General features: G+C 56.9%; 3 protein-coding genes and 1 pseudogene across 6 annotated transcripts in view; all 4 read left to right on the top strand.

The window, feature by feature from the left end:
• Positions 1-7,753, top strand: part of CCDC124 (coiled-coil domain containing 124) — a 9,092-nt gene extending 1,339 nt beyond the window's left edge. The window contains exons 2-5 of the mRNA XM_008156412.3: positions 3,893-4,062; positions 6,431-6,620; positions 7,049-7,163; positions 7,298-7,753. Coding sequence (XP_008154634.1) covers positions 3,904-4,062; positions 6,431-6,620; positions 7,049-7,163; positions 7,298-7,505 — 672 coding nt within the window. The 5' untranslated portion in view covers positions 3,893-3,903 and the 3' untranslated portion in view covers positions 7,506-7,753. The remainder of the gene's footprint in view (positions 1-3,892; positions 4,063-6,430; positions 6,621-7,048; positions 7,164-7,297) is intronic.
• A 16,669-nt stretch (positions 7,754-24,422) lies between these two features.
• Positions 24,423-42,440, top strand: KCNN1 (potassium calcium-activated channel subfamily N member 1). Of its 3 annotated transcripts, XM_028132499.2 has the most exons (10): positions 24,423-24,902; positions 25,700-25,795; positions 28,518-28,936; positions 29,491-29,499; positions 31,843-31,984; positions 34,109-34,219; positions 34,607-34,734; positions 38,682-38,690; positions 39,068-39,137; positions 42,123-42,440. In XM_028132499.2, the coding sequence occupies exons 1-10, from the start codon at positions 24,501-24,503 to the stop codon at positions 42,369-42,371; spliced, it is 1,635 nt and encodes a 544-aa protein (XP_027988300.2). In that variant the 5' UTR covers positions 24,423-24,500; the 3' UTR covers positions 42,372-42,440. The 3 variants fall into 3 exon arrangements, with proteins under 3 accessions (XP_027988300.2, XP_008154633.2, XP_027988303.2); XM_008156411.3 differs by lacking the exon at positions 29,491-29,499 and having other exon boundaries at positions 24,424-24,902; XM_028132502.2 differs by lacking the exons at positions 29,491-29,499; positions 38,682-38,690 and having other exon boundaries at positions 24,445-24,902.
• Positions 40,893-41,020, top strand: LOC114228030 (U2 spliceosomal RNA; annotated as a pseudogene).
• Positions 42,441-44,074: 1,634 nt separating the features above from the next.
• Positions 44,075-50,524, top strand: ARRDC2 (arrestin domain containing 2). 2 transcript variants are annotated; one of them, XM_008156410.3, is made up of 8 exons: positions 44,075-44,582; positions 47,776-47,842; positions 48,053-48,200; positions 48,700-48,802; positions 48,889-49,145; positions 49,308-49,470; positions 49,722-49,876; positions 50,111-50,524. In XM_008156410.3, the coding sequence occupies exons 1-8, from the start codon at positions 44,330-44,332 to the stop codon at positions 50,162-50,164; spliced, it is 1,200 nt and encodes a 399-aa protein (XP_008154632.1). In that variant the 5' UTR covers positions 44,075-44,329; the 3' UTR covers positions 50,165-50,524. The 2 variants fall into 2 exon arrangements, with proteins under 2 accessions (XP_008154632.1, XP_008154630.1); XM_008156408.3 differs by lacking the exon at positions 44,075-44,582 and adding an exon at positions 47,243-47,685.
• The last annotated feature ends 17,739 nt before the right edge of the window (positions 50,525-68,263 follow it).

Below are 68,263 nucleotides of genomic sequence, written 5' to 3'. Positions count from 1 at the left end.
ATTTTTATTGATTTCAGACAGGAAGGGAGAGGCAGAGAGACAGAAACATCAACAATGAGAGAGAATCATTGATTGGCTGCCTCCTGCATGCCCCCTTCTGGGGATTGAGCCCTCAACCCAGGCATGTGCCATTGACTGGGAATCGAATTGGGGACCTCAGTCCATGGGACAACGCTCAACCAATTGAGCCACACCGGCCAGGGCTGACCTCATTTAACCTTTCTCGCCTCCTCACTGGTCCTGTCTCCAAATACAGTCACACCGAGGGTTAGGCCTTTAACATGGGAATTTTAGAGGGACACAAACATTCAGTCCTGGGTCCTCAGTCTGAAGAGGGGGGTCACAAAAGCCCTGTCAGGCCTTGGGTTGAAGATGAGGATGAGGAGATGCTGGGGCAGAGTCCCTGTGAGTGGGCAGCGTTTTCACAGGAGGAGGGTTAGGGTAGGGTGCATTAGATGAGGGCATAGCAAGAGCAGAGTCCCAGAGGCAGGAGGGGATGGGGTGAGTGGGAAGAACAGTAAAACGCTGAGTTTGGACACAACACAGCATGAAGTAAATACTGGAGGAGCCCTGGAAATCAACACTTGTTCATTCATTTGTCTAAAACCGTGGTCGGCAAACTGCGGCTCTCGAGCCACATGCGGCTCTTTGGCCCCTTGAGTGTGGCTCTTCCACAAAATACCACGGCCTGGGTGAGTCTATTTTGAAGAAGTGGCATTAGAAGAAGTTTAAGTTTAAAAAATTTGGCTCTCAAAAGAAATTTTAATCGTTGTGCTGTTGATATTTGTCTCTGTTGACTAATGAGTTTGCCGACCACTGGCCTAAAACATTTATGGAGCCCTGGCTGGTAGCTCAGTTGGTTAGAGTATCAACCCCATACACCAAGGTTGTAGATTCACTCCCTGGTAAGGGCACGTACAAGAAGTAACCAATGAATGCATAAATAAAAGGAACAACAAACCAACCTCTCTCAAGTCAGTAAATAAAAATTTAAAAAACACATTTCTTGAGAGAAAAAAGAAAAACATGTATTGTGCAAATGAATGAGGGTACTGGGGACACGTTAGTGACCAAGGTAGTCTCAGCCCTGCCCTTATGGAGCTCCCAGCCTGGTAAGAAAAATGGGCATTTGTTAGTCATATAAATGAACAGAAAGCAACCCAGACAACGATCTCAAAGAAAAGTTTGAGGTCTAAGAGTCAAGGGGATCCCAGGGAAGGCTGCGAGAAGTTTAAACAGGAGTTAACTAGGTAACAAGAGGAACAAAGAATACCCAGGTAGAGCGCACAGCAAGTGCAAAGGCACTGAGGTGGGAACCCTCGATATATTTGAAAAATAGCAAGGAGGCTGGTGTGTCTGCTGCTGGATTCGCAAGGGAGAAATGGAGGGACTCACCCTGGAGTAGGGGTGAGGAGTTTTCTCGTCTGTAACTTGGACAGCAATCCCCACTCCTTGGTGCTTTCCTAGGGAATCCGGGAGAGGGTTTCTGGTGTAGATGCTCAGTAGTGAATGCTGGATTCAGTGTGGGGAAGGCCTAGAATCACCCCACATCTCAAATAAGAAAACCGGGGTTTGAAGGGAAATACATCAGTTACAATTACAGAGCCGAGGACTCAACCCTGAGTCTCCTGGGTCCACTGATCCCCAGTCTGTCCCATTCTTCCTCATGGGGTTTGCTTCTGTGTCAAGTGAGGGGCCATAGTGGCTTCAGAGTCCTGATCTGTGTTGATGTTCCCTGAGGGACCTGCCAGGACCCTAGGGTGGAGCAGTGATTGAGAGCATGGAGTCCGGCCTGGCCAGTATAGTTCAGTGGTTGAGCATCGGCCTATGAACCAGGAGGTCACGGTTCGATTCTCATCCAGGGCATATGCAGGAGGCAGCCCATCATTGATTCTCTCATCATTGATTTTTTTTGTGTGTTTTTTTTTCATTGATGTTTTATCTCTTTCTTCCTCTACCTTCTTCTCTGAAACAATTAAAAAAAAAAAAAAAAAAGAGCATGGAGTTGGGACTGAGGAGAGCTAGGCCTGGGTTGGAATCCAGGCCCCTTCCCTAACCCCCTGTATGGCTCTGAGCCTGTCACTTAACCTCTCAGCCTCAGATTTCTCGTGTGTAAATGGGCACCTGATCAGGTACTTCAGCATTCCCACCTTAGAATGGGAATAAGGACAGTCGCCAGGATGAAGGTTTTGGGACTTTGTTTGAGTTGGTCCACATAAAGTGCTTAGTGGAGGATGCCTTTGCTGCTGCTGGGGATGAAATGGTTTAGAACACACACAGCTTCATCCGACTAAACCTCCCGCTCTGCCCGTTGCATCATCATAATTCCCTCGTGTCTGGTGCCTCCCCCTTGTCAGCTAGAGGGCTTTGGAACAAACTAATCAGAAAGTGTTCCTGCCCTGCTCAAAGCTGCCTTGTCACTCCCTGTGCCTGAACACAGCCTCCTTCTTGCCTCAAGGCCTTTGCATGTGTTTGCCCTTCACCCTGAATCTTCACCCCTTTATCCTCGCAGGGCTGCCTTCAACCCATCCTTCTGGTCTCAGCCGAGCGGTCACCCACCAGGGTTGTGAGAATTCACTAAGACGCTGCCTGTAAAGCACTTAGCCCAGCGCGCACAACTGCCGCAAACAGGAGCTGATACTAGAGTTTCTGCTGAGGGCTCAGAGATGGGTGCTTCCTCCCCACCATTCACACAGCTGAGAATTTGGAGTTAGAAGTTGCCTGTCCTAAGTCGGGATGGTCCCACATTCCCTCCCCTTTATTCTTGGGTGCTGGGCCCATTTCTCCAAGGTTCAGCGAGGGGTGAAGATGACATAGGAGGGATGTGCATCAGCCCCTTTCCCAAATGAGGAAAACTGAGGCCCAGAAGGCATGTGCCTTGGGCCACACAGCACGTGGTCCTCAGTCAGCACTTGGAGGTAGTGCTGTTAATGTCTCAACTGCACAGCCTTCCCTTCCTCACCTGGAAGGCAGACTTTGGAGGTGAAACTCCTAGCTCAGTCCCGTGTGACCTGGCCAGGTACCTCGGCTTTCCTGCCTTAGAATGGGAATAAGAACAGGCCCCACATTTACGGCTTTGGGGCATTCATTGAATTGGTCCATATAAAGTGCTTAGCAGAGGGCTGGGACCTGCACAGACCATGTGCCCACCGGACAGCAGCTTCATGATTGTTACAGCACCTCCCAGCTGTGTGAGCCGGGGCTGGGTCATTCTTTGCCATTCACAGTGGCTGCTGACCCAGGATGAGGGGGACTGAGCCTCAGGGTTGTGGGACCCAGGAACTGAAGCTTCAAAGGTGGCAGACTGGCCTGTAGAAGTCCACACTAACATGACTCACAGCTAAAAAGTGGAGAGAACCCAGATGTCCATCAGGAGATGGGTGGATAAACAAAATATCCATTCACACAAGGGGATATTATTTAGCCATAAAAAGGAATGAAGCACTAATTCATGATACAATGTAGATGATCCTCGAAAACATCATGCTGAGTGAAAGAAGCCAGATGCAAAAGACTGCACGTGTGATTCCATCTCTCTGAAATGTCCAGAACAGGCAAATCCACAGGGACAAAAAGCAGATTATTGGTTGCCAGGGGCTGGGGAAGGAGGGACTTGGGGTGATAAAAATGTTCTGGAACTAGTTAGAGGTAGTGATGATACAACATTGTGAATGTATGAAATGCCACTGAATTGTACATTTAAAAATGGTTCATTTTGTGTTCTGTACATTTCACTCTAATGCATTTTTAAAAAGAGAAATCACTAAGTCTGAGTCCTTGTTTTATAGATGAGGCCATTGAGGCCCCAAGGGGGTCCTGGCTGCCCAGGAGTGAGTCTGGGGCTCCTGGCGACGGATGCCCCTTCTCACTGGTCCCCCCCCTCCTCCCACAGCCTGCTGAGGGATGCCCAAGAAGTTCCAGGGCGAGAACACCAAGTCAGCAGCAGCCCGGGCACGGAGGGCTGAGGCCAAGGCGGCGGCTGATGCCCGGAAGCACAAGGAGCTGGAGGATGCCTACTGGAAGGATGAGGACAAACACGTCATGAGGAAGGAGCAGCGCAAGGTCGGGGGGCCCTGGGCTGCTGTGCCTGTGTCTGAGATAGGCATTCGTGGTAGAAGGTGGTGGGAGGCCTCTGGGGCTTTGGCCTGAAGGGCAAGGAGGCACTAAACCTGGAGCAAGGGCAGGGAGGGAGGCAGAAGCAACAGCTCGTACAAAGGTCCTGGGGTGGCCAGGACTTGACACGTTGGAAGAACAGCAAGGCAGCCACCGCCCTCCATGGGCTCGTTTCTCTCCTTCATGTGATGCCAGGGTCAGGTTACACTGGCAGTTCTCACTTGAGGGGTGATTCTGCATCCAGGGAACACTTGGCAACATCTGGAGACATTTTTTTTAAAATGTATTTTTTTATTGATTTCAGAGAGGAAGGGAGAGGGAGAGAGAGATAGAAACAACAATGATGAGAGAGAATTATTGATTGGCTGCCTTCTGCACACCCCCTACTGGGGATCGTGCCTGCAACCTGGGCATGTGCCCTTGACTGGAATCGAACCTGGGACCTTACAGTCTGCCGGCCAACACTCTATCTACTGAGCCAAACCAGCTAGGACATGAAGACATTTTTGGTTGTCACAACTGGTTGGTGGAAGGTGTTCCTGGCATCTGGTGGGTCGAGGCCAGGCATGCTGCTCAGACTGGGCCCCTAGCAAAGAATGAGCCAGCCCAGACATCAGCAGTACTGAGGCTGGGAAATTCTGGAGAGACTCCCACTTCTGACCTGCTGACCTGGGCCTGCAGGACCTCCCAGGAGTTTATAAAAACACAGAAGAGGGCAGAGATGGCTGGCTATCCCTGATGGGCCCCAGTGCCAGGTACACAATGGGTGCTTAATGGTCTGGGAATGTTTGAGGGCTGGTGCTTACCTGTTCAGCCCAGTAGGTGGAGCCAGAGACCCGCGTAACAGACATGCTGGTTCCTGGGTTGGTCACGCCTGCCTAGGATCCTGGGGATGCATTGGTGACTCCGGGCAGTTTCCTCCATTGGAAAACTGATAAAGGTTGTGGAAAATATTGGTGATGCGCAGTCCCTGCACACCTAGATCATGGGGTGCCCGGGCACTTTTGAGAGTTTTCCCATTGTCTTTCTGTGCAGGACTGGATCCTGCGTTGTTGTTAGTGGACATTGAATGTCACTGGTTCCCTCCCCTCCTCCTCACCATGCTACATTGGGCTTGTGGGGGGGTCTTTAAACTTTTTGATTGTCAACATTTTGACAACATAGCAAAGTTGAAAACCCCAAGGGAAAACCAGTGTCTGCCAAAGATCCATTATGCAGACAGAAAAGCCAGAAACCTTTTGACAGTCTGGGCCCTGGGAGCCCTCCCCAGGCCTTCGCTTTGGGCCTTGGGGTCATCCCCATCCTCCAGATGAGGAAACTGAGGCTTAGAACACAGTGGCCTTGCCTGAGGTGCCTGAGCACAGAAGTGGGAGCCCCAGAAGCTATACTCAAACACCCTTGACCTTTAAACCTGCCCACACACACTTTTGTGCCATGCAGGCAGGATGCAAGCTCAGTGGGTATCCTCAGGCACATCAAGCCCTCTCCTGGGACATTTAGTCCAGCCACGAGAGTGTCATGGGGAATTGCAGGCAGGGACCATCCCGGAGGCATGGGAGGCAGATGGCAGAATTGTAGGCAAGTGAGGGTGCCTGCAGTGCAGAACCCAGCCAAAGGCCACTTGCACTACAATGAGAACCTCACTGTCCCCTGGAGCAGTGGAAGGGCAGTGACCAAGGGTAAGTTCTGTAGGCCAGATGTCCCCTCGTCCCACTGGCATCTGGGTCTCCGTGGGGAGCCAGAGTGCGATCAGTTCAGCCAGTGTTTTGCTAGACTGGGGACAGTGCCTCCTCCAAGGTCTCTTAACCCAAAAGGGCAGAACTCTTGCCCCAGCGAGCAAATGGATTCAGACCCTCTGTGGCTCCTGTCTCCTTTGGAATCCAATACAAACTGCTCCCCAAGCCCTGAGGTTCCTAAACTGCCCACACACACACACACACACACACACACACACACACTTCTCCCTCTACACTTCCCATCCCCACTTCAGCTACACCATTCTCTGTGTTTCTCCTAGTCATGCTAGGTGGTTCTTGCCTCAGGGTCTTTACACCTGCCACTCCCACCACTCTCCTTCCCCCCAGCTCTCCTCCTGGCTGGCTCCTCCTCTGGCCCAGGGGTCACTTTTTCCTTCCAGACCTACCTACCCACCCACCTGTGTTGGACAAGGTTCCCATTGCTCCTATCTTCATATATGTTGGGCCATCGTGCTCCCAGCCATGTCCCCTGTGTCCAGCACAGGATCTAGTACACTGCAGCGTCTCAGTCCACCTTGGTGGTAGGGTGGGGTCCACCCCTGACTGCCCCATTACCCCAGGAGGAGAAGGAGAAGCGGCGCCTGGAGCAGCTGGAGCGCAAAAAGGAGACCCAGCGCTTACTGGAGGAGGAGGACTCAAAGCTCAAGAACAGCAAGGCCCCCCGGGTAGCTGTGCCAAGCAAAGTCACCCGTGCCCAGATTGAGGAGACACTCCGCAGAGACCATCAGCACAAGGACGCCCAAGAACAAGGTGGGGCAGGGTCCCCGGTGGAGCTGCCCTCGTACACACTAAAGAATAGGCAGCGGACCTCCCCACCCCGAGATGCCTGGGCTCTGCATGGTGAAGCCTGGGGGCGGTGGCCTGGAAGGCCTGCTCTGAGCGCAGGCACACACGTGTGGACTTGCTTGTGCTCCACTCCTCCCCGGTATGGGGGATGTTGCCCGAGGCTAGGGAGATAGCAGCCGTGTGCGAGTCTTCTCCCTGTGCCCAGCTCCAGGGGAGTGAAGAGGGCAAAGGGTTGGGCACCGGTAGGGCAGGACCACCCCCTAGGCCCGTCCTGGAAGGGCTTCTCAGCTCGAGTAGCGTTCCTGCCATCATTCTCCCCTCCCTTCTTTTCCCCACTGTGCCTCTCTCTCTCTCGATATGTCTCTGTCACCCGGCTGGCTGCCCATCCCCAGCCGAGAAAGTCAAGAGCCACCTGGAGGTGCCACTGGAAGAAAACGTGAACCGCCGAGTGCTGGAGGAGGGCAGCTTGGAGGCGCGCACGATCGAGGACGCCATCGCGGTGCTCAGGTAGTGGGGCGGGGCCTGAGTCTCTGGGGCGGGGCTTAAGCCTGGGCGGGGCCTGAGTCTCTGGGGGGCGGGGCCTGAGTCCCTGGGGCGAGGTCGCTCCTGGGCCCCTTTGAAGCCCGGTGTCCTCCCTGCAGTGTGGCGGAAGAGGCCGGAGACAGGCACCCGGAGCGCCGCATGCGCGCTGCTTTCACCGCCTTTGAGGAGGAGCAACTGCCTCGGCTCAAGCAAGAGAACCCCAACATGCGGCTGTCGCAGCTGAAGCAGCTACTCAAGAAGGAGTGGCTGCGCTCACCAGACAACCCCATGAACCAGCGGGCCGTGCCCTTCAACACCCCCAAGTGAGCCCCGAACTGGGGAAGCAGCCCCACGAACTGGGAGAGCCGCCCCAGGGGCGGTCAGGGTCGTGACCCTACTGCCCTCTCACCGGGTCAGCTCCCAGGGTTAGAGAGGCCCGGGCCAGTGCGTGTCCTGGGGGCTAATTGGCATCAACAGCCATGCCTCCCGCCAAGGGTCCCTCTGTGAGTGACACCCACCGCCCTCCTGTGTGCAGTCCTGGGCTGATGCCCAATAAAGGTGGTGGGTGAGGCAGAGTGTGTACTTGAGGTCTGGGGGGCGGGGGCATGAAGGCTGGCGTGAGGCGGGGATATGCGGTACACAGCCAAAGATGGTAAGAGCTCCCAGCAGCACTCCTGTTGCAGCAAGCTACCTGAGACCTGTGCCCCAGCTCCTAAGGAGCTCCCTCCTGGCTGGGCCGTTTGTCCAGTGAGGAACCTGGACCACCATTCCTGAATCTTGATGGGCTCCTGCAAGAGTGCGACTCCGAGAGCTTGAGGAGGCTCTGGCTCCAAGTCACTTTAGGGAATGACTCAGAGGAGAGGAGAGGCAAGTTGCTGGCATCCTAAGTCTGGGTCAGAGTCAGCGGCCAAGTCACATGCTGTGCGTGGGGTCAGGAAGTGCTGGCTGCTCTGCTCTTCCAACACAGGAGGCATCCGGGTGGAGGCCTGGGCAGGCTCCCAGAGGAGGGTTTCTCCAGAACAGGCCTTAGTGGGAGATCAGTCAGATTCCATCACAGAGGCAGGGCACTGGGCAGGCAAAAGCCCGGAGGCTGCAGCAGGCAGGTGGGTCTGGGTAGCAATAAGCATCCCTGCAGAGGCCACATGACTGGGAAGGGCTGGGTGAATCTGAGCCTGGTTTCTGCTTCCAAGTGCTTGGTTCCCCTTAGGGAGTCAGCAGAGATGGAGGGCAGCTTGGAGATGGGCCCACCTGTGTGGAGTGGGGTCTGAGCATTTACCAGGTCACTGCTATGGCTCCCACTAAAGTGACACCCTCCCCGCACCCACAAGGCTGCCCCTGAGTCCTCCTTTCTCCACCCCCACCCCCCCATTCTTCACCCGCTCAGCTCTAGCTCCTCCTGCCTCCTTGCTCTCAGCTCCAACACAGCAGGCTTGTTCCCCCTCAGGGCCTATGCCTTGTGGGTTCTTCCTGCCAAATAGCCTGTTCTTTCAAATGGCAAGTCTCAGATGCAGATCCTCATAGAAGTCCCCAATGGTGTGGAGTCAGGGCTAGGCCAAATGGGGCCAGGCTCTGTCCAGAGGGAGGGAGGGCCTTGAAGGATGCATAGAAGTTCTCCACACAGACAAGGAACAGAAAAGGAGGTCACAACTCTACTGTTCAAGAGAGGGGTGCCATTAATAATTGGGTACAGCTGAAGTGCAGTGTGTAGGGTGCCTGAAACAATGGCAGCTGGCATAAAAACTAACCAACATACAGTGAGCACTGGCTTAGTGTGGGGGTCCCCCGGGAGCCAACCCGGAGACAAGGACTGGAAGGCATGTGAAGGATTCAGGAAGACCCTGTGGAGGTTAGGGAAGAAGGATGGGGGAAGGAGCTCTGCAGAGGGTCTCCATTAACAGTCCCCACCAGGGAGTGGGAGGACTAGACCAGCTGTAAGAGGCATCCCCTGAATGCTGGGCCCTGGTAATATTTCACTGCGCCCAGAGGACAGCCCCGTGAGATATTGGTCCCCTCTACAGATGGGAGAACTGCCTGTGTCATAGAGCCAGGAAGTGCCAGAGCTGTGAGGGAACTGGCAGGGGTGGTGGTGGGGCCAAGAATCAGGGGTGAAGGTGTCTGCCAATAACCAGTTCAGGAGTCCAGATGGCTCCCCACAAATGGAGGCCTGTGCCTTTTACCTCCAGGACCTTAGGCCAGGGACTTAGTGGGTTTGAGCCTGTTAACTGTTGTGGGGCGAACGCGAGTAAAGACCACTGGAGTCCAAACCAAATTAAAATTTAGGGAACCTTTATTGCCGGCCGGCGGCTGATCTGCCTTCCAGATAGATAGGTCAGAGAGCAGCCCCGACCCTTGGTGTAGGACCACTTTTAAGCACATTAACCACATCCTGTTTTTGCAGAACAAGCAATCCTAAGACAAAACAGTTTTTCCCAAGTAACATCAAGATTATACCAATGACGACCATGTTACTCACAGGGTCATCCTGTTCTTCAGAAAGCTAACAGTGTTCTATCTAGCAAGGCTATTTTGTGAGGTGCAGGGGGAAGGGGCCATGAAGCCATATCTCAAGGCCTGGCCTGGTGTCAACACTGGCAACTCTATCTGGGGTATAGTCCACGGCCTCTCCGGAGTGCTCAAAAATTCCCACTCTCCAACATTCTCTTATATACAATGAGATTAAAAACAGTATCTACCCCTGAGCTATCTCGAGAATCAATAAGATGGTGCCTGGGGAGGGCATCTCTTGAAGAAGGGAGCCTCCTGCATGGCTTGTTGGGGTTTTGGGGCCTGGAATAAGGGAAGATCAGGGACCAATGGTGATTAACCCTAGGAAGGAAGCCCTCCAGGCTGAGGAATGGGGCGATAGGCAGTTGTGTGACTACGGGAGGAAGAGTACCGGAGCTGAGGAGTTGCGCATGGCAATCCCTGCTTGGGGACCTGTAGGGGGACGGCCACCTAGAGAGTAATGATAAAATTCAGGACGGAATTAAGAGGACCGCCGTCAGCCCTCAAACGTAAAGATGTTGGTAATAACGTCTGTTCACTTGCACAGAAAAGCCTCTTCTCTCTCCGCCCCTGCGAAATCCCGAGCCCGCACGTGCGCGCTGGCAGGAAGGAATCCCCGGCTTCGTCGCGGTGCGCGCGGGAGGGGCGCGAATTGGGAGTTCCCCGCGCTTCCAGACCTCCCAGCGCGCGTAGCCAGGACGACCTAGCGGGGCTGAGGGGCCGCCGAGTGCGCACCGCGCCTGCGCGGGGTCGGGGCGGGGGGTGGCGGGCGGAATCTCCACGCTTCAGGGCTTTCCCGTTGCGCGCGAGTGGCGGGGAGGGAACGCCGGGTCCAGCGCGCATGCGTCGAGCCCTGTCGGGGGGCCAGGGAATCCTCACCCGCCGCAGTGCGCCCGGGGGCGGGGCGGGGAAACCGGCTCAAACTGGAGCGGGGTTCGCCTAGGTCCAGGAGGTGGCGGGCGGAGGGAGAGAGAGCAGGGTCTTCCCCAGGTTCCCGCTCCGGCCCTTGCCGTTGCCTTGGCAACTTGGCGCGCGGGCTGCAGTGCGGAGGCGGCCTCGGGGAAGCCGGACTGCTCTGCGCCTGCGTGGAGCTCAGCGCCTGTGGCCGGGGTTTCCCTTCGTGCTCCCGGGGGATCCGCAGGGGAGGATGCGGGGAGGAGAGGAGAGGGTGGCGCTGTGGGAGAGGGTGAGCGAGGAGAGAGGGGCTGTGGAGGAGGGGCGGGTTCCGGAGAAGGTTGGGGGAGATGCGCAGGGTGGGGATGATGGGGAGAGGGGTGCAGGAGGAGGAGGGGCTAGGGGAGAGCGTAGAGGGAGACGGACAACAAAGGAAGAGGGAGGGGAGGGGGACCTTGGGGAGCAGTTAAGGAAGAGGGACAATGTGAGGACAAAGAGAAGCCTATGAAGGTAGCACGGGGGTGGGGAGTGTTGTGGGGGTGATGGGAGGAGAGACTGGGACGGACACCTTCTGGAGCCCCAACCCTACTTACCCCAGCAAACCCCAGAAGATTCCAGCCTAGGGTTTCCAGGGAAAAAAAAGTACAGGCTGCCCAGATAAATAATGAATATAATTTATATTATTACAAATAGGTTCCATTTCGTGCCCAATATATTATCTGGCAGCCCTAATCTTGGGCGTTCCCCCTTCCCTTACTCCCCTCCTCTCCCCCATCTGTCCTTTGAGTCTTTCTGAAAGCCACGGGGACAGAGGATGTCTTTGTCTCACCTCCCAGGTTCCCTACAGCCCTGCATGCCAGGTCTCACCCCCAGCCCATTCCCCGTGCCATCTCCCAGCCTCCTGGATTTCAACACCAGCCTGAGGTGGAGTCCTGGCCAGGGAGTGAATTTCACAAAGGTGTGGCGCTAACAGGCACCTTCAAGGGCCTTCTCTCTTCCCCCAACCCAAACCCTCTGCCTTGAAGGGACTGTGGGGTGAAATGCCCCACCTCAGACTAACAGCCATCACCTCCTGGAACCTCCAGGGCTCCCTACTCTCTGCCTGCTACCCAGGAATCCCCACCTGCCAGGCTCACCATCAGTCTCTGGGCACATAGCATACAGTAGGTGCTTGGAAAACATTTGAGAGTGTGTTTTCTGTCCCAAAGGGGGATACCCTCTCTGAACCTTTATACCCTTCAACAAAGCAATTTTTCTTCTCTTCTTCCCTTGGTTTAAAAAATGTAAGATAATAAAACTTTATGGAAAAACTAATAATGGGAATGGTCAGCCCCTGAGGGCCTCTGGCCCTGGGCTGTCCCAGTGCCTCCCTCCCACCCCCCATCCTCATCTTTGCTCATCAGACTTGTTTGCCATGGGAACACTTCAACAATTGCTCCTCCGGCCTGGCTTCTGCTTCACAGTTCGGGAGCTTGGTCCCTATGGATCATTGTCCCCAGCAGCATGTTATTCTGGAAACAGGCTAAGTGGTTCCGGGTGGGGGACACATGTTTTCCGTTTCGCTGTCCTAGGCAATGCCTCTGCAGAAGCAGGACCTGTATCTTTGTTGCATGTCCTAGGGATGCTTTCCAGGGTGGCGAGCTGAGGTGCTGTCCCTTTATTTGGAGCTGGGTAGCTTCTGAGGTGGCGCTGGCTCAGAGTGACCCTCTCTTCTCATCAGCCAGGCCCAAGTGCGCTGGGACCCACATTCTTCTGGGGCAGGAAGGTGAATAAGTGAATAGACCATACCAGGGGTTGAGGACAATAAACGAGGGTGATATGCCCAGAGAAGGGATGACTCTAGACAGGAGGTGACATTGGATCAGGCCCTGAAAGACAATAGGGGGTGAGGAGGGCCAGGGAAGGGCAATTCTAGCAGAAGGAACAGCAGCTGCAAAGGTCCTGAGGCTGGGCTGGTTAGGATGGATGCTGGGCATGGCCAGAGCATAATGTATGGTCCAGGGAGACAGCCGGAGGGGTTGGCCAAAGGGGAGGGAGAGCCAGACTATGTGGGACTTTGAGGAGGGGGTGATTCGGGGTCCTTCTCTTGGTTCAAGTAGGAGAGTGCCAGTTATTAGGGGCAGGTAGGGACCTGATCAGCCACATGGGTGAGAATAGAATTCTGTGGCTGAGTCATGGAGAAGGGACTGAGGGGCGACAAGCTGCAGGACTGGGAGGGGCCTTCCGGGGGCTCCAAAGGGCAATTGTGAGGATTCAAGGGTAGGAACCTTTCCCAATGATGTGCGTTCTGTGACTGCTGACTCCCGACTGTCCATCACGGTGTCTGACCAAGGCATGGGCCTCAGCCTCCCCCAGGAGTGGTGAGTCACCCCCACAGAGATACTGGCAGGGGTACCTGAGGTACTGTCAGCTCTCTCCCTTTCTGTCTCCGCAGTATAGACCCCAAACCCCCACTTTGTTCTCTTTCCCTGTACACGGTCACGGTCATGCTGGCAGCGCCCTCTGAGCGTGTCTCACTCACACAATGGGAGGGAATGCGCTCCCAATGCCCGCCCTCCCCTACCCCCCTTCACCCCCCCCCCCCGCCCCTGCCCTCCCAGGTTCCAGTCCTTCAGCCCACCTTCACCAAGGAATCCTGGCCTTGGAATTCCAGCCTCAGGACCTGGCCCAGGGATCACATTATCTTTCAGGAGATGCTCCCGACCAGTTGGGGGTGGGGGGTGGGGGAAGCTTGAAGGGAGAGGGCTATTTTTAGAATGAATGGAAGAAAAGAGGGGGGAATCACAACAACAAAGGACGGAGGCTTGTAGGAGAAAGCCTCTGGCTCCCAAGAGGAAACCCCGCCCCCCCTCTCTCTCCAGGCTAAGGCAGAAGGTGGGTAGGGATTAGAGACAGGTTGGGTGGGGCAGGGGGTGGCGTGGGGAGAATTCTGATCTGGAGGGTACCACGTTTCATGGGGGTGGGGAGCTGGAGGGAAACAGCAAATCGTAGCAGGCACCCTGACAGACTCCCCAGAGCAGAAAGGACCCCCAGAAGTGGGCGCTGTCCAGCTGCTGAAGTGAAAGAGGCTCAGGCAGCCTGGGCAGGACCAAGGTCACGGCAGGTGCTCAGCCCGGGGCTCTTCCTGCCCCATCCTTAGTGACCCAAAACACGGGAGCCGCATTGTTCTCCTTTGGCAGAGTGACCTTCACAATCTGCTGCCCAGGCCTCTGTCACTCACGCTCAGCGGGGTACCCCAATAGTGAGGGGAGAGGGGAGATTTCATGGCCAATAATGGCATAGAGAAGTTTTCCGTGGTTTGTTTTCTGGCCATCCAGCGTGCCCCCACTTTTACCAGGACCTTCCAGCCTGGGCAACATCACCAGCTGTCCGCGAGGCCTCGGGGTTCCCACTGCCCCCCCCCCCCAGGCCCCAGAGCCTGCTCAGGGGGTGGGGGTGCTTACTTGCTTCCCCCTAAGCTCTTTGGCTCGAGATCTTTTCTGACACAGGAAAGCAACCCCCAGAGTGAGGGGGACAGCGGTAATCTGTGCTGCTGGGGTGCTGGGCCCTGGCCAGGGACACCCCCTCTCAGGATCTCAGTTCCCCATCTGTGAAATGAGCGCTTTGAGGCGGCAGAGGGTCCCTCCAGCTCTTGGAGCCTTTCTCTGAGGTTTGCAGGCACGTTCATGAGGGGAGGGAGCTTACTGGAGACCCAGAGGGGGATCCCCAACAAAGCAACGTGGGAGGGAGGGCGGTCAAGCAGCGGCCCTTCCCAGCTCCGGGGTGGTGGGGTGGGGCCCAGGACCAGGGGAGGGGGCGCTCTGCGGCGGCGCGCTCACACCCTCTGGCTCTCACGCCCTTGCCCTGCTTTGCACTTGCCTTCGAGCTCGGGCCAGGCGCGGGGCTCCGGCTGCAGCGGCCGGCGGTCTCCAGACAGTGAGTCGGCTGTGCGGCGGGGGTGTTCCGGGGGTCCCGGGTGGAGGTCCCCACAGAGCTCCTCTCTTCTGTGAGGGGCATATTTGTGGGAGGGGCGTGCCCAACTCGGGGAATTCAAAGGGGGGAGCTGCGGGAGGGAGAGAAACCCCTTCCATACCCCCCAACACCAAGCCCCGAGTCAGCTCCAAACCCCCACACCCCTGTGAGGAGGGGGCTCCTGCTACTGCAGTTTGGGGCGCAGAGACATCCCCCACCCGGTTGAAGGTGAGGACTTGAGGACCTCCTAGGCAGCGCTCAGTGGGGGGAGAGGGAGAGGGAAGGACTGGCCTTATTGCCCCCTTCCAGCCCCTCACCCCCAGTCATCTCTCTCTCTCCCAGTGTGGCGGGATTCCCTGCCTCAGGCAGAGTGGATGGGAACTCCCCCACACGCACGCACCTGCCAGCCTTTTGTGCTTCCGAGCTGACGCTCAGCTCTCTTCCCCGCTCCTCTCCCCCTTCCCAACACCCTCTTTGACAGCCCCGTTAGTGCTTACCCAAGGTCACCCAGATGAGCAGGGGCTGAGCTGGGTTTGTGGCTGACTCACTAACCCCAGAACCCAGTCTCGCTTCAGCATCAGGGTTTTCTCCCTGCATTTCACTGCAGGTGTGAGGAGCTTATCTGGGGACCCCAGAACTGGGAGGTGGAGGGTTCCTCTCTCCCCCAGTCTCTCTGCCCTGCTGGAGCCTCAGGCAGGACTGCCCTGCTTGGCTCCCTCCTCCAGGCTCACAGGTTTCTAGTACCCCCGCCCCACCCCAATATCTCCAACCCCATCCTCAGGCTGCTCAACCTCAAAGGAAATCCCTGGGGGGCAGGGAGTCTTCCAGATGGGTGAGCCAGAGCATCATGAGCTGGTTGAATAACAGTTATTCTGATGCACCTGCCCAGTGGATGATCTTGGCCCCCTGACACCCCAGGGTCAGAGTCAGCTCCAAGGAGCACCTGAATGGAACAGGCAGCAGCCCATGAGCCATGTAGGTGGCCATTGGCCCCGCCCCAGACCCCTGATGAGAGGAAGGGCCGCTGGAACATTCACAGCCAGCTGTGTTTCCCTTTCAACCTCATTCTGAGGTCTGGCTGTGCCCTCCCACTGCTCCCCACCATGGGGCTGCTCTGTGTTCCTTTCTTCCTCCTCCTCCAGGATGCGTACTCTGTGCTCATATGGGAACTCTGAAGACCATCTTGTACAGACAGAGGGAATACCATGAGGGAGCTACAGGCCCCAGGACAGCAGTGGGCAGGGCGGGATTTGGGGGTAGCCAAGAATAGAGCTGGGAGAGCCATTGATCCCTGATGCTTTCATCCTCATACCAGCCCGCTCCAGCCTTACCCACTCAGATCTCCTCGTGAGAAAGGAATTGGGGGGAGGACAGGGAACAATATGAGGAAAGTCAGAGCCTTAAGAGTGCAGTGTCCAGTGGAAGAAGGTGGGGCCTCCAGGGAGGTGGCCTGGCATGGGGTAGGTATATGGAGGGACTCACCGAGGGGCCTGAGGGAGGAAACAGGGCTACGCTGGATGGACTCTGCCACCAATCTTAAGTTCCCTTAAAACTTTCAAGGTGATCCAGACCTCATATCTGCTGTAAAGACCATTGCAGTCTGGGAGGTGTTTGCACCCGTCCTTCTGGGGCCCTGCCTCCACCCTGCCCCTATGTCTGGTCCTTACAGGTCAAGGAGGAAAGAAAGGCAGCCACAGCCCCCCACCACCCAAGTGGTAACCCAGCAGGACTGAAGGAGACAACCCCTTTGGTGGTGGCTCGTCAGGAAGATCCCTACACCCCAGGGTGAGTGGATCCCTTTGGGGGTGGGCGTGGCCCAGAGATTGGATAGAAAAACTGATGACTTAAGAAAAAGTGCCAACCTTTGAAATAATAGTAACAGTATAATAATAATAATAATGATGATGATGATGATGGCTGTGTTCTCTAGAGCCCCCTGAGAATCACTGTCTACTTTCTCTGATCACTCGTGGTGGAGAACCTGCTCAGAGAGGCTAGGTGACCTACCCAGTGTCACACAGCCAGAAGGGGGAAGTTGACCCAGGTTGGAAAGGCCTGACCCTCTACCAGATCTTCACCCCCAGGTGTCTGTGGCCTCCGTCCCTGGAGACAGCCCTTAGGGAGCAGCTCTTTGCTCTTTCTTTTCCCGACTGGACAAGGCAGCTCAGGGCAGGCAGGGCCCCATGGGTATGGCAGGGGCTCCTGGACCTCAGCAACTTGGAGGGGACTCTGTGCTTATGACAGGGGTGGTTTCCTGCCTTCCTGTCACCCCCAGGTTCTCACCTCCTCCTCCAGAGCAGGGACTGAGGGCCCAGTGGACTGCCAATGGGGAGAACCGGGGGGTGCCAGGTGCAGCTCCTCCCCACCCCTCCTTCGCCTCGTTTCCTCCGTGTATCTTCTGCAAGAATCAGTTGTATTTATTTATTTATGAACTTATTTATTTATTTTTTAGAACTTATCTTTACCGGTATTGTATTGTTGAAAGTATTACAGATGTCCCCTTTTCCTCCCCACTGACCCACCTCACCCACCCTGTATTTATGTATTATTTATAATCCTCACCTGAGGATATTTTTTTCATTTCTTCTCAAAGAGAGTAGAAGGGAGGGAGGGAGAGAGAAGGAGGGAGGAAGAGAGGAAGGGAGGGAGGGAGGGAGGGAGGGAGGGAGGGAGGGAGGGAGGGAGGGAAAACGAGAGAAACATTGATGTGAGAGAGAGACATCGACTGGTTGCCTCCGCAATGCCCTGACATGGGGTGGGGAGCGAACTCGAAACCCAGGTACATGCCCTTGACCAGGAATTGAACCTGCAACCCTTCGGTGTGCGGGGCCCACACTCTAACCACTGATATACACAGGCCAGGGCTGTATTTATTTATTTATTTATTTATCAAGATCTTATCTCGCCCACTGGCCTGAAACCATAAGTTTGGTTTTTTTGTGTGTGCTTTTATCACCACAGTATCCCCATTTCAGGGTATAAGCCTTGCGTACAGAAGGTGCTCAATATATGCTGATAGAACAAGGGAAGCTTCTCCAAGCCCCTGAACTTGGAGATCCTGGGAATAAGCCCTCCAAGACGCTGCCCCTGTTCCTCATCCTGCCCCAGCAATTTCCAGGACCCTAGGGGGCTTAACCCTCCATGACTTTTGCTCTGCTCAGACAGAGTCCTCCCACACACAGCCCTGCTGGTGTGACCCCTCCCCCTCCTCTGACTTGCCCCACCCTGTTTGCCTCTTCCCTCTAACCCCGCTGGACTCCCAAATGCCCTTCTTGGTCCTACCTCAGGGCCTATGCCCTTGAAGTGTCCTCTGCCAGGTGCACCCTTCTCCCAGCTCGTCCAATGCAGCTCCTGGGCCCCTTCTGAATGCTCCCTCTCCTGAGAGGCTTCTCCTGATCACCCTGGTTAAAGTCTCCCCATCCCTGTTCCTAGTTTTCTCGACTTCTTCGGATCTTTTCCCAATACTTTGATCTAGAATTCCTATTGGTTCTTAATTTGGAGAGGATTGTTCCCCTCTTCTAGAACTTTAGCTCCAAGATGGGCAGGTTTGTATCTGTCTCAGACTAGATGTCCTCAGCACCAGAGTCAGAGAAGGCGCTTGGTGGATATGTGAGTAAATGAATGAGTGAGTGAATACCTTTCCCACTCTTCCATCCCACCCTACTCACAGGGGACTCAGCATCCCGCCTCACCTCTGTCCGGGTAGCCATCAGTTAGACCTAGGATAGGGCTGACATTTCTGTGGATGCACAGCTAGGAGCTTTGGGGGCTGGCCAGGCCACCCCTGCTCAGGCGGCTCCCTCTGGGTCCCTCAGGTCCTGTGAGGTTCTCCCAGCTCTCCTGTACCTACATCCTGGAGGAGAGGCTTCCTCTTCAGCCACCAGCCTCTCCCTTGCCCAGTCTGTAGGCCGTTTCCTGGGGGAATGGGTCCTGGGACACCCAGCCATACTCCAGTCCCTCCTGGCCAACCGTGGGCTGAGGGGCTCTGTCTGGAATGGAGACCCAGGTGGACCCCACCTATTGCCCTACCACCATCCATCCCAACTCCTGTCTACCACCAGCCTTGTCTTTGAGAGGGGAGGTCCAAGCAGGCCGCAGGCAGACTTGGGCAGGAGGTGATCACTCACCAGGCTGACCATGCTAAGTTCAGCCCCTTGAAGGGAGTCCCTGATCCCTCAGCACAGGTGAGCTCAAAGGAGAAAAAGGGTCTTTCCAGGGGAGGCCTGGAGAGGCCGCTGGTGGGGGTGGGAGTGGGGGTGGCTGGTGCTTTTGTAAATTTCTGGATGTTTACATGTTGGACTTGAATTCAGAAAGTGTCAGATGTTGCACGGCCCTTACAGCAGCCTGTGTATCCAGGGTCAGCCTGTGGGCATGATATGAATGCTTGTTGTGGGGCAGGGACCCGTATGTGGGCCGGGACAATGAATGTGGTGCAAGGATGTGTGCCAGACCCCAAGGGAGATGTGGTTGGCTTCATCAGTAGCTTAGAAAGAGCCCAGTGCAAAGGCCTGGAGGTGGGAACAGCTGAGGGGAGATGGGGAGACCTGGGTGGGAGTGGTGGGTAAATGGGGGGATGCAAGAGGGATGTTGCACGCAAGGAATGGCCCCTTTAGAGTCACCACAACCCCATTCCTGGTGCCCTGTGGGCATGGCAGGGGATGGGTGGTCCCCAGGCCTCCACTTCTCAACCATCACAGCGCTGGGCACTGTCACCACAATCAGGCCTTCCTTGGGGTGTCCCCATCAGGCTGGAATGAAGAACAGGCTCTCGAGAGGAGGGGACAGGAGTCACCAGCCCAAGGCTGTCACTTGTCCCTGCTCAGCCTCACTGCCATTGCCCACCCATGGGACCACCCCTTGCCCAAGCTGCGGGGTCTACTCATTCATTCATTCCATCCAGCTATTTTCTGGGCCTCAGGAAACAAAACAGATCCTGACCAGGTACAAAGCTGAGGCCAGGAAGAAAACAGGTGTGGGGCTGGGGAAGAGATGGAGGAGCTGCTGTGTGAAAAGGTCATTTTAGGGGTGGGGACAGGTGTCCAGTCGCTTTGCAAAGTTGTCCCGGAGCACAGAGGTTGAGGGGTAGCTGGAGTTTGGGGGGCCAGATTTTGGGAAGGGGTGGCTAGGAGTTCCTGAGGACTGTCAGCGACTGGTGTAGTGGTTTGGCTAATGTCCCCTCTGTCGCGCAATGCGAGAGGGCGAGTTTGAGGAGCCGCCGAGCGCTGGCGGGGGAAGGGGGAAGACCGAGCACCCAGAATAAGGGATCTTTAAATGTAGGCGGGGCTTGCGGGGTCGCTGGGGGCGGGTCCAATCGGGCTTAGCCAATTGGCTGCACCGCCCGCGTCGCACCGCCCCCTCCTCTCCTGGCCCGGGCGGGCGCTCACCGCCCCCCGGCCCCGCCGGTGCACCGGGCGGCGGGGGATGCTCCCGCTGTCGCCGCCGCCGCCGCCACCGCCTCCCCCCGCCCCGCCGCCGTCGGGCCCACCGTCCCGCCGCCGCTGCCCGTCCCCGCCGAGACCCCGGCCCCGGCCCCGGCCCCGGCCCCGTCCTGTGGGTCCTTGTCCGCACGGGACACTGTCTCCTCCAGCCTCGACCGCCCGCCTGAGCCGAGCCCCGCAGGTATGGGGTGGGATGGGCAGGGGTGCCGGGGAAGGGAGGCACGTCCGGGAGGGGGATGCGGTTTGGGGCTGGGGACACGGGGAAGGGCATGTGTGTCTGTGCACTGCCAGCTTGAGTGACGAGTCTCGGACCCCCATCCCGCATGGGGCGGGTGCTGGGTTCTCTTTGGGGGGTGAGTCTCCAAACTCCATAGATACGGTGGGGGGTGTCCTCAGGGTGGAGGCAGTGACCCGGGACTGACTTGGGAATGGGAGTAAGGAGACCCTCGCTGCTGGCCGCTGGATCCAGCAGTCAGGGCCACCACGGTAGGGGTCAGCAAGCCCAGCTCACCTTGGACAGAGATTGGGGCACCCCGCACAGGGCACTGCCCGCTATCCTGGAGGGTGGCCCATCGATGTGAGCGCTGGAGGTTGGGGCCGAGTGAGAGAAGCTGGTGGAGACGGAGCAGTGTGGGGGGCGCTGGTGGAGGCAGCCTGGGGAGGGCAGGGCAGGCTAATTGCACCCTGCTGGCTGCTGGCAGGTCCCTGATGGTGGTGATGGGGGAATGCCTGAGGGATCAGGCAGCCAGCCAGCACCTCACTGCACCGGTGCTGGGCAGTCCATGGGGAGGGAGGGCGAGTGAATCCTGTCCACCCTGCAGAGTTAGGGCCCCAGAGTGCTGGAATGGGAGAGGGGTCCCGGGGTCCGTGCCCACCCTCCACAGGGACACACAACCCACGACTTGTCCACACATCCCAGAAGGTTCCACCATGTGCTTCTGGCCGTGGTTTCTGGAAACAGTGTGGTGGGCATTTTGCCTCACAGGGGGCTCAGCCTTGGGAACTGAGGGGTCGGGGGCACCTCCTCCCGGTCCATCTGTGAAGGACAAAGCTTGGTGCTGGGCAGCAGCACTGTGGCAGGTGTATCCATGGCCACATGCTAAGACTTTCCACATGGGATCTGGCCACCCACCCCGATGGGTGGACTCCAAGATGCGGCTTTACTGAAGAGGCAGCGAGGAGGTGACTTCGCCCTGGCTGGGATGCTGAGGGTCCCTCTGGGCAGCTACGGCACCCAACCTGTCATTTGTAAGAAAGGTTCCTGTGAGTGCCTTTGGGGTCTTTTGGGTTTCTCTCTTCCTTTTGCGTGGCAGAGCACCCTGCTTCCTGCTGCCTGCCCACCTTCTTCAGTCCCTCAAGAGCCCTCCTGAGTGCCCCCTGTCCCGTTTGGCTCACAGGGTTCCCACAGTGTTTCTGGGATGGTGTGGAAGGGAGCTCTGCTCACCCTCCTACCCTGGCCTTCAGCGAATGGAGGGCTCACGCTCCAGACGCATTTGACAATTTGGGCCATTCCAGGATCCCTCAAAACCGAATGCAGCCCATAGCGTGTTACTCACCATTTAGGGGAGCTCCTTGGAGAACTTGAGAGACTTCACTAAAAAAACAACACACCCTTTAGTGGATATCTCAACCTTGCCCCTGGTTTCAGAGGGGCCCTTGGGTCTTTGGGAACCCCTGAGGGTCCTGGGGACCCCAGCTTTAGGTCCAGGTTGCAGTGGGGCCGGGGGAGGTACACCTGGGAAGGGGAGGGGCCTCTTGTCCCCAGGTCCCTCTGGTCCCACTCAGCCCTCAGAAAAGGACTGCTCCTCCTGTGGGATCTCAGGCAAACCACTTTGTCGTTCTGTTTTCTCGGAGGTCACGGTAGGGCATGGGCACCCATCATGCCTCTGCCCTGAGCCCTGGGGGCCCTCAGGATAGGGCCGGGCTGGCTCCCTCTCCAGATGGCAGCTCATCAAGAGGGAGCCAGGCAGATCTTGCCACCCACCGCCCCCACCCCCACCCCCCAGTTGGCACTGACTTAGTTCCTGCCCTTCCTGGCTGTGTGACCTTGGGCAAGGTACTAAAACTCTCTGAGCCTTGTCTCCTGTCTATAAAAAGGGGTCAGGGATGCCACCTGCCTTACCGAGTGGCGATGGAGATTAAATGTGATCATTCTGATAAAGGGCTCAGCCACAGTAAGCACTAGGGGCATGTCAACATGACGGGATGCCTCCACCCTCTGCTCGCATGGAAGCCCACGCCCCCACTCTCACTCTGCCCGGGGCACCTTAGGACTCAGCTGCCAGGCAAGGAGCAGCGTGGCCGACAAATGGCTGGATTTGGCCTGTGTGTTGGGTGGCTGAGTCACATCCCCAAATTGCATCTTCATTGGTGCATTTCCGAAGGTCGTCTGCGGGCCCCCACCCCCTCCTGGTCCTGTCTGCCAGGCCTCCCACCTCTCCTGCCTGGGCCCCCAGAACCCCCAGCAAGGATTTGCACTTTCAGGAAGGATGGGGAGAGGGGTGCCTGGGGTTTCCTGTTCTCCCAGGCAAGGGCAGGGTCTGGGGCTGCTGTGCTGACAAGCTCCCAGACCCGCCTAGCAGCCAAAAGCCCTTAAGGTGGCAGGTCCCTGATGGTGGTGATGGGGGAATGTCCCACAGCCCAGGAGGAGTGTAGCACCCTGGTGTTTGTGAGACACACACACACACACACACACACACACACAGATCCGGGCCAAGGTCAGCCTTATAAACTATGAAGTGCCAAGCTTGCAGGAGGCCAGGCCTTATACATTGCGAAGTGTCAGGCCACAGGTGGCCACAGCCCGGTGGATGTGATGGCTGGTAGGGGTGAGGGAGGAGCATGTTCTAAGACTCGCGAGGTCACTGACCATGGCAGGAATGTTTCTTGCACTTCTGTGTGCTGGTACCAGCATCTGGGGACACACAGTGAGCAGGACGTACGCAGTCTGGGGGCACCGGACAAGGACACAGGGGTCCTGTGATGCAGAGGGCTTTGGCAGAGGTCGCCTATGCCCTGCCCAGCAGCATGGCTTATCTTGGCATGTCCTGACAAGACAGTTTCTGCACCGGTCACCCCCAGAGCATGGTCTCAGGGCCGGGGAGATGTCCTGTCTGTGCACACAGTCCCTCTCCCAGTCCCCCAGTGCATGCTGGCTTAGCCTTTTCAAAGGGGAGCACACTTGGCACACTGCCCACTGCTGCCAGGCTTGTTGGGAGAAGTTCAACCAGGCAGCGTGGTCCAGAATCTCCCCTGCAAGGAGATAGTCCCATCACAGCACAGTGCCTCAGTTTCCCCTTCTATAAAACTGGCCAAATCCCAGGACCCCCTTCTTGGGCATATTTCGAAGATTTAAGAGAAAACTTGTGTGAAATATAGAGACTAGTATGTAATAGATCGGGGGTGGGGAATGTCCGGGGTAGGGAACAGCCTTATAAACTGTGAAGTGCTGGGCCTGCAGGAGACCAGCCCATATAAACTGTGAAGATGGTTAAGAAACATTGGCGGAGTGACAGCAGGTGGCGTGCAAGGTTTAGAGAGTAGGCTGGGGTGGGTCTGGCAGGTCAGAACCCAGCAGACAGGATCATTAAGGTCCCTGTTCTTGCACATGACACCCACAATACTGCCCTCTGCGGGGCAATATCTGAGGATGTTGTGCAATCAATCTGCTCCTTGGCCTGGCGGGGAAACTGAGGCTGGCCCAGTATCACAGAGCCAGGCTGAGCATGTCCCACAGGCCCTATAGATTCAATTCTGGGATCTTAGAGTTAAGTCCCAGATTGCCATGTTGGTCCTGGAATCTTGAGATCACTGACCTCCCTCCACCCGGTCAGGAGGGAGCTGGGGGGTCTCTATATAGCCCCAGCCTCAGTCCTAATGTTACCCTAGCCATAGCCTGTACCTGCATAAGTGTGTTAAGGCCTCGGAACAACTTGAGGGGAGGAACTGGAGGCTCAGTGAAGTGAGGTTAGATCGTCCAAGAGCCTGACGGTCAGTGGGAGACTAGCCCAGGTTGGAATCACCTCCCGACTGTGCGCCTGCATGACCTCTACTCCTCCCAGGCACACCTGCCAATCAATCTCAGGGCATACACAAGTGTTTACTGGGTAGTGGCTGTGTGCTAGGCACTGTCTAGGCCCAGAAAGCCAGTGGGCAAAGGTCAGATAGAGGGTTTTCCAGGCGGAGGGCACAGCACATGTAAAGGCCCTGAGGCAGGGCCAAGCTGGTTGGGATAGGTGAGAGGGAGGCCAGTGTTTCTGGAAGGGAGTGATTCTGGGGAGAGTGAGAAGGACGAATGGTGTGGAACTGGGACCCCAGAGGGCCTCCTGGCCACGGTGGGGAGTTTGGTTTTTATGCAGTGACACTGGGGAGCCACGAGAGGGTTTGAGGGTTTTCGCAGTGGTCCCGGGCCCTCTGGTCAGTTGGTATGACCATGTCCCTCCTGCCCCTGCAGGTCAGCGTGGGAGCCCAGCTGCTGAGCCATGCCGGGCCCCAGGCAGCCTGCAGTGAGCCCAACCCCGGCACCCACATAGTCATGAACAACCACAGCCACAATGGCTGTGGGGGGCGGCCGCTGGGAGGCGGACTGGGGGCCCTGACCCGAGACCCTCCGGACGCCGAGGCCAGCTGCCCCCTGCAGCCCCCACATAGTCCAGGCCTCCAAGTCGTGGTGGCCAAGAACGAGCTGGGCGGGCTCTCACCCGGCAGCCCCCGAGGGCATTCCCAGGACCAGGAGGAGGAGGAAGACGATGAGGAGGATGAGGTGGGTGGGCAGAGGGGCTCCAGGAGGCCCCCCAACGTGGGCCACCGCCTGGGCCACCGGCGGGTGCTCTTCGAGAAGCGGAAGCGCCTCAGTGACTACGCCCTCATCTTTGGCATGTTTGGCATCGTTGTCATGGTGACAGAGACGGAGCTGTCCTGGGGGGTCTACACTAAGGTAGGCATGGCCCTTCCCCCTGGCACCTCAGGGAAGCCCTACCCGCACCTCACAGAGGCCCTGCCTGGCACACCTGGCTCCCCATCATCCCTTGGGCATGGAATCAGGGCACATCGGCCCCAGGAGAGGAGGATGGGGGATACAGGGGACCCTGGAGATGGGAGATGGGGGGCTCCTGGGGATCCTGCTGTGCCCTCTTCCTGGGGTGGCAGGGAGACTGCAGATGGGGGACAGAGACTCGAGTCCATCCCCCCGCTTGCACCAAGGGCCATACCCTGGCTCAAGGGGGGGTAGGGGATGTCCCCCAGGATATGCCTGGGCTGGGGGAGCTCAGACAAGGCCTGGGTGGAGAGCAGGGAAAGAGCTTCACTCCCGCCCCCCAGCAGCGGGGGCCAGGTTATGAGCCTGACTGTGGGTCCCTTAGCGCTGCCTGAGGGTGTGTGAGGACAGAGCGATCAGGGCTGTCTGCCTGTGAACGGTGAAATGCTGTGCCTGTGTGAGAACAGGCCTTATAAACTCTGAAGTGCTATGTCCGTATGAGGCTAGGCCTTATAAACCGTGGCATACGGAGCCTGCAGGAGGCCAGGCCTTATCCATTCTGAAGTACTATACCCACATGAAGCCAGGCCTTACAAACTGTAAAGTACTAACGCATCTTACTCTAAGCCCAGGCCTAAAGAGTAAGGGCAGGAGTGCCACTTTCTGAGTGAAGTGCCCAGGTATGAGGGTCAGAGGGCTGCCCCACTCCTCCCCCCCACCCTCAGCATCGTCCTGCTGTTTGCTCTCTCTCTGCCCAGGAGTCCCTGTACTCATTTGCACTCAAATGCCTCATCAGCCTCTCCACAGTCATCCTGCTGGGTCTGGTTATCCTCTACCATGCCCGGGAAATCCAGGTCAGTGTCCAGCTGGGCTGGGGTACCCCCTCTCCCTCCACACCAACCACCTGGAGCCCCAGCCCCTAAGCGTAAGAGGACCGATAGCTTCCTTATAGAAAAGGATCTCTGTGAAGACACACCATTTCCACCACTCTAACGTTTCCTAGAACGTGTGTCTATGTTTTAATTTTTATTGATTATTTGAGAAAGGGTCCGTCAGAGCGCAGGGTGGGAGGTGGGGGTGAGCTAGGGTCTAGCACACATGGCCCATGTGGAGCCCTGGGATCTTCTGAGGGTTTACATTGGTGGAAACCAGTGTTATTAGCACCAGGCTCCTTTTGTATTCAATAGGACCCTGCATTTAAAAGATTTATCCCATGCCAGGGAGTTTGTTCTTCTTTTGGGGGATTAATCAAAACCAGGCCAGGCTTGAGTCCAGCTCAGGGCATGTCAGGCAGGTGTGCCCACAGAGGGCGGCCATCCCCTGGGTCTGGTGCCAGGTCCCAGGGACACCAAAGGATGTCAGATCTGGCTCCTCACCTCTGGCCTCTGACCCCTGACAGTCTGGCAGGAAATGGGTGGAGGAAAACCCTACCTGGGTTGCACCGTGTGTAGATGTCTGTGAAGACAGCAGGGTCTGGCACACGGGAAGGGCCCTGGACGTGGCTGAGGGCAGCAGCAAAAGGGACAGTGACAACTGAGCTGAAAGGAAGCAGTTCTGAGGGTACAGCCATTGGGAACAACAGTCTGACAGCTCCTCAAACAGTTACTCACAGAGTTAGTTACCAAATGATCCAGCAAATCCGCTCCTAGGTGTAGATCCAAGAGAAACAAAAACATCCACGCAAAAACTTGCACACAGATGTTCATAACAGCCCTCTTCACAATAGCCAGAAAGTGGAAAGAAGTCAGATGTCTGTTCACAGGTATATGGATAAACCAAATGTGGTCTATTCATACAGTGGAATTGCTATTCATTGTATTATTATTTTGTTGTTGTTAATCCTCACCTAAGGATATTTTCCCATTGATTTTTTTAGAGAGAGTGCAGGGGAGGGGGAGAGACGGAGGGAAACATCAGAGTGAGAGAGACACATTGATTGGTTGCCTCCCTCACAAGCCCTGACCAGGGCCAGGAATCAAGCCTGCAGCTGAGGTACATGCCCTTGACTGGAATCGAACCTGGACCTTTTAGTCCACAGGCCGACGCTCTATCCACTGAGCCAAACTGTCCAGGGCTCATTGTATTATTAATATATTATATTATTCTATTTATATATTATTCATTTATTTAGTATTCAACCATAAAAAGAAAGAAGGAAGTTTGCACAGCTGAGTGGCTTCAGCAAACAGAAGTTTATTTTCTCACAGTTCTGGAGGCTGCAAATCCAAGATCAGGTGCTGGCAGGACTGGGTCCTGGTGAGGCCTCTCTCCTTGACTTGCAGGCAGCCACTGTCTCACTGTGTCCTCACAGGGCCTTTTCCCTGTGTGCATGGATTCCCGGTGTCTCTTCCTCTTCTTCTTTTACATTTTAATTCTTACTTGAAGATATGATTCTTTATTGATTTTTAGAGAGAAGGAGAGAGAGAAAAACAGCCATCTGTGTGAGAGAGAAACATCGATTGGTTGCCTATCACATACATCCTGACCGGGGATCGAACCCGAACCATCCAGTGCATGGGACGACACTCCAGCCAACTGAGCCACCCGGCCAGGGCTCTTCCTCTTCTTAAAAGGACACAGTCCTATAGTATTAAGACCCCACCCTCATGACCTCATTTAACCTTAATCACCTCTTTAAAGGTCCTGTCTCCAAATACAGTCACGTTGAGAGTTGGGCTTCAACATATGAATTTTGAGCAGACACGATTCAGCCACCCTCTGGTGCATCCCCCAAATTCATGTCCTTCTTCCATGCAAAATGCATTCATTCCTTCCCAATATCCCCCAAAGTCTTAAGCCATTTCAGCATCAAGTCCAAAGTCTCACTTAAATACCATCTGAGTGAGATCTGGGTGAGATTAAGGTAAGCTTCTTCCCCAGCAGTGACTCAGACAAGTGCTGGCACAGGCATAGGACAGACATTCCTCTTCCAAAAGGGAGAATCCAAAGGAAGCAAAGGGCATGGGTTCTAATCAAGTCTCAGAGCCAGCAAGGCAGATTCCATGAGCTCTGAAGGCTCAGGAAGAATCCTCTCGGCCGAACGCTCCACCTTCCAGACCCACGGGGTGGCAGCGTGCCCCTGGGCCCTGGTAGAGGCCTTTGTGTCTGGCTTCTGTCCCTCAGCCTGATGTTTCCAGGTCATCCACATTGTGGGGTGTGCCAGTGCTTTATTCCCCTTCGTGGCTGAGCACTCCTTCGGGTGAATGGACACATTTTGTTCACCCTCTTCCTTTGATGGACACTGGGTTCCCACTTCGGGTGGTGTGAACAGTGCGGCTGTGGCTGTGCGTGCACAGGAATTGGTCCCAGCGTCTGTTTTCATTTCTCTTGCGGATCCCACCTAGGATTGGGGTTGCTGGGTCATGGTCATTCTGTGTTTAACCTTTTGTGGGCCGCCGGTCCCATGTTTAGTTTGCAGTGTGGCCAACCCTGGGATGTAAGGAGTTGTGCCTATGAGGCGTGTTTCTGGTGCAAGTCCAGTGGGAGGGGTTTCACCTCGGGTCTCGCTGGGGGCGGGGGGGGGGGGGGGGCCTGGGTGTGTGTCCGAGACCACCGCCGCCTGTCTGCCCTCCGCAGCTGTTCATGGTGGACAATGGGGCGGACGACTGGCGCATCGCCATGACGTGTGAGCGCGTCCTCCTCATCTCCCTGGAGCTGGCCGTGTGCGCCATCCACCCGGTGCCGGGCCACTACCGCTTCACGTGGACGGCGCGGCTGGCCTTCACGTACGCGCCAGCGGCGGCCGAGGCGGACGTGGACGTGCTGCTGTCCGTCCCCATGTTCCTGCGCCTCTACCTGCTGGGCCGCGTCATGCTGCTGCACAGCAAGATCTTCACGGACGCCTCGTCCCGCAGCATCGGGGCGCTCAACAAGATAACCTTCAACACGCGCTTCGTCATGAAGACGCTCATGACCATCTGCCCAGGCACCGTGCTGCTCGTCTTCAGCATCTCCTCCTGGATCATCGCTGCCTGGACCGTGCGCGTCTGCGAGAGGTGTGTCTCGACCCCCAGCCCCTAACCCGGTGAGCGCCACGCCCACCCAAGACTTCAGTGACTCAGCGGCCCCAGCCATCGCTCTGTCCCCCTGATCCCAGTGAGCCCCGGGCCCACCCATTATTTCAGTGCCCAGGGCTTCCCCAGCAACCACTTCCATCCTCCTGACCCTGACCCTGACGACCCCAGGCCCATCCATGACTTCAGTGACCCAAGGCTCCTCCGGCCATCTCTTTCATCCCCTTGATCTCCCCCACCCTGCCCCGTCCAGTTCCTGGCCTCAGCGACTGTCCAAAACCCTGGGACTCCAGCCTTGTGTCCCCAACCACCCCTGACCCACACCCCTCTGCGACCCCAGCCCCCTTCCTCCCACTTTCCTCCAGGGGGACTCATGCTTCTCTTTCTCCCAGCCCCTCTACTCTGCGGGCAGCTGGCCTCGGACCTCTGGCCCAGGCAGTGGAGGCAGCAGGAACAGGGTGCCCGCCCAGCTGCCTGTCTCTACCCCAATTTAACTTGCTCTCCTTCTCCCCTCCGCCTGCCCCGCTGGACTGTAGGGAAAACATGTGAGTCCCAGCCTTGGCCAAGCTGTGTGTGCAGAGCTGCTGCCACCATGCTGCCCGTGAGGAATTTAAGATTAGCTGCCGAGAGGGGAGCGGATGGGGAGGGGAGGCAGGGTGGCCAGGACTGGCAGGAGCCCGCGGGGGTGGGGAGAGTCCATCCTTGCGGCGGGTGGCGGGGGCAGATAGGATTGAGTTAGGCTCAGGACGGTGGGAGGCAGGCCATTCTCAGCTTCTGTCCACTTGGGGCCCTTGGGGGCTCTGTCCAAGGTGTGGGGAGGAAAAAGGGCTGAGCTCTAGCATCTTGTTTGGGCAGCTGACCCAGGGACCTGGAGTCTGGGGTGAAGGGAACTGGCCCAGCCTTTAGGATCCCTACTTGGGTTTTGTCCTCAACAGTCCTGGACGATGGTGGCCATCAACCCAAGTTACAGATGAGGAAACTGAGGCTCTCAGGGGCAAAGGGACATTCCTAAGAGCCTGCTTCTGGTTGTCTCCCAACCCCCGGGGATCCAGGGAGGGAGGGGCTCTGCTGGGCCTTTCAGGCCAAGGGGCACCTTGTTCAGGAGGGGTCTCTCCTGCCTCGTGCCTAGTTGGGGAAGGCTCTGGAGGGGTCTGTGTAAGGTGGTGCTATGATTGGGCTTCCTGGGGGAGGGGGCCCTGGGTTGGACTTGCCCCCCAGGACCTCAGTCCTCACCCCTTCAAGCCCCCCCTCCTTGTCATCAAGGCTTACCACCTGGGAGTCACACGGGCCCTCCTTGGACCCCTGATATGCCCCAATGTCAGTTCCCACAGCCCATTCCCCACCCTTCAGGGCAGGCTCAGGATCAAGGTCTGGGGAATGAGAGAGGTATCCCTCCTCAGGCATCCCTGAGGTCCAGGCTGGATCATTTCAGGGGTCCCCAGGTGGGGGTGGGGAATGGGGCAGGGTGAGGGGGGCAGCCAATCCTAAATTCTGAGCCCATATTGCTGCTTGAAACCCCCTCGCCTGCCTCCCTCTGCCCCACAGCGCTGTCCCACCCCTACCTCACCTCCCGCATGCCCCCCCTCCCTGGTCCTGGGGGTTCTGCAGCACCCACCCATGGCTGGAGAGCCCCCCTCCTGCCTCCTGAGTTGGGGGTGCTGGTCTCCACAGAGTTGGAGGCTGAGGCAGCTTGGGGTTCAGGTACCTCAGTGAAAGATGGGGGTCAGTTTCTGTCCCCTGCACCCAGCAAGCAGCATGGGAGCCCCCCAGTGGGGGGGAGACTCCCAAACACCAGACCTGCTGTGACGGCCTCCATCCCTCCCGCTCCCACTGGAGCTTCCCTTCCATCTCCTCCCCACCTTGAACCCCTGGCCCAGCCCCATCTACCTGGACAGCCTTCCCCCAGCCCCCCTATACCCCCACAGTGAGGGGCCCCCCTCCTTTGTGCCACCATGGTTGACCTCTGACCTTGAACCCTTTCAGTGAAGGTCTTTGCCCGCTGGCGGGGTTTCAGATGGCCTGAGGCCTGCTAAGGAGGGGTTTAGCTGGAAAGGGCTCCCCCAAGCTGAAGGGGCTTTGCAGGCTGGGGCTGGCCTAGAGCAGAACCTGGAGCTGCCCCCAGACCCAGAGAACCAGCCCCTCGGCCCCCAGCCTGGGCTGACTTAGGTAGAACCTGTTCATAGTCTGTGTGGCCAGGGTCCCAGGCCAGGCCGTGATGGGGACAAAGCAGTGTGCTTTGCAAGGCCTTGGGGCCTGTGACCCCCACACACACATCAAAAGTTTAGCCCCAGGCTCTCCCCAGGGCTAAGTATGCTGTCTCCTCTCTCCTTACCCCCAGATCAACCCAGGCGTGGGATTGGGGTGACTGGTGCTGCCCTCCACATATTGATATCCCTTCTTCACCCAAGTCCTGGAGCATGATTCTTCAACCCCCCATCTCCCCAACAGACCCCTCCCTCAGGGCCTGGCTGGCGAGGGAAGTTCTTCCCGATGTCTGATGTGACTCCTCACCTCCATGCCGCTTCTGGTGCCCATGGCCACCCGTGTCCGCGCCTGTCTGTATGTCTGTCTATGGGAAAGGTATCCGGTGGACATGCGTGGACACATGTGGACATACCTCACCTGGCCCCCTCTCTGCTCCGTGCCCAGGGCTAGGAGGGCAGATGTCCCGAGCAGCAGCTTTGGGGTCAGTGAAGGAAGGAGGGTGAAAGGGGGCCTGGGAGGAGGATTTGGGTGCCCTCTGTCCCGGGAGCACCCCCCCCCCAACCACGCCTTTATCACTGTGAGCCCTCGGAGTGACTGGCTCCCTGATTCTAGGCACTGCCCCAGGGGTGTGATGAAGGAGGAGGGACCAGTGCGGGCTGACCAGCCCTCCCTACTCTCCCTAGGTACCACGATAAACAGGAAGTGACCAGCAACTTCCTGGGGGCCATGTGGCTTATCTCCATCACCTTCCTCTCCATTGGCTACGGAGACATGGTGCCACACACCTACTGCGGGAAAGGCGTGTGCCTGCTCACCGGCATCATGGTAAGGGCCGGGCCCTTGCACGTCCCCCGCCGACGGGGAGGTCACCGTCACAAGCTGTACCACACAGACAGGCATTTGCTCTTGCAAAAACATGACGCCACCCCCACCACCATTTCCTTTCCAAATGCAGAAGGAAGGGCCTTCGTACAGAGGCTCCGCACAGCCCCCTTCTCGAACGCCCTGTCCCCAGGTGTCACCATCTCTTGAAACCTGAAGCCCAGTTGCTCTGTTCCCCTTCCCTTCTCACCCCCTCCCGTTTGGATGCCGCTGGGGGCCGCGTCCTCCTGCCTCCCCACCAGGGCCGCCCGCCTCCTGGCTGAGCGGAGCGCCCCTCCCTGGTGAAAGGGCATGTGCACACGTGCTTATGTTGTTTTGTGACAGTGGAAAGGGAAAGTAAAGATCAGCCACAATCCCCCCCACCCCCCCAGCAAATGGACTTTCTAAATAAACAAACAAAAACACTCAGATAAATGAGCTTTAGCCCAGAAAACCCTCAGTGGAATGGAAAAGCCGTGTTCTCTTCTCTGGGATGCGGCTCCTTCCAGAAAACCAGTTTCATGTCCAGCCTACAGCTCACTCCCAGCCCTCGCCCCCCAGCACACACACACACACACACACACACACACACACACACACACACACGAGGTCATGCTTGGGTCCCTTTTAGCTACTCTGTTGGCTCTCTCCTGTTCCCTCTGTGCCCAGTGCGTCCCCTCCCCTCACTGCTCACAGACTCAGCCCCTTCCACTGTCCCACCAACCCCGCGTTTCCCTGTCCCTGAACTTCAGGGTATCCCGGCGGGGCTTCCTCCGAGCCCAGCCTCTTTTGCTCAGCGTGGCAGCCGTGCTGTTGTGCAGTGCTGTCACCTCTTCTCCTTCCTTGCCGTGTAGCATGCCACGTGCAGGTTTCCGGCGTGTTACTTTGCCCCTAATCACAGGGCTTTTCCTGAGAACAGGCTCGTGGGTCCTCCCAACGTCCTTGTCCTGATCAGGAACCCTCATCGGGGTTTCCTTGGAGGGTACCTTGGTGCCCACCTCACCAAGCCGGGCATGTTGGCCCAACCAGGAGAGTTTGACAGTGTCCCTGGCCCTTGTCCACTCCTCCCCATAAGTGTTTTCTTCCACCCCTGAGAAAAAGTGAGCTCGTGCCAGCCACACCCCCAGCCCTCAGGGCCCAAGCCGGGTTTCTCCCTCCTCCCACCCCGTACTCAGCAGCCGCAGTCGGAAGCAGCTGGCAGGTGAAGCACCAGGGACAGCCTCCAGCACAGGCAGAGAACCAACTTCTGGCTCCATCACCAGCCCCTGCCGCCTACTTCCTGGTCACTTCTGAGGCTGATGGCACCTCCTGAGTGTCCTAGGCTCCCTGGACCCCACTTCTCAGTGACAGAACCTCCCCTCTCCCCCACTTTCTTCCTCCTGTGTTGCTTTTTGCTGCCCCTCCCTTACCTGCCCTTCTCTCCTCCTTGGCGCCTCATTCCTGCCCCCTGTCCCTCCCAGCAGCCCCCAAGCGACCTCCTTTTCTGGCTGGGCTGCCACTAAGGGCATCCTGAGGAGAGTGGTTGTACCCACCAGGGAATCCCATGAGGAGGCATCCTCCCCACCTCCCCACCTGCTGGGACCTGTGCATTCCTTTTCCCTTCTGCAGATGCCCCACTGTGCGCAGCTGGCTGGCCCTTCCCCACACTTCCCTTCTCACTGTCAGCTGACTCTCGTTACTGTTCAGCAACCTGTTAGCCCAGTCTCTGTCCCCAATACCCAGACCCAAAGCCCCGACAGATTCTAAATCCTCCCACTTCCATGGTCATCGGCCCCAAACTTGCCTGCAGATCCTGCCTGTTCCTTGTCCCTTTCTTATCTCCGAGCCTCCGTTTCCCCCTCTGCCCAATGGAGGTAAGAATGGAGTTGTTGGGGTAAAATGAGCTCATCTGTGGGACTTGCTCCCCAGACATTGGATGGATAAAGCAAATGGGGTCGGGAGTCAGTGAATCTGTGCCAACACTGCAGGCTTGAAGGGTGAAGTCAAAGGTGGGATCAGGACAGGCTTCCTGGAGGAGGGAGCGTGTCCTGCTTTGGCCTGGGACCCACCTGAAGCAGGGTGTTGAGGTGCTCCACCCTCCTCACGCAGGGGGCTGGCTGCACAGCGCTCGTGGTGGCTGTGGTGGCCCGGAAACTGGAGCTCACCAAGGCAGAGAAACACGTGCACAACTTCATGATGGACACACAGCTCACCAAGCGGGTAAGGATGCCAGCCCCCATCACAGCCCCCATCACAGCCCCCATCATGCCAGCCTCCTGATCATCAAGGGCAGACCCTCCCCGCCCTACTTCTGCACGTTACAGGCACACCCATGTGCCCACAGGTCCCCACACTGCCCTGTGCATGCCAACACTGCACTGGGCTCTGCCATTTATGAGAACGCCCGGGAGCTGTGCACAGAGACGTGGAGAAGGCCACAGGGTCCACCCGTGTGCCCAGTCACAGCCCCGCCGCGGGCCCTGCAGTGAGAGGCAGGAATGATGGGACCAGGCAGCCACGTGCAACTTACAAGCTGACCTTGGCAGGTTGGCCTCGCGGTGCCCGTTCCCCCGTGTGAAATGGGGACCTGTTCTTTCCCTGGCCCAGGTGAAAAATGCCGCTGCTAACGTTCTCAGGGAGACGTGGCTCATCTACAAACACACCAGGCTGGTGAAGAAGCCAGACTACGCCCGGGTTCGGAAACACCAGCGTAAGTTCCTCCAAGCCATCCATCAGTAAGTCCAGCACCTTTCCCACCCACGTTTCTGTGTCCGCCTGGGGCGGAGGCAGCGTGACACGCCCCACGGGAAGAGGCCGAGGGCCAGGCCAGACAGCCCAGCATGGCCTCAGCGTGGCCTCCTAAGCTGGGTGGTCAAGTGACTGGGACCAGCAGCTTCTGTTGGATGGGATAGTTGGGATGGTCCGAGGAAGAGATATGATGGGCCCAGCATTCATCCAGGGAAATCACCTTTGATAAGGCATGCAGTCCATCCAACATAAATGGCAGGAAGCATATTTTATTCTCTGGAACAGCCCAAATGATTTTACCCCTTGGACACTGAAGCAATGTCCCCTTTTGGCTTTGGCTAGCCGGAAGCTCAGAATTTGTGGCCGGATCTATAAGCTCGTGTGGAATAATTAGAAACTACTTAATTTCCTCTTTTGTCCCTTTGTCCTAAGAATTACTCATTCAAGTAGTTCTCATCCTTGGCTGCTCGTTGGAGTCACTCAACTAGCTTTTAAAAATCCTACAGGCCACACCCCACACCAGTTACACTACAGTGTGCGATTAGTCTGGGCTTAAGCTTAAGTTCCTCCGGTGAGTCCAGTGTGCAGCCAGAGTTGGCACATGTTCGGTAAAGAGCCAGACAGTAAACATTTCAGGCGTCGTGGCCCAGACCATCTCTGTCACTACTCTGCTCTGCTGTTGTCACAGGAAAGCCGTGAGATGAGCGGGCGTGTCTGTGCGACACGTTATTTCCCAAAACAGGCACCCGGCCAGGTGTGGCTCACAGGATGTGAAATGCCAGTGACTGTCCACTCAAAACATCCTGAGCTACACATACAATTCCACATTTCTTGGTAGCCACATTTTTTAAAAAAGCAAAAGGGAGCAAGTAAAATAAAATTAATATATTTATTTAGTGTATCCAAATTATTATTATTTTAACATGTGATTAAGATTTAAAAAATCATTGAGATATTTTATGAAGTTTTTTGTACTAAATCTTCAAAGTCCATTGTATATTTTACACTCACAGCTTGTTTTTATTCGGACTAACCACATTTCAAGGGCCACATATAGGATGCATGAGACAGCACCCCGTCTAGAATTTAAACAGCTCCAAATTCCGTGGGGTGGAGTCCCGTGGTACCTGATGTAAAAGAGTGAAACCATGTTCTTAGGCACTTTTCAGAATGAGCCTCTCCGAAGAGAGTTCCCAAGTCTCAAATCATGAGAAAACCCATTCACAAGTGGGTTCTCCTCGGTGAATGAGAAGGCTCCCTGCCCCAGGAGCTCCAGGCCAGACTCAGGGGCTGATGAGTTAGAGAGCGAGATGAGCAGTGTTAGGGTCTGAGCTAGTACAGCAGGAAGGCAACCGACTCAACCATAACCAAGAGGCAGCAGAGAGAACGCCAATGTGAGCGGTGGGATGGGGAGGTTGGATAGAGGAGGGAGCCCGAGCTGTGGCTGGGACAGCCCAGAGCCTGGGCTTCCAGAAGGTAAAGGAGAATGACCACTTACCAGGGAGAGACCAGGCCGTGGGAGAAGAAGCTCACCAGCTGGGCTTTAATTTTTTAATCCTGTTCAGTCTTTTTTAAAAACAGCTTTATTGGGGTATAATTGACATACAGTCAACTGCACCTACTTAAAGTGTACAGTTTGATGAGTGTTAACATATGTCCACACCCATGAAACTATCATCACAGTGAAGATAATGAACAGATCCATCACCCCAAACGTTTTCTTATGCTGCTTACCATCCTTGTCTTTTAACTGGAGAGTTTAGTTCATTTACATGTATTGTGTTTGCTATTTCTAATGATAATAATCCCTACTCCCCAGGACTTCGGGAGGTCTAAATGAGATGATTGGCAGAAATGCCTGGCATAGTCCCCAGCACAGAACAATCTCTTGGTAGCACATAGCGTCCACCTCACCCCCGGCCCTTGCTCTCTGCCTCTGCTTCCACCGCCATCTGAAAACCAGGGAGAGGAGCTGGTATCCCATTGGCTTGACTTCACTGTGCCCAGGTGTTAGTCCTACCTCCTCACAAGACTCTGAGACCCTTGAGGACAGGGAACTCTCCTTCCTGACTCTTCCACAGTTGTTAGCTGACCACTGGTTCCCAATCTGGTCCCTTCCACCTAACAGTGGGGCCTGGGCAAGTGACACACTACTCCACGTATCTTATCTGTAAAGAGGAGATGATGGTAACGAGTGTGATGTCGATCGAACACAGGTGGGATGGCCAGATGACTCCCCTGTGCCTGACTGCCGCACAGTATTTTCTAAATATAGGAACTGGAATTGTTGTTATTTCCACCCTCAATAGGGTCATTTTATCATTCCACAAGCATTTCCTGCACCAGCCGGTGTGGGGGACACTAGACGTGGCCCCGCCCTGGATCTTGCCCTAGGGGATGTTCCAGAAAGTTCTTTGGGGGAAGTAGGAGTATGAGAATTGAGGAGAGCTAGGTCTGGGAGAAGGAGCCTGCTCTGTGAATTATCTGTGACCATTTGTTCGGGGGCAGGACTGTTTCACTCACCTTTAGATCCCCTTGCACCCCCACCCCCCACCAGAAGCAGTAGCCCTGCAAGAACAGATGATGAAGTCAAGCAAGTGTGAACTAGGGCCTGAAGGGCGGATAAGATGTGAGTGGGAAACTGAGAGGCAGGCTGGCATACGCAGGATGCCCACAGGTTAAGGGAAGGCAAGGAGGTGGGAAGGAGCACAACGCCCAGAAAACGGGAGGTCTGCTCTGCACACGTGAGGCCCCACGAAGGGGGCGCTGTGTGCAAAGCCGTGAGAAGGAGGACATGGTCTCAGAGAAGGTGGATGGGGAGTGTGTGTGTCCTTGGCCTGCGGTAGTAAGGGGGTGGTATGGTCACCGCCCTGGAGGCCAGAAGACCAAAATCAAGGGGTCAGCAGGGCCATGTTCCCTGTGAGGTGCCAGGGGAGGCTCTGTTCCAGGTCTCTCCGAGCCTCTGGCAGCGTCGGGCGTTCCTTAGCTGGTAGATGCACCTCCAATGATCCATTTCCATGTGGCGTTCTTCCTGCGTCTTCATATTGTCCTCCATCTGCGCGTGTCTGTGTACAGACTTCCCCTTTTGTATGAAGACACCGATCATACTGGGTTAGGATTCCCCCCACGGACCCATCTTAACCTGGTGACGTAGGTCACATACTGAGGTCCTAGGGGTTAGGACTTCAATATATCTTTTGTGGGGAACACCGTTCAACCCATATGATCCCCGGGGAAGGCACGGCAGGGCTCCTCAGCAGCCTCCTGGGGCCGTCTGTTTTCGCCTCCGTTCCTCCAGACTGAGGGCTGGGTCTTGGGGCCCTGGCAGTGTTCAGCATGGTGGGCCCTGAGGGGCCTCCCCACGCATCCATCGCATGGGGGCACACACCGGTGGAGTTTGAGCCAGTGAAGAAGAGAGTCTTACCTGGAACCACTCCCCTGGCCCAGGTTAACTACAGAGGCATGGAGAGGAAGGGTGCGGACAGAGGCCATTCCCCACGCCTCGGGCAGCTAGTGGAGGCCAAGGGCAGAGAGGCTGACCAGGGTGTTACCAGCCATTGGCTTTGCCACTCTGAGCCTCAGTTTCCCCCTTAGGAAACATCATGGGTATAGTTTACTGGACTAAAAGTCACCTCTAGGGCCAGGTGCCTGGCACAGGTTGGCAGACAGCAGAGCTGCAGAGCGAGGGCAGCTGCGTTTGTCCTGGCCAGGGCTGGGTGGATACTGCTCGAGGGAGGGGGCAGAGGACGGATGCACCTCTGAGGGGCTGGCACTGCCCTCTCAGAAGCTGAGCCCCTCTGCAGAGCAAGGGCAACAGCCCCTCGGGTCCAGGGGTCAGCATGTGGGAGGAGGGCAGCACTGGGCATGAGCTGCCCAGCGGTGCTGAGATTAAAATCGCCCTGTGATTTCTCTCTGCTCCCCCGGCTCCTGCCAGAGCTCAGAAGTAAGTCTCCTCCTGAGGGTCAGGGGTGCATGGTGGTCATGGGTCAGGGTGCATCCCCGGGGCAGCTCCTGGAGGCGGCCAGGGCTGGCGTCCACCCTGCAGACCAGTGCAGGCTTTACTGAGACGTGCTGAGCCGGGCCCTATGCACACAGCCAGACGGTGGTCACTTTGGGCAGTGGCTGAGCTGCCGCCCAGGCCCTGCTGCCCCCTACATGTGGGGAGGGAATGGGCTGCAGGGGGCCTGACCCCAACTCCCACCGCATCTCCCCACTGCATGTCCCACATGGCAACCCTGGGTGGGGCAAGTGCATGAGGGACCCCCCCATTCCCCCAACAATGCATCCTCCACACCACACCACCCACCCACCGGTCCCCAGGCTCCGGAGTGTGAAGATTGAGCAGGGAAAGCTGAACGACCAGGCCAACACACTCGCAGAGCTGGCCAAGGTGAGCAAGGTGGGGCCCGGTGGGACGGCTCCCTGGGCCAGTCTGGGCTGGTTGGGTCTCTGGGGAGGAAAGGGGGCATTTCAGTAAAGGACAGGGCACAGCTCCTGCTGAGGGAGGGGCAGCACTGGGGTTCTCGGGGCAGGCAGGCGACACCAGCAAGGGATGCAGGGCATAGGAGCCAGCAGGGAACAGCAGCCCTGTCTGCAAGGGTCCATGGTGACCAGAAGCTCTGACTGTGAGAGGAACTCCGGGAATCTACATCTGCAAAAGCTACTTTTAACATCGGCAGTAGTTTCATTTTTTTAAGAAATATACTTTTATTGATTTCAGAGAGCAAGGGAGAGGTGGAGAGAGAGAAACATCAATGATGAGAGAGAATCGTTGATCGGCTGCCGCCGGCATGCCCCCCACTGGAATCAAGCCCGCAACCTGGGCATGTGCCCTGACTGGGAATCGAACTGTGACCTCCTGCTTCATAGGTTGATGCTCAAGCACTGAGCCAAGCCGGGTGGGCTAGTGTTTTTTGTTTGTTTTAATTAAAATATAAGAAAATTGTATATATGGGCAAAATTGATGATGTACTTTTGCTGCGGATATAAATTCAAATAATAGCCCCAACAGAAAGCTAAACACCTTTTAGGAAATTAAAGTTGATTCCACAGCTCAGTACGATCAGTTTGTGTTATAAATGGATCTATTTGTTGGTTCAAACATCAAGTCCTACCCTCTTTCCTGCTTTTCTCTTAGAATGTTCTCACACTATTCAGAACTTCTCCTGACAATGTTGCATACTTCATAAATAGTTCATGTGTGAGCTTTGCCTATTGGTCCCGCTCCCTAATCAATTATCAGTTAGAGCAGTGATGGGCAACCTTTTGAGCTTGGTGTGTCAAACTTCGCCAAAAAACTGAGCATAACTCGGGTAGTGTGTCACTTTGAGGAAAAAAACATTATTTCGCAAATGTTTCATCCTCAGGAGCAGCAAATGTTTCATCCTCGGCATGCGGCCGGCTCAGCGGCCGCGTGTCATCAGAAATGGCTACGCGTGTCAGTGCTGACACGCGTGTCATAGGTTCGCCATCACTGAGTTAGAGGCTACTTTAATGTTATCTTTAGAAGATGTTAAGTCCTATTCTATTTCACTTCTTATTCCCAGCTCATTGTGGACTCATTCTCCTCCTCATTTCAAGAGATTGCCAAGTAATTTAATATTAACCTACATAAAATTAATTTGGAAGGGAACGTTACAGAGGAAAAAACATTCTAGAACCCTGAAGAAATAATTCAGCCTGGCTGGTGTGGCTCAGCAAGTGGTTGAGCATCGACCTATGAGCAGGACTGGTCACGGTGACGGGTTGCAAGCTTGATCCCCAGTAGGGGATGTGTAGGAGGCAGCAGATCGATGATTCTCATCATTGATGTTTCTCTCTCTCTCTCCCTCTCCCTTCCTCTCTCTGAAATCAATAAAAATATGTTTTAAAAATAAATAATTCTATGTTCATAGAAACTAGAACATAACCCTAAGAGAATATAAAAATCATTGGCCAACTAATTTGATGTCATATGAGATTATAGCCATAAATGTAAAATACCTTGGAAAAACTCAGATACTAGGAATTATAATTTGAATTATCCATATTACACTTCTTTAGCACAAATGATTAAAATTTGAATTTTTAAATTTTTAAACCTTGTAATCATGGTGGTATACTCTCAAAATACATTTTACAAAAGCTTCTTTGAATTCAGTCTTTAATCGCTTCTCGGCCTTTTGGCTAAGATCAAGTGTAGTCTTTAATTAGATTGGATTATATGGGTTTCTAATTTTTTAAATTAAACAAGGTTAAAATGTTTTCCAATCAAATTTTTCTGCTTTCCTTTCCAAGGTTGCTAATTTAATTTGTATTTCTCTGGCAAAAATAAAATATATAGGGTGTCCCACACTTTACAGCTAATAGCTCAATGGTGTTTCTTTCTTCTCAGATTTAACCCATTGGAATTCATTATTCAAAGTGTGTATACATTTTGGGGGACACCCTGTATATCCTAAGTTTAAAACAATTTGTTTTAAATCTCAGAGAGGGCCAAAATGAACCACCCCAGTGTTGGATGCCTCCAGATATTACCCTCTGACCTTGGGGACTGTGGTTCCGGAGGCAGGCTGGGGTGAAGGTCAGTGGCCCTAGGAGGGGCTCCGAGGTGTTTGTCCTCCCCCCTCCCCCCACCCGCCTTCCCTACCCCACCCCCCGCCCCAGTGGGGTCAGCCTACTGGGAACAGAAGAAAGGGTGGAGGGCAAAGGTGTGAAGAGGCTGGGAGAGTCTGCAGGTATGTAATCGGCGCCTCATCCTATTTCTCTCCCGCGGAGCAAAGGGTTGGGGTGTTTGCCCCCCTCAGCCAGACCTGCCCCTGCAGTCCTCCCCTCCAAAGCCTAGGAGGGGCGGTAAACTCCGGTTCCGCCTGCGGGTCTGGTCACCCAGAGCTGGGGTTAGAGACGCAGGGCGATGTTCTAGCGCCACCTGGTGGCGAGAGTGGATCCTTCTGGACAGGAGTAGAACTGGCCCGTGCTGCTGCCCTGTGGGAAATAGTGAAGGTGGTGGGGACACCTGTCGCCTATCATAACAGCGATTATGGCTGTCGTGTTCCTGGGTCTGTGATTGGGTCAGATCCTCTGGATACTCACCTCCCTCCAGACCTCTATCCAATCCCTAGTGTACTGTATGTGTTAGGTGGCCAGTTCAGTCCCTCAGGGCAGCTCTGGTCACATCCACCCCTCCCCAGTACAGCCCTTGGCCTTTCCCAGGCCTGCTGGCCCCAGCTTGTCATTTAACTTGTCTGTCCCCTCACCTATTCTCCCACCATTTACTGGGATCTAGCAGGAGACCTGCAGGGCTGGGGGTGTCCTCACAGTTGCAAATGTCTGTGTGTGTGTCTGTCACTCCCTGTCTCACTCAGCCTCTTCTCTCTCCCACCCCTGTCTCTCACAGACCCAGAATGCCATGTACGACCTCATGTCCGAGCTGCACGCCCAGCACGAGGACCTTGAGGCCCGCCTGGCTGCCCTCGAAAGCCGCCTGGATGCGCTGGGCACCTCCCTGCAGGCCTTGCCTAGCCTCATCACCCAAGCCATACACCCACTTCCCCCACCCTTGCCTCCCCAGCCTGGCGCCCCAGACCAGGCAGCCCAGAGCTCCCCATGCCGGTGGCCACCCGTGGCCCCTTCAGACTGCGGGTGATGGCCCTGCCCACCACCGGACCCCACAATCTTGGCCATTGTGTGGCCGCCACCTCCACACCATCCAGGAAGGCCGGTCTAGTTGTGCCTCTTGGAGTACAAGGAGCCAGAGCTGAACTGGGCTGAGTGGCCAGGGGCCCGTCCCACCCAGACTGTCTGGACAGGGGTGGCTGCTGCCTGCTTTCTCCCTGATTGGAGCTTAGGGAGCCCAGGGCTTCCTCTGGTTCCCTGGCCCCCTAACTCTCCCCAGGCCCCCGGTGGGCTCAGAACAGCAGGGAGAGGGGTCCTTGCCAGTTCTTAATAAAGCAGGACCCATCCAGTTGCCGCCTGTTGTGTGTAGCTGGGGGGCACTCATAGTCACAATACGGGAGGTGGACACCTGGCCTGGGGTCCCCGAATGGATATGGGGGTTACGGCGAGCCAGTCTCCATCATCTTCCTAGCCTGGTAGTCTCCTGAGCCCGAGCCTGAGGACATCTGCACCAGTCCCACCTGGCTCTGATAGAGGGGCCTGCAGGGGATGTGGCCCAGCCCCCACAGGAGGCACTGGATGGTCAGACATCCTTCCCTTTGACCAGCTGGCTTTGCTGGAGCACCCACTGTGGACAGGTGCCAAGGAAGCACAGTCCAATAAGGGAGTTGACACGGGTGAGGAGGGCTATTCAGTCTTCATTGGACACTATTTTCAGGGAACGTGAGGTAAATGATCACACTGACTACCAGAACCTGACCAGGGTGGGATAGGGAAAATGAGACTCAGAGAAGCGAAGCCACCTGCCTGGGGCTACAACGTGAGGAGTGGTGAGCCAGGACTCAAACTTGGGGACCCACTGGCCACCATGAAGAACCCAGACTTGGGGGAGGACACTTCATGGGGGGCTGGTGTGAGTTGGGGAAGGTGTGGTGCAATTGTGGGGTTAAAGTGGCCCATTTGGGGTGGGCCGGAAGGGAAGGTTCTGGACACAGGTAGAATCAGAGAGATCCCTCCAGGCCTTGGGCTCAGGGTGTTGGGGTCAGGCAGGGGGCAGCAGGCACTAGGCAGATGCTGGGCCCTGATGGGGGTGGAGAGGGAAACCCTGGCCCCTGCAGAGGCTAATCTGGGCCCAGCAGACAGCCCAGGCCCTGGCAGCCTCTGATAAAGCCATTGGCACCTGGCTGGAGGAGATAGGTTGGGTGCAAGAGGGAAGGGTGTGGAGAGGTGCCAGTGGGCTGCTGTCAGACCTGGGTTCGAGTTGTGACTCTGCCATCCCTGGGTACCTCTGGCAGTGGCTGCCCCTCTGGGGGCCTCTGTTTCCCTGTGAAATCCAGTGATGAGAAAAGGGTGCCCACCTTGGGTGCAGCCAGTCTGATGGAGGAGCCACAGTGAACACATGGCAGTCACAAGCTCAGAGCCTTAAGGAAGTAAACAAGGCCAGAGCATGCCTAGGGGCCTGGAGGTGGACCTGGGGAGGGCGTTCCTAGCAACAGAACAGCCAGTGCAAAGGCCAAGAGGCAAGACCTGAGCTTGGTGTGTTTGGGGCACAACCAGTAGGTGACAGGGGCGGGAGGAGGTGACAGGGGCTGGGGCAGCACCCAGGGCCAAAAGAGACCACAGGGCACAGCTCGGGGCTGCCTCCACACATCCGCCCCCGCCCCGCCCGCCTCTGACTCACCAGCGCCGACCCTACAAAAACGGCCCGCCCCACGCTGGGGGGTGGCAAAGTCAACAACGCGGGCACACGGGCAGCACGTCCCCAGCGGGCCCGGGTGCGTCACGGGGCGGGCGGGGAGAACCAGGAAGTCAGCCCGGGGCCCAGGGCGTCTGCACAAGTTTGCAGAGGCGGGAGAAAGCGCGCGGGCGCCCCGGGCGGCCAGGACCAGCCCTGAGACCCGGAAGACCCGCGGTGCGCCTGGTGGCCGCGCGCCCCGGCCGTGCCCCTCGCCAGGTGCGCCGTCCCTGCTGTGCGCCCAGGCCCGCGCCATGCGCCCCGGGGGCGTCCGCAGCTTCGCGCTGGAGCTGGAGCGGGGCGGCGCTTACCGCGGCGGGGAGCTGCTGTGTGGCCGGGTGCTGCTGGAGGCGGCGGCGCCGCTGCGCGTGCGAGCGCTCGAGGTGGCCGCTCGCGGCGGGGCGACAACGCACTGGCTCCAGGGCCGAAGCGTGGGCATCAACGCGGTTTCCAGCGACTTCACGGCCGTCGAGACATACCTGCGGCGGCGGCAGCTGCTGCTCCGAGGTGAGCCGCTCACCCTCCCACTCCATAGCCAGGATGCCCTCAGCACCCGCTCCCCAGTGTCTCAACTCTCCCACTGGGACATTCACCCACCGACCCCCTCCAAAACCCTCTTTGCTGGGTCCTGTTCCCCGTCCCCAGTGTCTGGGCACCCACCTTCCAGAGCACAGATGCCCTCGGTTTATTTATTTATTTTAAAAAATACATTTCTTTATTGATTTCAGAGAGGAAGGAAGAAGAGAGAGAGAGAGAGAAACCTCAATGATGGGGGAGAATCATTGACCGGCTGCCTCCTGCACGCCCCCCACTGGGGATCGAGCCCACAACCCAGGCATGTGCCCTTGGCCGGAACTGAACCCGGGACCTTTCAGTCCGCAGGCCAACGCTCTATAGAGGCTGTGCGGTGTGTGGTGGGGACTTCTGTCTGGGGCAGTGGTCGGCAAACTCATTAGTTAACAGAGCCAAATATCAACAGTACAACGATTGAAATTTCTTTTGAGAGCCAAGTTTTTTAAACTTAAACTTCTTCTAACGCCACTTCTTCAAAACAGACTCGCCCAGAGCCACACTCAAGGGGCCAAAGAGCCGCATGTGGTTCGTGAGCCGCGGTTTGCCGACCACTGGTCTGGGGGAATACCTGGGTGGGGCAAGGAGAGCCTTCTCTCTGGACCCCAGGATCCCTGTTAGCCCCAAGCCTGGGATCCCTGATTCCCAGGGAAGGCCACTGTGTCGCTCAGCCAGTGCACCCTCCCGCCGTTTGGCCCACAGTGTTTGCTGGGGCGAGTTCTTCCCTGGATTGGAGTTCTGGTGGCCTTTGCAGGTGAGGGGAAGGAGACTTGGGGTGAGGTCAGATTAGGCGGGGAGTCTTACCCTGGCAAATCTGTCCCCCACTCTCGGGCCAAATGGCCGGTCAGGAGCAGAACAGGGGCCACAGAAAGGGCTTTGGAGGGCCTGGCCTCTTTGGGTGACCCTTCCATCCCCTCCCTTATGCCCACCTGTAAAATATGCGCGGCAGGAGGCAGCTCAGACCTGGCTTTGCGGCCTGGTCCAACAGCCCCAGGTTTGGGGGACCCGGGCCTGACCAGCTGTGGAAACCCAGGCTATTGGCATGGGGTGTGGCAGGAAGGGGCCCCAGAGGAACTTCCTTTCTCCTGCAGCTCAAGCAAAATTGGGGCTGCTCTCAGCCTACAGTCCCCCTGGTCCCACTCACCGGTGGCTTCTTCGACACTGGAGAGGTGAAGCTTTCCTCACCTGCTGTCGGACCCTGCCCGTCTCAGGGGCAGTGGGTGAATGTCCATCTATAAAATGGACTGAGGGAAGTGCTTGCTCACCATGAGCCTTCCTGTCCTGCCAGAGTCACCTCACCCTCCACCTCTTCCTGGCTATGGCCTCCTGTCCTCTCTGGGCTCCACTGGGCGGTGACAGAAGGTTCCAACCCCTTGTTTCAGCCCCAGAGCCTCCTCCTTTAAGCAGACCCCAGACTGATCAGTGAGGGGACAGCCTCTGCCCCACCCTTTGGGCCTGCTCTGACCACTATCGCGGGCTGACCCTGTCTGGTTATGGCCGTCTCCCACTGGGGGTGCGGAGGCCTTCGGGGCGGGGCGGGGGGGGGGGGTGGGAGGGGGGGCGCGTCCCTGCGTGGCCTGAGCCAGACTCAAAGGGATGGCCGAGGTCGGCACGGCTTCGAGCGGCAGTGCATCTCGCTGCCAGGAGAGGGCGCAGGTCCCCCGTAGATCGCGAGGAGGCAACTTGCGGCTTAAAAACTCCTACGGGTGATTCTTCTCTCGCGAAACTGAGGCCCAGAGAAGGATCATCCCCGCCCCGAGGTAACAGCGCAGCCCTGGACCCGGGGGTGCCTGGAACTTCCCCTGCACTCGGCTCTGTCTGTGAGGGGACCAGGGCTGGAGGTGCCCAAAGCGGGCACAAGGGCTAGGCCTAAAAGGCTAGAAGGCATTTGCCCGGGGCTGGAATTTGGAAAAGAAATGTCGGCTGGTGCTTAAGTGCTTTGCGTTGGTGACCCGGAACAAGGCTCTGGGAAGGGTTCAGTAGGGGCAACACTGTGGTTCATGCACAACCCTCTGAGATGGGGCTTATTTCCTCCCGGCGCTGCGCACGTGGGAACGCAGGCTCCTAGAGGTCGTCACCAGTCCGGGGTCACCCAGCTGAGCGGGGTTTGAATCAGAGGAGGGGGGCAGCAGGTACCCGGGGGAAAGGGAGGCCCCACCGACTTCCTCATCCCTCCCCGTTGCACAGAGGAGGAAACTGAGGCCCGGGTGACCTAGGTTCTCAGCGCCCCGATCGGGGCCAGGCCATTCCACACCCCTCCAGCTCTGGCTGGACATGTCCCGGTCATATCTACAAACAGTGGCGGGTTGATGATTAAGCCAAAGGACCGAATGGTCTTTCTGAGTGACCTCAGGCCCAGGCCCCCGCTTCCTGGCCTCAGTTTCCCCTTTTGACCCCCGGGATCCGCGAGAGACCGAATCTGGTCTCCAGGGCTTCAGTTTCACCCCAGGGTCCACGAGGGTGGAGGGCTAGCCCACTGGGAGTCTGGGAGTTTGTTATTTTGCTCCACGCCTGGGCGGAGCCACGCCCCTCGCCGCGCCATTGGCGTATTCCATTCCGGGGCGGGGCATTGTCTCGCCCCCGCCCCGCCCTGCCTTATAAGAGCGGCGCCAGCGGCGGCTTGAAGAACCTCTGGCTGGCTCTGTACACGCTCCCGCGCGAGCCGGGTGGGTTCGCGTCCTGAAGCTGTGGCCTCTGCACCTCGCTCCGCCGTGTCAGGGGTTCGAGGCCAGGGTCCACGTGTCTAGGGCTTGCATCCCCGGCGCGATGCTGTTCGACAAGGTGAAGGCATTCGTGGTGCTGCTGGACGACGCGAGCGCGGGCGCCGATCCCGTGTTCAGCGGCGGCCAGGCCGTAGCCGGCCGGGTGCTGCTGGAGCTGGCGGGCCCGGCGCGCGTGGGCGCCCTGAGGCTGCGCGCGCGGGGCCGCGCCCACGTGCACTGGAACGAGTCACGCAGCTCCGGCTCTAGCACCGCGTACACGCAGAGTTACAGCGAGCGCGTGGAGGTCCTGAGCCACCGTGCCACGCTTCTCGGGCCAGGTACAATTAGGGACCCCTGCCTGGCGCAGGTGCTGCGCGCCCTGCGAACCCCTCAGCCACAGAGCCACCCCCTCTTGCTCCTACCTGCAGATACTGGAGAGACCACCACGCTGCCTGCTGGGCGCCACGAGTTCCCATTCAGCTTCCAGCTGCCTCCGTAAGTCATCTGGGGTGCTGGATTGTGGGGGAGTACCCCCCAGGTTTGGGGCTCCACTGCTTCGTATCTGGGGACCTATGAGCCCCAAGACTGTCTCCCCTGGGAGGCCCTCAGGAGTGTCTCTGTGTCTCTCAAGCCTAAGTCCTTGGGAATCCCCAACCTGCTAGTCTCTGTATGGCATCCCCCTGAAGCCCCTTCCTTCCACCCCAGGACGCTGGTGACGTCATTCGAGGGCAAACACGGCAGTGTCCGTTACTGCATCAAGGCCACCCTGCACCGGCCCTGGGTTCCTGCCCGCCGGGCCAGGAAGGTGTTCACTGTTATCGAACCTGTGGACATCAACACCCCTACCCTGCTGGTGTGTGGCTGGCTGCCCCTGGGGGGGTGGGATGGAAGCCCAGGGGCCTGGCTGCGGGAGGACTCCCAACTGGCTCCTCACCCCCTTCACAAATTGTCACAAAGTGCGGGTCACAGTTGGGTCCCGGCTGGGCGGGAGGCAGGCCGGGGAATGTCTGTTGAGTCCGCGCAGCCTGGTGCAAATCCCAGCTGCACCAATTTGCTTTGTGGCTCGGAGCGATTGTCTCACCCTCTCTGAGCCTCAGATGCCCGGTCTGTTAAACAGGGCACAGCCGGGGCACAAAATAATAATGGCTTGCTGAGCACTAATTACATACTCGCTTGCTCATTTCAATTTTAGCTTAATGAGATGGGTCATATCCCTAGATCCATCGTACAGATATTTCCTAGATTGTGAAAAAGAGACCAGGACACTTGGCCCGGGCTCAGGTCTTCCCTCAGCTGGGGATGGTCACCCCCACACAGTGACCCACTGATGCCTTTCTCCTCCACCCGGCAAGGCCCCTCAAGCAGGAGCCCGGGAGAAGGTCGCCCGATCCTGGTACAGTAACCGTGGCCTCGTCTCCCTCTCAGCCAAGATCGACCGCAAGGGCTACACGCCAGGTAGCGGCGGGAGCAGCCCGATCGGGAGGAGGGCCGGCGTCAGGGCTGCGGGTGGGGAGACTGAGGCCCCGCCCCGCCCGTTACAGGGGAGGTGATCCCTGTGTTCGCTGAGATCGACAACAGCTCCACGCGCCCGGTGCTGCCGCGGGCGGTCGTGGTCCAGACGCAGACCTTCATGGCGCGAGGCGCCCGCAAGCAGAAGCACGCCGTGGTGGCCAGTCTCTCGGGCGAGCCTGTGGGCCCGGGGCGGCGGGCGCTGTGGCAGGGCCGGGCGCTCCGCATCCCCCCGGTGGGCCCCTCCATCCTGCACTGCCGCGTGCTGCACGTGGACTACGCCCTCAAGGTGGAGTATCGTAGGAGGCGGGGGCGGGGCGGTGCAACGGCTCTGTCCCCAGGCAGGGTCCCCCACGGCTGGTGCTGGGGCCTCAGGACAGGCAGGGCCTCCTGTAGAAGGCAGGTGTGGTGAGGCTGCCTGGGCACCCTCCGTTGTGGCTCCTTCCTCCAGGTCTGCGTGGACATTCCGGGCACATCCAAGCTGCTCCTCGAGCTGCCGCTGGTCATCGGCACTGTCCCCCGGCACCCTTTCGGCAGCCGCTCGTCCAGCGTGGGCAGTCATGCCAGCTTCCTGCTAGACTGGGGGCTGGGGGCCATGCCAGAGCAGCCTGAGGGTGAGTGCCCATCCTGGTGTCCCCAGGGGAGGGGTCGAGGGCCAGGCCACCACGCCCTCCCCAACGTTAATGCCCCATCTGTAGTAGCACCCAGTGATGATCACACTGACCACCACGGATCCCCCAAGAATCTGAGGCTGAGGACACAGCCCAGCAGCCCAGAACTGGCACAAGGAGGCTCCTGGCCACTGTCCCCAATTCCAGGGCTCCCCGCCCACCACGACCCTCACCCCCGCGGCTCTCATTTCCAGCCCCTCCAGACTATTCAGAGGTGGTGGCAGGTGACGTGGCAGCCGGCGGGCAGAGCCCCTTTCCTCTACCTCAGGACTCCGGCGTGAGCCTCGAAGGCCCCTTCTTCGCCTACATCCAGGAGTTCCGCCTCCGCCCGCCACCCCTGTACTCCGAGGTGAGCTTGGGGATCCAAGAAGCCCCCAGGCCTTTCCGGGCCCTGGGAGCCGAGAGGGAGGTGGGAGACACAGGAGTTTTAAGTGTTGATGAAACTCCTGTATATACATACATTCAGGGCCTGAACCAGCCTTGAGCCCAGTCTGCTCTAAGGGTTGGAGACGATCAGGGCAGAGAGGGGTGTTTCTGCACCTCTGGTGCCCCCCCTGAGGCTTGATGGGTTTGTTTTCCTCAGGAGGACCCAAACCCCCCCTCTGAAGCCATGAGGCCACGCAGCATGACCTGCTGAGTGGGAGCGGAAGTGGATACCTCCAGGGATGAGGTTGCACATGTGCTTCCAGCCTCCGTGGACATGGGGAGCGGCTGGGCCAGGAGAGACACGCCTGCCTGCGGTTGAAGTTGGGGAAATCAAGTCTTGGACCGAGGCAGGGCTATTCACATGGGACAAAGGAAGAGCCAGTCTGGCATCTGACTGAGCTGGTCCTTCTCAGGCATCAAATGGCTATTGCAGGATCCGAGTGACTGTTCAAGCTGTCTGTGCTGGCCTGTGGACCAGGCTGGGCTCCCCAGGAGCCTCCAGTCTGGGAGAGACACAGCCGGGCACAGATACTTCTAGTCTAGTGGGACCAGAGGAAGGCCTGAGAGAGTCCAGGGAAGGCTTCCTGGAAGAAAGGGCATTTTAGCCGAAGCTTTGGCAATATGAATAAGCTCAGGAGACAGGCAAGCAAGAGAGAGGAGAAGTCAGACAAGGTCAAAGCTCAGGGAAGCTTGGAGACTGCCCCCTTCATCTTAGCACCGGGGCTCGGAGGGTAAGTGCTTCCGTTGAGGTCACACTGCAAGGTCCAGCGGGCGCGAGGGCCCAGGAATGAGTCATTCAGGGAAGCAGGTCCTGGGAGCTACGTGGGACCTGTGGGCGTGGGCGGCAGGGGCAGCGGCTCCAGCCTTTGAAGCCTCTGAAAGCTGGAGATTCTACCCCAGGCTGAGACCGCCTGAGGGCTTCTCCAGGCACTCAGACACGGAGCTGTGTGGCCGGGAGACCCAGGTTCAGAGCGGGACAGACAAGACCTGCTACATAACTTGCACATGAAAATGTGGGGGCCTTGTTCAAGGAGTATTAAGAATTTCAAGATAATGACGACAGAGCATTCAACCAGGCCCTGGGACAGAGGTCGGCCTGGGGGGACGCAGCAGGGCCAGTGTGCTTCTGGAGACCCCTGTGTGCAGAGGGACAAAGCAGGAGGGAGTGGCTGGATAGGCCCCCGGCTGCAGAGGCCTGGCCCTGGCTGGGGCAGAGTCCCGGCCTGGGTCTCAGCATTCCTAAGCCTTAAATTGTTCTCTTTTGTACGATTATTTTTTTAAAATAAAAGTGTGGAGGAAGAGACTAGGCTTGTTGGTTTCTCTTCCCCCAGCTGCTGAGGAAGCTGGGGTAGCCTTGACTACCGTCCTGATCGAATTCCAGGCCAAAGAGGGTTGAGTGGCCCATTGTCCAGAAGGGGAAACTGAGGCCCAGGGACACACAGGGAGGCTGGGCTCGGGTTGGAGCCAGACCCCCACAGCCCTCACCTCTCCCCTGGTGCAGTCACAGGTGCTAGTCATGTGAACGGTGAAGGACAGGAAGCTTCTGTTCTCCGCAAATGGAGAGGAAGAGGCTGGGCTGGATAGGGTTCCGGGTTGCAGGAGGTCCTGACTATCTGAGTCTGGGTTTTTTTCTTTCTTTCTTTCTTTCTTTTTTTTTTTTTTGATATACAATTCCCATTTCATAAAATGAACCATTTTAAATATATTTTTTATTGATTTCAGAGAGAAAGGGAGGAGGAGAGAGAGATAGAAACATCAATGATGAGAGAGAATCATGGATCGGCTGCCTCCTGCACGCCCCCAACTGGGGATCAAGCCCGCAACCCGGGCATGTGCCCTTGACTGGAATCGAATGTGGGACCCTTCACGCCACTGAGCCAAACCATCAGGACATAATATGATCCATTTTAAAGTAAACAATTCTGTAGTGTTTAGCACATTCACAATATTGTTCAGCCATCACCTCTATCTAGTTCCAGAACATTTCATCACCCCGAGTTGAGACCCCGTCCCCCTTAGCTGTCACTCCCCATCCCCTCTCCTACCCGCTGGCAGCCACTAACCTGCTTTCCGTCTCTAGGTTTGCCTGTCCTGGACATTTTGTATCAATGGGGTCACGCACTCTGTGGCCTCTGCGTCTGGCCTCTCTCACGCAGTATGTGTTTGAGCTTCACCCACATTGTAGCGTGTCATGGCTTCACCCCTTTTTATGGCTGAGCATTACTCCACTGTGCACGGACTGCATTTTGTCCGTCCCTTCACCAGTTGATGGACATTTGAGTCGTTTCCACGTTTTGGCGCTTGTGACTAGGGCAGTGGTCGGCAAACTCATTAGTCAACAAAGCGGCAAACCGCGGCTCACGAGCCGCAGTTTGCCGACTACGACTAGGGCTTCTGTGGACCAATGTGCACAGGCTCTGTCTGAACACTCACAGGATTAACAGGCAGCCCGAGTGGTGGGAGGTGTCATTCTCCTGGGGTTGCAGGTGGGAAAGTGAGTCCAAGGGAGGGAGGTGGCTTGCCCAGGGTCCCACAGTGGGGACTGGTGGAACCGCCACTCAAAGCAGCCCCTGGAACTCAGGAGGCCACACCCCACTGGCGGCTCCCGCAGAGCCAGCAGCTCAGGCTCTGCCTCGGATTCTGAAGTCCTGCCCCTTGGGCAAGGCCCAATGAAAGTCCTGGTCTGATCCTAGACTGTCCGCCGGCCAGGCTAAGGGCCCACGGCCGTGAGAATTACCTGGCCACTCAGGGTGGTCATGGGTGGGGCTGAGGGGCAGGGATGGGTTCTTGGGGGATGGGGGGTGGGAACCTAGGGACAACAGTGGGAGATGTGGGTTGAACCTTTGCTGTGTGACCATGGTCAGGGCACTTGCTTCGGAGCCTCAGTTTCTCCATCTGAGACTCTGGGACACCTCCCCTCCATCATCTTCTCCCTTGATCTGCGTTGGGGCCCTGATTTCCAGCTGCTCCTGATCCTGGGGTCCACCCAGCGCTCCCTGTCCTGCAGCATCTGCTCTGGGCAGCTGACCTGGCACCCAGCTCGGCGTGTGCCAGACCTGAGTGTCCCTGAGACTGGGACCAGGGGAGATCTTTCCACAGCACGGGCACCCAGACCCCAAAGTGCCGCCTCTAGAATGAGTTCCCCGTGGCCCAGGGAGTGCATGACGCAAGATCCCAGTTCCCAAACTGAGACGAGTCCCAGGTGTTTATTGCAACAGCGGATGTGGGTGCAGTTCTAAAAAAGGTTCTCCCGGCAGGCTCGGGAGGACAAGCCACCCCGTGTCCCCAGGAGTCCTGCATCTGCAGCTCTGGGGAACCTGGTCCTTAGAGGAGATGGATTTTCTGTTTCAGATCACTGATAACCAGGATGCAGCTGGCTCGGGCAGTCCAGAATCCAGGGAGTGGCCCTTAGGACACGGAGGAGAGTGACCAGATCTTCTCCTAAAATAAAAGCCCACCTCTCCCCAGGCGTCTAAGACCTCCCACCATCTCTCCTCCCAGCTCCTTGTCCATCCCTGGCTGTTACTCCAACACCCGAAGCTGGTTCCCGCCCCAGGACCTTTGCACAGGTGCCTTCTGCTGCAGACGCTTCCCTGCGGCCGGCTCCTCTTTATTCCCGGCCTCACCTTTCCGGGGACATGCCGACCTCCTGGCTGATGTCGCCGCACAGCACCCTCCCCCCTCGTTCCCTCTCCCTGTTGTCTTCATAGCCCTCATCACGCTCTGAAATTCCTATTTAGATATTCACTGATTTGTCTGAACCTTGGAGGGCAGGGCTGGGTTAGATCGGTGTCCCTGGCTCCAGGACACGGCAGGCATTGCTGACTGAGTGACTGGAGGGGACTCCTTCCCTGCTCTGGGGTAAACAAAGTTTCCGGTGAAGGTGGGGGTGTCACTGCCTTGCACTGGTTCCCAGGACCCCCAAATCAGACCTGGCACCCGTTCAGAGTCTGCCTTTGGCTCTCACTCCTGTCTCAGTCTCTCTCACTATCTCTGGCTCTGTCTCTTGCTCACCATCTCTCTTGGTCATCATCTCTCTGTCTCTCTCAGTCTCTGACTCTAACTATCTGTCTCTGTGTCCCCCTACCTCTGTCCCTCACCATCTCGGTCTCTCTCGCTATCTCTCTGTCTCTGTCTCTAGCTCGCCATCTCTTTCACGGTCACCATCTCTCTGTCCCTGTCGGTCTCTGACCCTTTCACCATCTCTGTCCCCCACTGTGGCTGGGCAAGGCCCGGGGCCTGGGCGACAGGCAGGCAGAGCTTCCCCTGCTTGTTTTCCACCCTCGCTGGCAGGGGGCCCAGCAGGGCTGCTGTTCAGGAATCCTCCCCGCCACCCTGCTCCAGCCACGGACGCAGCCACACTGGCCGCTCCTCCCGGCACATTCTGTCCCGAGCGGCTGTGCTGAGGGTAGACGGGAGGGGGGACAATTTCCTGCTGGGCTCCAGTTACAGGACAGCCTGTCCTGGTGGCCCTGCTCCCCACCAGGGATGCGCCCTGATGCCTCCCCTCCCTGTGGTGGGCTTAGATCTTCCCGGATTGGGCCCCTCTGCCGGCGCATCCCCACCTCAGGGCCTTTGCACCTGTTGTGCCTTTTACCTGGAGCTTCCTCTCCCCAGATCTGCCCAGGACCTTCTCGCCTGAGGCCTCAGGTCACACGCTGCCTCCTCAGAACACTCTTCCGGTCTCTAGGCCAGGGCGCCCTGGGGTCCCCTACCCTGGCCTGGTGCATTTTGCTTCCTGATCTTTCCCCTTCCCCAGAGTTCTCTATCTGCTTGTTTGTTGTGGTTTCTGTTGCCCCGGAGCCCTGCTGTGTCCTAGCTCCAGGCACACAGAGTAGGTGTTCAGTGAATAGTTCAGAATTGATGTCACTTCCTCCCAAAGCTCCGCTCTGCTGAAGCTGCCCAGGCTCCCTCACTCAGCTCCCCACCCCCCTCAGCCTGCCTGACCGTGCACCCCTGCTGCTCCCTGCAGCCCCCTGCTGCTCCCTGTACCCCTGTACTCCTCCCTGCACCCTACAGTCTCCATGCCCCCCAGCCTTTGCCCAGGGAATCCTCCACGAGATGCACCTTTCCCAGCAAGGGGCTGGGTCTCTGTCGCTTAGGCCCCAGGGCTCTGCACACAGGACAGCCCTCATGCACACACACGTGCAGAAACACACACATGCACGTACACACGTAGACCCTTGGAAACGGGCCAGTGAGCAGGCACCGAGAATGCTGACATCTGTCCAAACAGGCACGGCAGTAATGACCGTGCTCACCCCAGCGCTGGGCACCCACAGCCCCGGGTGAGGGCTTGAGGGGTGTCCACAGGCAGAGCCCCCATTCCAGTGGAAGTGGCCATGGCCTCCCTGTCACGGGTGGGCACAGGACGTGGGATCGAATCTAGGCCCGGGTGCGCGCAGACTTGTCCACGCGGTCTCTGCCCTCGCTTTCCCTGCCCTGGAGTCTTCACTTTATTTCTGATGTTCAAGGAAGGCCAGGAAAGTCCCCGGAAAGCCTCAGGCTGGGCAAGGGGCCCGGAGAATGGGTGACTCAGCAGGTGGCCATTGGTGCCTGCCACCCTGGGCAGCTGTCTGGGAGGCTCACAGAGAAGAACAATGAAGAATGGGGGCTAAGGGTAAACAGGGCCCTGCCCCCAGCAGCAGGTGGGGGAGGGGAGGACTCCTCTGTGCTCCAACACCTCAGCCCTGATGAGCTTGATTCACAGGTGGGGAAACCGAGGCACAGAGAACAGGAGACTTGCCCAAGGCCCACCCGCCAGGATGGGGCAGGCAGGAACCTCCGAGTCTTGAGGGCCTCTACTCCCCCTGCCTGCCTTCGGTGAGCAAAAGGAGCCAAGTCCAGAAGTGGACATGTGATCAAATCTGGCCAATCAGAGCCTTTTGTCACCACAGACGCAGGAATTGGTTCGGGGATGGGCACGTGACTCTCTGGCTGAGCCAATCATCCTGGGAGTGTGGGGGCTCCCTGGAGGTGACGATGGGCCATCTTGCCACCATGGCAAGGGTAGCAGAACAGAATCCCAAGGACATTGTGGTGGAATCCACAGATACCTCCAGCCCCATGGAGTCAGTGGAGTCACAGGGAAGGATGGGGACTGGAAGGTGCTGGGACAGCTTCCAAGAGAGGAGGACATTGGAGGTGGGGCTTTGATGGATGAAGAGGAGTTCACCAGGGAGCTAGGCATTCAGGTAGAGGGAATAGCCTGTGCAGGCACAGCAGCGATAGAGCGGGCTGGGCTGGGATACCGAGAGGCCGCTGCAGCCCTGTTGGTTTATCTGCTCCTGGGCTGGGAATTCCCCCACCGCAGCCCCGCAGTGTGTGACCGGGTCTGTTTTGTTTGGAGCTGACGTTCCATTAATGTTTGTGACATAGGTGGCCCTTCTTCGGGGGACAGATGGATGAGATGGGCTGGGGGACGGTGAGGACGGAGAGGGTGCGTCCACCAGCGGGAAGGCCTGCAGCTGCTTGGAGCCCCGGAGCCTGGGAGCCGCAGGGCAGGCAGGAGGGTGACGGCCTGTTTGTAGACCCTGACCCCAGGCAGGCGCGTGCTCCAGAGGAAGGAAGGGGAGAGCTCAGCATCTGGACTCTGGGCTCCACCTCTTTCTTCCTGTGTGACCCTGGGCTAGTGGCAACACCTCTCTGAGCCTTCGTTTCCTCATCTGGAACCTGATCTCACTGTAGGACGGGCTCAGTAGTGGGCACGAGAGGATGTAAGGTCTGTGGGGCTGGATGAGGGTGCTGAGACCGTGGGGGGGGGGGGGTGCCTCCAGGACATTCCACCAGCAGTTCTCAGCCTCTTTGAAAACAGGAAGCTAGCTCTCGAGGGAGCCCCCAGCAGCGCTTCCTGAGCTTCCTCATGATGTGGCAAGGCCGGGTGGGGGAGGGGGGGGGGCGGGGGGGGGGGGGGGGGGCGGGCAGGGGGCCTGGAAAGAGGTAGTGCTAACAGGGTGCACCTGTGTGATTGCGTGTCGGCCTTGCTGGTGGAGCCATCCAGAGGTGTGTGCACACGTGTTACATGGACCTCGCATGTGGGTTTACACATCTCAGCCAATGTGGGAAGCAGACGTGCGTTGCTACACGCACTGTGGCAAGCCTGGGTTTGATGCTGGCAGGTGTCTGTCAGCAGTGGGTAGCGGTGTGTGCCGGCTGTGCTGGCATGGGCTGGTTTGGACTGCCCGGTGCTGGCCGATGGGAGCCACCCCCAGGGCCACCCTGATTCAGCTGCCAGTGTCACTCCCGATTCCATCTTTCCCTGCTCCAAACCCACACGGCTCCTCTCGGTCCCCAAGGCTCTGTGTGGCCCCACCTCCTTCCTCCCCCCTGCCCTCTCCCACTGCTCACCGGCCTCAGCCCACTCGCCTCCTTGCTGTGCCTTGAGGCTCCCAAACAGGTTCTGGCCTCAGGGCATTTGCACCTGCTATGCCCACTGGCCGGGCTGCTCCCCCCTCCCCTCCTCTCCGTCTCTCAGGCCTCAGAATAACGGCCTTGCATGAGTCACCCCCTCGTGATTCTCACCGCCCCCTGCCCTGCCCCCAGTCTGCACCACAGGCCCCAGCTTTGACTTCGTCAGCACCTAAGATGGGTGGAGCCTCGGTTTATTCTTCTGCAAACCAGGACCAATCTCAGTGTGGCCTCACTTGCCCAGAGTCACCCAGAAAGTGGAAAAGCCTGGATTCAGACCTGGGCTGGTCTGATCTCAGAGCCTTTTCCTTGTCCAGTTGGGAAAAACACGTGTGGGTCAGGGACAGTCTGGGGTCCCTCAGCCATGGAGGCCAGATGAGGCCAAACGGGAGCCTCCTACACGTTCCTGGATGCCTTTTATCTTGCTGGCAAACTTCTATTCATCCTTCAAAACCTCACCTCTAATACCCCCCTGTCTCGGACCCAGTCCTGACCCCAGGGCCTGAGGGCATCTGTATCTGGCTGCCAGGGCTGAGGCCTCTCAGGAGTCCAGCAACACCCAGCCAGCAACATGAGACCATGTTTTCCACACGCAGACTTTCTGGATCTGGCCCAGGTGCCCCTGGCAGGCTTAACCCCAGGAGGTGCCTCCTGCTGGCGTATCAGCCTCAGGCCCTGCCAAGCTCTGTGGTTTAGAAAGGCAGACAAGACATTCCACTTGACCCAGAGGCCCGTGTGTTTTGGGCACTTTCCTGCGCAGGCCAGTGGCCCTTCTGACCTCGGCTCACGTCAGCCCCGTGCCAGGCTGGTTCACCGGTGGCATGGACCAGACCTTCTAAGGCCCAGGCCGCGCAGTGGAAGTTTTTTGCTGGTGTCTCAGTGCCCCAACCAGGGCAGCCGCGGGGACTGTGAAACGAGGCTCAGGTCCCTTACACACCCTCCCCAGAGGCCATGAGGTCCCATGTGGCCCAGCCCCCACAGCCTCCATCACAACAGGTTCAGTCCTACCTCAGGGCCTTTGCACATGCTGTTCCTTCTGCCCAGATAGCCCTTCCTTCACTCCCCACAAGCCCTCACCTTCTCCTTTTTCAGGTCCAAGTCCAAACGTCCCCTCCTCAGAGGCCCATCAGCTTCCCTGACCAAAGCTGCCCCAGTTTCTCTCTCAGCTCCTCCCTGGTGCTTCTAGAATTCATAACTAGACTATATTGATGGGTTCACCGCTGCCCTCTCCCTCCCTCTGCAAAGGGCGCTCTCAGGGCAGAGCCACAGTGAGAGCGCAATGAACGCACCACAACAGATGAGATGGCAGGAACCTAGAGCATGCCCCCCAAGGGAGAGGATCCCTGCCTCACCCCTGGCCCCCAAATCCTTGCTGCCTCCCTCCCCCGGAGCCTGCTTGGTGTTTGGGGTAGTGGTGGGGGAAACAGACGGCCCCACCCGTTATCCATGCACTGACCTCTCCCAGGAAACACTCCCATCACGGTCGGGAGCACTGTTCCCCCCAGACTCCAGGCCTAGAGAGGCCCCTATTCTGCACCCCCCCCCCCCCCCCCACCGCATGGATGGAAGTCCAAGGTCACAGAGGCCCTGTCCCGGCTTCCACGCTCGGCTCCCACTCCAGGCGTAGCTCCCCACGTCCCTCGGGAGAAAGTCCAGCTCTTCAGCTCAGAGTTCCTGGTGCCGCCCAAGAGGGCGAGAGCCGTCCTTCCTCCTCCGCCTAATTCCCAGGCCCCTTTGCGTCTGGTCTGGTTGGTTGGGCGCCCAGTATTGACTGTTCACACGATGTCAAGGCACATTGACAGCCGTCAGAGACCAAACGTCCCCTGCACCGCGCAGGTCAGCATGTCGGCTGGATGTGCCTCTCGCAGAGTCGAGGGGCTCGCTGTTGGCACAGGGTATGCACACCGTGGACCACTGACCACGGACCAGAACTTAGAACAGGAATCAGCAGCTTTGGCTATAAATCGCCAGATGGTTAATAGTGGAGGCCTCGCTGGCCGTGCTGTCTCTGAGTGTAGCTATTCCACTCTGCTCACGTGCAAGCGGCCCTGAACAACACACAAGTGAGGGGGCATGGCTGGATTTCAATAAAACTTTATTCGTCGCCCTGGCTGGTTTTGCTCAAGGGTTCGAGCGTCGGTCGGAGGACCGAAAGGTCGCAGGGTTGATTCCCGGTCAAGGGCACATACCTCAGTTGCAGGTTCAATTCCTGGCCCCCAGTTGGGGCGAGGGCAGGAGGCAACCAATCGATGGGTGTCTCTCTCTCCTCCCCCCACCCCCCTCCCACTCTCGTGGAAAAAAAATATCTTCATTCCTGGGGTGAGAATTTTTTAAAAATAATTTTTTAAAAATTTTATTTGTGGACCCTGAACTTCGAATTTCCTATAGGTCTGATATCTCACAATACGTTGTCTTTGGGTCTGTTTTTGGTCATTTAAGTGTGGGAGCCATTTCTAGGTCATGAGCAGAGCCGTAGTTGGCCCGCCCCTGGGTGAGGTATCCAAGTATCAAGATTCACTGTTACGAAGAATCGGAGAGTCAAATGCTGTTAAAAGACCTTCCAGGTAGCCAGCTGAGAAATATGAGGGCAGGTGGGTGACGAAGGGGGACCACTGACAAGGAACAGGTATCGGGACCCATGTGTATTTTTAGCATCCGAACAAAGCAAGCATTGACCGCTGAGGGGGGTCAGGACCTGGCCTGCAGTCTGACCAGCCCCTGGCCCCGCACCTCACCGACCAGGCAGGGCACTGCTGCCCATTCTCCGAACGCTGTTTACCAAGTATCCAGTGACGGGGATGGTGGCAGGGTATCGAGTCACAGGGCAGTCACACCTAGACTTGGGCGCTGTGACAACAGCTCTAGACCAGCTGTTTACAGTGACACGAGACCAGCTGTTTACAGGGGCCTGGCCGCCCTGTGTCAGGCGCCAGAGTCCAGATAGTCCATGGAATGAGCTCGCCTGCCGGTTCCCCAGAGCCCTGGTCCTGGAACCCCTGTGCTGCAGCTGCCTCGGCAGGAGAATGAGGAAGGGGCTCCTGACCCGGGGAGAGGGGGGGCTTTTGCTCACTCAGGAACCTCAGACCAGTCCTGGGCTGTTTGGAGGCAGAAATCGAATGCTAACGGCATTGGGTCCCATGGTCTGGCTTCTATCCTCCCTCTCTTCATCCCTGGCTGTGCCACCTGGGGCACAGCACGTAACCTCTCTGGGCCTCCTCTTCCTGATCTGTAAAATGGGCAGGATGACGTACCAGGGTTGCCAGATGAAATACAGGATACTCAGTTAACTTTGCATTTCAGGTAAACAATAAAAAAAATTGTGTTAGTGTATTTCATGCAACATTTGGGATATACTTATACTTTTAAAATGTATTTGGTTGGCCCGGCTGGCATGGCCCAGTGGTTGAGCATCCACCTAGGAACCTGGAGGTCACGGTTCAATTCCCGGTCAGGGCACATGCCTGGGTTGCAAGCTCGATCCCCAGTGGGGGGGCGTGCAGGAGGCAGCCGATCCATGGTTCTCTCTCATCATTGATGTTTCTATCTCTCTGTCCCTCTCCCTTCATCTGTGAAATCAATAAAAAAAAATTTTTTAAATAAATAAATAGATAAAATAAAATGTATGGGTTGTTTATGTGAAATTTAAAGTCAACTGAGGGCCTAGATGTTTATTTGCTAATTCTGAGGCGCCTGCTCCCCACCCGCCCCCTGCCTAGGCTGAAGCCCCCAAGGGAAGTGATGAAGATCCTGAGGGGGCCCCAGCCCCGGCTCAGAGAAAGTACCGATGTCTCCGAGGCCTGAGGTTCGTCATCCCTGCCTTCCCCCCACCGCATGGGAACGCCTGGCCCAAGTAAGGCCTGGTGATTGGCTCCTAAACGCATCACCTGTCTCTGGTGAACAGCAGCAGGGCTGGTGTGACAAGTTGACACCTTATTGAAGAATTTCCCTGGACCGTCAGCAAGAGCCTCTGGGCACAGGGGTCCCGCAGGAGGCGGGGACCTGCTTCCTTCGTTCACAGCCTGTGCCCAGCACCCGAGCCCAGCACCCGGCCCAGCCTGCTCGGTCAAGAGTGGTTGAGTGAGTGACAGATGGGAATCAGTAGTTATTGAATTCAGTGATTGATCCTACCACTCTTTATAGAATACTACTGTGTGCCAGGAACCTCTACCCCTGCCTGCCCCGGCTCCCCACCAACAGGGGAGATGCCTGTTAACCCAGTCATCACCATAAACACAAGATTATAACTTGGACGAGACCTGCCAAAGGGAACCAGCCGCCCTGTTCCCAGTGCCAGGACCCCTGCATGTGGCCCAGGAGGGCCTCCTGGTGGAGGTGACGTCTGACAGGGACATGGAAGAGGAGGTTTGTGAGTATAAACAGGGGCAGCAAGTGCCAGTCAGAGGGTCCAGGGGCTGTTCTTGCGCCACCCCCAGCTCCCTTTGACAGTTTGCCGGCTCCAGCAGGTAGTGCACCAGGCTACGTTTGGGTGGCCAGGGCTGCCTGGCAAGTCGGACAGGAAGAAGTGTTCTCGATCGCCCACAGGACAAAAGACAAAAGCCCCGGCACATCCTCAGCCCAGGCGGGGGCGAGACAGACAGCGCCTGGCACCACCCGGCCCTGGAATTTCCCAAGGCGCCTGCCTGCCCAGTGCTCCCTCCAACCCGTGTTGCCATGGCCACCTGGGGGGGGGGGTGTTGGGGGGACACAGAGCAGAGGGCATGGGACGTGGCCATGGGCTGCTGGGCGGGGTCAGGAGGCAAAGAGAAGAGCGTTGGGATGCCCACCTGGAAACGCTCGGGACCAAAAACCAGGGCTGAGGTGGCACAGAGCAAGCACATAGCGATGGCCGCCAGAGCCTGTGAGCGCCCAGCCGGGACTTGCCGGAAGAGATCTCATTTAACAGCTAACAAAAGCCCCACCAGGCTGGTTCCATAAGCATCTCGGGGAAACTGAGGCTCAGGAGGATGAGCTTGCGGTGAACCCAGGACGCGGCGGGTCTTAGTTCAAAACACCGAAGGCTGCGTGACTTAAACAGCAGCCGTTCCTTTCTTCCAGTTCTGGATGCTACTCTGTGTGCTCACATGGCAACCAGGGCACCGGCGCTGTGTGCGGCGTGCGGCTCTCTCATTCGGACGCTCATTCCATCGTGGGGCTCCACCTCATGACGGCATCGCCTCCCAGGGGCCCCGCCTCCAAACACGTCACCCGGGGATCAGGGTTTCAGGTTACGAAATTTGGGGGGGACACAAACACTTAGTCTGTCACAACGCCCATCTTTCTTTCACTTTTGAGGTGAGAAGATGGAGGAGGCCCAGAGCCCCAGGCCAGAATGGGGTCCATTTGTCTCTAACCTCAGTAGCGCTGGCTGCACAATGGTGGTACTTGGCCAGCTGCAGAGGGAGGTGGGCGGACCCGGGCCCAGGCCCTTGGGGGACTGTGGCAGGAGGCGTCCCCAGCCCCTGCCCATGGCATCTGTAACTCACTGGATTCATCACGATGCTTGGGGTGAGGGAGGGGATTGGCTGCTCAGGGGCCACAGTGGAACTTTCTGGACGATGGGAACATTATCGCTGGGTTAACAGTTCCAGGACTGGATGCAAACACATCCAAATGTGCTCTTGTTTCGTGTGAGTTATACTCTGACCGACCGGATCTTAAAAAAAAGTTCTAGGACAGCCATTTGCAATCTTTTTCATCTCGTGGCACACATAAACTAATTACTAAAATTCTGCGGCTCACACAAAAATGCATTTTTTGCTGATCTGACAACATGATAGGTATAATTTTGATTCATTCACACCGGAATTGTGAATGAATCAGCACGACTATTGTTGTGTTGGCTGTTGTCATTTTTTACTTGACAATCTAAGGGAAAAGAGGTCAGTGCCCCTGACCAAATAGTCAGATTGCATGTTTTAAAAATCCTTGCAGCATGCCCGGCCGGTGTGGCTCAGTGGTTGAGCGTGGACCTATGAACCAAGAAGTCCCGGGTTTGATTCCCGGGTCAGGGCACATGCCCGGGTTTCGGGGTTGATCCCCCACAGGGAGTGTACAGGAGGCAGCCAATGAGAAACATCGATGTTTCCATCCTTCCCCTTCCTCTCTCAGCCACGGCACGCTGGGTGAACATCACTGTTCTAGGGTATTTTATTTTGAGACTGTGGGGAAAAGGCAACATAAGAGCAACATCTAAGTGCTTTCTATGTGCCCTTCTGTTTTGGAAACTCCTGCTTTTGATCGCGGCTCTGGAAGGATGAAAGGGATCTCATACACTGCACTCTAATGTCCAGGCTGCCTGTGAATGTTCTTCTTCTGATTTCTAAAGAAAACACATCAGGCCTTGGCCAGGTGGCTCAGCTGGTTGGAGCGTCATCCCGTACACCAAAAGGTTGTGGGTTCGATCCCCAGTCGGGGCACATATGTGAGGCAACAGATCAATGTTTCTCTGTCACATCAATGTTTCTCTCTCTCAAAACAACAACAACAACAAAAGCATACCCTCTGGTTGAGGATGAAAAAATAAAAAGATAAAAAAGATAAAAAATAAAACACATCTGTATTTCAAATTGTGTAAATATGAATATACGATGTATGAAATGGTATATAAATAAAGAAAAAAGGTGAAACAGCCCATTTGGAGGTGGAGGTATTATAGCATCCCAGATGTGCACACAGACGCTGCCTCAGTTTCCCTGTCTGTCCATGGGGGTGACAGCCCCTGCTGTGGCCTGAGGTGGGGACCTGGTGTTGCAGTAGCCGCTAGCGGGCTGGGATAGGTAGACCCTGAGCTGGTTTGGTATCTCCTATCCAAGTACTAACCAGGCCTGACCCTGCTTAGCTTCCGAGATCAGACGAGATCGGGCGCCTTCAGGGTGGTATGGCCGTAGACTGGTTTGGTATCTTTCACTCTCGGCTGTTGCCTTGCTTTGTGCCAAGGTAAGTCATTGTCCAAATGCTCTGCTGGGGCCACCGGGGGAGGCAGCGGCTGTCCAGGCCACGCTCCAGGGCACGGCTGCCTCGACAGGTTCAATCCTGGGGCTACTACTCTGGAACAATCTTGGGGGTGGTGAGGAACCCACACCAGTGTCTTGACACCCTGGAGCTCCTGGTCACCCACGTTGGACTCAGGGTGACCAATGGGGGAGCTTATGGCTCAGCAAGGGGACCTGGGACACCCCTTGGGGGCTCAGCAGCACGGCCGCTGGGGTGCGGGGATGAACAGAGTCAGAGTCGGCTCCAGGCCTCGTCTGCAAGTCCAGCCCATCAACCATTCCCCGGAGGTTCAACGTGGCTCATCCCACTCGGACTGGAGGCCTGGGGGTAGGTGCGGAGGGAGGGCGGGGGGAGGCCAGACAGGGACCCCGATCTTCCTGTGAGAGAGACAGACAGAGGGAGACACTGAGGGAGAGAAATAGGAGACAGACAGAGAGACAGTGGAGGGACAGAAACGGCACAGAGGGAGACAGACACAGAGACGGTCAGAGAGACGGGGAGACGGGGAGACAGTAGGAGAAATAAAGAGACACGGAGAAGCAGAAAAAATTCCCGGGCCCCAAATCTGGCCCATGGACCCCTCCCTGGCCCCCATTCAGACGGGGGCCTCTCTTGCATACAGGCGGGGAAACTGAGGCCCAGAACAGCCAACCTGCAGCTCCCCAGGCCGTGACCAGTGGGCCCTGAGGATGGACAGGAAGAGGCGGGACCCTAGGCGGGGGCCTGGGTGCTGAGAGTGAAAGGGAACCGCTTCCTGTGGGCTGCAGGGGTGACTCGGGGTTTGCAGCTGGTCCTGTGAGAAGCATCTCGGGTCTCCGTCGACCTTGGGATTAGCAGGAACCTAGTAAGGTCCAGGGGAGAGGGTGTCATGGGCACGAGGGCAGCGCCCGCTGGGTCCTGTGAACTGGGGACAGCCCACGGGTCACGGTGTGTTCTCGGCCGCAGGGCACGTTTGAAAACATCCATGACATCCGCTGTTTTAAAATGACCTCTGGGCACGTGGGGCTGACCTCATGGGGAATTCTGCTCCTGGCTTCCCCATGCCATTGTGGGAACACGCCGTACACACCCACAGCCCTGCCGGCTACTGGGCTGGAACAGGGACTGCCCCTTCTCACCCCGGGAGGGGCACCTGCAGTCCACACCGCCTCCAGGAACCGCCTCCCCGGGGGATGCTGGGGGAGGGAAGGCGCGGGGAGGGAGAAGTGGCGGCCTGAGGTTTTAGGGCAACTGGGGTTTCACTCCATCCCCTGAGACTGGGGGGCTGGCACTGGCCTGGTCATTGTTGTCCCTGTGGAAACGGGCTGAAACCCAAATGATCGGATCTGGAGAAACCCACCATCTCACCAGGGAAAATCCCTGAACCACAAGGTCCATCAGAAGCAGGGACAGAGAGGGCAGGGAAGCCAGGAGCTTACAATGAACTTGACGGACAGGCCAAACCAGGCAGGGGAGACGCCAGCTGTGGGAAAGTGGGTCCATCCAAAACCTCAGGACAAACCTCCGGCTGGAGCAAGGAACGGGGTGGGGAAAGAATGACCTGGTGAAACAGAAGCTGGGGTGGGAGCTCCCCCACCTGAGGAAAGAGGCGGAAAGAGGCCAGTGGTGCGCTCAGCCCTTCAGGGAAACAGACACAGTATTCAGAGATACTCAGGAAGCAGCAGAGGTGGTAGGTTTACCATATTCATGGACAGGGAGGTGGAGGAGGCTCCACGATACTGCTTCTCCCCACCTGATGTCTTAACACAATCCCAGTCAGAGCCACAAGAAGGTGTTGTTTTTCCCCCTGCAATTTGATAAGGTGATTCCAACATTTGCATGGAAGAGCAGAGGTTACAAACAGTCAGGACACTTCTGAGGAACCGGGTGGTGCTGCTGATCCTACCAGATACGGGACCCATTGCAAAGCCTGTAGCTGACTCAGAGGGACATTGGCACCAGACCAACGGATCGGAATGAAATCCACAGACACTGGATGCAGGTAAGGAATTTTGCTCCGAGACGGAGAGGGTCTGACCCAGCAGTGGGAAAGGGAGATGATCTCATAAAAGGATCTGGGAGTGAGAGTCCATGTTGAAAACAATTAAATTGGATCCTATGTCACATCATACACAAAACTCGATTTCAAGTGGGTAAAGGGGTTATGTGCAAAAATATAATAAAATAAAGCTTGAGCCCTGGCCGGTTTGGCTCAGTGGATAGAGCATTGGCCCTCAGACTGAAGGGTTCTGGGTTTGATTCTGGTCAGGGGCATGTACCTTGGTGGTGGGCTCGATCCCCCAATAGGGGGCGTGCAGGAGGCAACTCATCGGTGTTTCTGACTCTATCCCTCTCCCTTCCTCTCTGTAAAATATCAATAAAAATATCTTTAAAAATAAAGTATAATAAAATAAATAAAGCTTGAATGTCTTGGTAGAAAATGTAGGCAATCTAAGGATCAGAAAACAAGACCCCAAACAAGAGCCAACAGGCATAATCTATATAAGAAAACCAGAGGCCCGGTGCACAAATCTGTGCACAGGTGGGGTCTGGCCGGTGCCCCCAATGGGGGCCCATCAGGCCACTGGCAGGGGTGGGAGGGGTGGGGATTCGGGCAGTTGGCCAGCCAGGGGGAGGGGCCGCAGGGCCACAGTGCATGTCATAGCAACCAGTTGTTCCAGTCGTTCTGGTTGCTTGGCTTTTATATATATAGATATTGGCTGGTGTGCTCAGTTGGTTGAATGTTGTCCCATGCACCAAAAGGTCACCTGTTTGATTCCCTGTCAGAGCACATGCCCAGTTTGGGACTTGATCCCCAGGAGGGGGTGTGCAGGAGGCAGCTGATTAATGGTTCCCTCTCATTCATGTTTCTCTCTCTCCCTCTCTCTCTCTCTCTCAAATCAATAAAAACATATTTTTGCCCAGCCGGGAGGCAGCCAGTTGATGTGTCTCTCTCACATCAATGCTTCCCTCTAGCTGTCTCTCCCCCTCCCTTGCACTTTCTCTAAAAATCAATGGAAAAAAATATTATTAGGTGAGGATTAACAAAAACAAAAAAAGGCACCTTGAAGAAAATTAAAAGGAAAGTTACAAGTTAGGGCAATAGTCGGCAAACCGCGGCTCGCAAGCCACATGCGGCTCTTTGGCCCCTTGAGTGTGGCTCTTCCACAAAATACCACGTGCGGGCACGCAATACAATGCGATTGAAACTTCGTGGCCCATGCACAGAAGTCGGTTTTCAGCTCTCAAAAGAAATTTCAATCATTGTACTGTTGATATTTGGCTCTGTTGACTAATGAGTTTGCCGACCACTGAGCTGGACTGACAGTCGAATCGTAGCAAATATATATAGAGTCCTTCTAACTCATCCAGAGAAGGAAACACGTGCAGCGAGATGTTTAGCACCAACTGGAAATAAGAAAGATGCAAATTGAAACTCCAATTAGATGCCTTTGATTGGCAAAACCTCCCAAATCCAACAATACCGTGTTTTCCAAGTCACAGATTCACAAGACACTCACGCGTGGCTGGGGAAGGGTGGATGGTTCCTACACTTTGAAAAGCATCTGGAGTCTCTGAGCACATTAGAGTCCACAACCCACATCCCCCTCAAATGCCCAAAGGAGAAATGCATGCCTCCCTCCTCCTGGCCAGAGTGCCTGGGTGTAGCCACTGCCCTCTCTGGGCTGGAGCGGTGGGAAGGCAGGGGACCACAATCTGGGATGGGAGGGAGTGTGGGAGAGTCCTGGGAGCGTCCTGGGAGCTGCCAAAACAAAGGGCCACAAACTGGGTGGCTCAAAACAACAAAAAGTGCTTCTCCTGCAGCTCTGGAGGCCAGAAGTCGGAGATCCAGGTGTGAACAGGGGTGTGAACAAGGCTGGCTCCTTCCCGAGGCTCAGGGGGAGAGTCCACCCAGGCCTCTCTCTGGCTT

This window comes from Eptesicus fuscus, chromosome 6 (assembly GCF_027574615.1).
Source record: "Eptesicus fuscus isolate TK198812 chromosome 6, DD_ASM_mEF_20220401, whole genome shotgun sequence".
NCBI lineage: Eukaryota > Metazoa > Chordata > Mammalia > Chiroptera > Vespertilionidae > Eptesicus > Eptesicus fuscus.
The sequence above is the reverse complement of the archived record's forward strand: the minus strand, read 5'-3'. Positions and strand labels throughout refer to the sequence as shown.

Bases quoted from the DNA above. Each gene is read 5' to 3' on its own strand.
- KCNN1 (XM_028132499.2), top strand. From the start codon at position 24,501: ATGAACAACCACAGCCACAATGGCTGTGGGGGGCGGCCGCTGGGAGGC. The intron at 25,796-28,517 runs GTCAGTGTCCAG...TGCCCTCCGCAG, and splicing joins ACCATGCCCGGGAAATCCAG to CTGTTCATGGTGGACAATGG. The intron at 31,985-34,108 runs GTAAGGGCCGGG...CTCCTCACGCAG, and splicing joins GCCTGCTCACCGGCATCATG to GGGGCTGGCTGCACAGCGCT.
- ARRDC2 (XM_008156408.3), top strand. From the start codon at position 47,412: ATGCTGTTCGACAAGGTGAAGGCATTCGTGGTGCTGCTGGACGACGCG. The intron at 47,686-47,775 runs GTACAATTAGGG...TCCTACCTGCAG, and splicing joins TGCCACGCTTCTCGGGCCAG to ATACTGGAGAGACCACCACG. The intron at 49,471-49,721 runs GTGAGTGCCCAT...TCTCATTTCCAG, and splicing joins CATGCCAGAGCAGCCTGAGG to CCCCTCCAGACTATTCAGAG.